General features: G+C 36.1%; 3 protein-coding genes and 1 long non-coding RNA gene across 4 annotated transcripts; 3 read left to right on the top strand and 1 right to left on the bottom strand.

Annotated features, from left to right (window-relative positions):
• The first annotated feature begins 6,747 nt into the window (after positions 1 to 6,747).
• On the top strand, positions 6,748 to 13,025 carry LOC145054320 (increased DNA methylation 1-like). The gene is made up of 9 exons (XM_079002480.1): positions 6,748 to 6,954; positions 8,722 to 10,964; positions 11,092 to 11,212; positions 11,304 to 11,389; positions 11,464 to 11,708; positions 11,808 to 11,894; positions 11,989 to 12,088; positions 12,365 to 12,557; positions 12,637 to 13,025. The coding sequence occupies exons 2-9, from the start codon at positions 8,859 to 8,861 to the stop codon at positions 12,678 to 12,680; spliced, it is 2,982 nt and encodes a 993-aa protein (XP_078858606.1). The 5' UTR covers positions 6,748 to 6,954; positions 8,722 to 8,858; the 3' UTR covers positions 12,681 to 13,025.
• A 21,890-nt stretch (positions 13,026 to 34,915) lies between these two features.
• LOC145054318 (putative beta-1,3-galactosyltransferase 14) lies at positions 34,916 to 37,140 on the top strand. Its single transcript, XM_079002479.1, has 7 exons — positions 34,916 to 35,443; positions 35,606 to 35,758; positions 35,830 to 35,912; positions 36,222 to 36,321; positions 36,391 to 36,504; positions 36,612 to 36,754; positions 36,850 to 37,140. Exons 1-7 carry the CDS (start codon positions 35,085 to 35,087, stop codon positions 36,939 to 36,941), a joined length of 1,044 nt encoding a protein of 347 aa, XP_078858605.1. The 5' UTR covers positions 34,916 to 35,084; the 3' UTR covers positions 36,942 to 37,140.
• Positions 37,141 to 37,376: 236 nt separating this feature from the next.
• On the bottom strand, positions 37,377 to 39,809 carry LOC145054317 (uncharacterized protein At2g24330-like). Its single transcript, XM_079002478.1, has 5 exons — positions 39,610 to 39,809; positions 39,256 to 39,503; positions 38,609 to 38,753; positions 37,995 to 38,525; positions 37,377 to 37,905 (listed from the first exon to the last, which is right to left on the bottom strand). Exons 2-5 carry the CDS (start codon positions 39,496 to 39,498, stop codon positions 37,496 to 37,498), a joined length of 1,329 nt encoding a protein of 442 aa, XP_078858604.1. The 5' UTR covers positions 39,499 to 39,503; positions 39,610 to 39,809; the 3' UTR covers positions 37,377 to 37,495.
• Positions 39,721 to 40,644, top strand: LOC145054319 (uncharacterized). Its single transcript, XR_013684773.1, has 3 exons — positions 39,721 to 39,854; positions 40,159 to 40,298; positions 40,382 to 40,644. It is a non-coding gene; the product is annotated as an uncharacterized LOC145054319 (long non-coding RNA).
• Positions 40,645 to 72,089: the final 31,445 nt, after the last annotated feature.

The following is a 72,089-nucleotide window of genomic DNA, read 5'->3' as shown; positions in this document are numbered from 1 at the left end:
AAACTTCCATGCAATATCTATTGGGAAATACAAGTAAAGGCAAAGGCTTTTTACCTTCTGGATTTTCCCCAATGGATGAAGATCACAGATCCAAAGCTTGAATCCAAACCAAGGCTCTTCAAAGAGTCTCCTCTTCTTCTTCTTCTCAACCAAAGAACTCTCACACACTCAAACTCACACACACACATGGCTAGGGTTTGGAAAACGTCTCAAAAGTATGGAGGCTGAAAGTGTTTGGAGAAATGAGCTATAAGGATACTTATACCACCAAAAACTTAAATATTAGGGTTTTCACCTGACGTGAGTACGCCCAACGTACTAGGGCATGCCTAGTACGCTTAATGTACCCTTATGTACGCTCAACGTACTCCTTCTGATCCAAAATTAGAATATTATCCAATAGGGCATCTCATAGCTACACCCTTCGATCCCCAAGGACTATAAATGACAAAATAATAATAAAAGGGAGGATTCAAAAATACCTGCAAATCCCGTGATGTTACAAAAATGGCAATTTATGTTCGAAGCTTTACCTTGTGATGATGTATATGAAACTGTGATTTGTGTTGATAGCTTATGTACTAGTTTTTTTTTTCATATTGATTCATCTAATGGTTTAGACAAGGCATGCTTGTGGCATTGTCATCTTGGTCACATTAACAAGAAACGCATCGCCCAACTCCAAAAGGATAGAGTGTTGGAATCATTTGAATCAAGGCTAGATGATGAATGTGAGTCTTGTCTTTTGTGGAAGATAACAAAATCACCTTTCATTGGAATTTGTGAAAGATGTGAATGTTTTTTGGATCTCATACATACATATGTGTGTGGATCCTTTAAATCCACTACAAGGGATGCTAATCAATTTTATGTGACATTCCTAGATGATTATAACATATATGGATATATCTACTTAATCAAGTATAAATCAGAAACCTTTGAAAAGTTCAAAGAGTTTAAACATGAAGTTGAGAATCAATTAGGCAGGAAGATGATGCTCCAATCTGACGTAGGAGGAGAGTATCTTAGTATTGAGTTCCACGACTATCTCAAGGAATATGGAATTGTTTCACAATTAATTCCTCTTAAAACACCACAACTTAATGGTGTGGCTGAGAGGCGTAATTGGACCTTATTAGACACAGTTCCACTTGTGAATCAGAGTACATAGAAACGAATGAAGCATCAAAAGAAGCAGCTTGGTTGAAGAACTTTATCGTTGATCTCATAGTAGTTTTGAGTATTCAAGAGGCAGTGGAACTTTTCTATGATAATGAAGGAGCATTTACTTTGACCAAAGAATCGAGAGATCATGGTAAATCAAGATATATCTACAGAAAGTACTATTATATCATACATAGAGTTGAAGAAGGCCATCTCATAGTTAAAAGAGTGTCTTCAAAAGACAATCCTACAGATCCTCTCACAAAGGCTCTAAGTAGGGTTAAACATAGTCAACATGCTAGGAGCATTGGTTTGCGAAATGATATTAGTTTTAGTATTTAGATGATTAGTTTGAAACTTGTAACAAAATAAATGTAATTGATTTGCGGTGATTGAATAATAGAGATTATTTATGAGTATTGTTTATAGCCTTTGTCAATTATTTATTCTTGTGTTTCGTTTTGAATGTTTTACTTCTTTAATATTTTGATTATTTGAAGCTCCACCTTCGCTCATACTTTAGGAAGTAAGTAGTGAATGAAGACTGTCATGAATTTGATTGTAGATTGTCTAAGGAGTTTAGACATAGAAATTGTGTTGATACAACATTCATGAGTACTTAGAAAATGGAGATTTAAGTATTGGATAAACCCACACTCAGAGAATTACTTCATGGATTATATCATGAGTAATTTTGAGACGATAATATCTTATATTCTTAAAATGGATATATATATGAGTTGTAATTTACAAATCGGTTGTACATTGGTGCTGCGTAAACACATCAATAACTTGATATTATAAAACGTAGTATCATGTATGATTTATTGAGTAAGGGATACAAGCATATGAGTCAAAATTTATCCGTTCCTTTTGCCCTAACGAGAAAAATTATATCTTTGGGATCCTCGGTGATTTGGTGTTGACTTATAGTGTTGGGCCGAACCATGACTAAATTGACGTGTTCAATTAGAAGTCTTATGACGTCTTCACAAATTAGGAAATCGGGAAACATAATTTTAGACAATGAGATTGATTCTAATCCATGTCTCGTGTCCATACGATAACTTGTAGAATGAAGGAATATTTGATCACTTATCTTAGGACTAATCTATGATCATCAGATTAGAAACTGGAGTTGCTTCTGGAAGCTCCCGTTGCTGATAATTTGGAGGTTATACTGGTAATTGCAGTTATAGACTTATCAAAGTGGGAGACTGTTGGATTAAGTGTCTAATCCAATAGCTAAATTGGTATATACTTGAATTATTAACAAAGTCCTTTTGGGTTGCCCTCAAACCTAGTAATTGAATAAGATAACTTTTAGAGAGAGATACTGATTTATTGATTTATTATATGATTAATAAGTAGTAATAAGTGATTAATTAATATATTATGAGAATAATATATTAATTAGAAATAACATTATTTAATTGAGAGTTAATACGAAATTAATGAGAATTAATTTTGGGATTAATTGGATTAAATAATAGTGCAAGGACCTAAGTTGTAATGGTTCAACAAAAAGGGGTTCCAGAACCCTCCACATGAGGGTGGACGGTTTTGGGGTGTTTCTAGGGTTCTAGAATATCATTTGGAAATAATTAGGAAACCAGAAATTACCTGATTTAAGATATTATTATTTTAATCAAGTAAGGGTTATATAGGGTTTCTTGGTCAGCTATAAATAGGGTCCTACACCCTCTAAATTTCGCCCAACCCATAAGCTAAAAAGCCAACCAGAATTTTGTCTCTCCTATCTCCCCTCTTCAAGTTTCCTATTTGCTAGGGTTTGGGTGTGAACCATCAGAGGCACGAGATTTTTGGTGCTAGCTTCTAAGAGCTTTTTTCAAGAAGGATTGTTTGATTGTTTACTACAACAATCAAAAGGTATGTGATCTTCTATAAATTTCGAAATTAGCTAGGGTTATAAGGTTCTTGTTTTTCAATAGAATGTTGCTTAAATAATGTTATGACTAGATCTAATATGTTGCATGTACCCTTTAAGTGTATAAGGATTTATCCACGTTATTACATGTAAAACCCATCAGGTGTTATGTGGCTTCCACGTCATAATATTGCCATGTAATTTATTTGGTAATGTGCTAGATTGATGGTACCAGGTCATTTGGTTGATATTGCAATAAAATTTTAAATATAATGACATAATTGAGAAAAAAACAACGTGTTAAAATCACAATTTGGGTAAACATAGTGACTTTATTGCAATTTGGGAAAAGTGGTTACCGGGAGAACATGGAGAACCGATCATTTGGTTTATATTGCAACAAAATTGTAAATATACTGACATAATTACAAAAAAATCTTGGTGTCAAATTCGAAATTTTATGGTAATATATGGACTTTTTTGCACTTTGCCCAAATAAATTTCTTATTGTTTTCAAAAATGATATATCCAAGTAATTTACCCAAAAACAGAGAAGTAATTTGTGGATTCGAATGTATATGCCAATCTGGTTGATGTTGCTGATTCCATGTTTGATGTTTGGGAGAATTTATTCTTTTTGGACCATATTACACTTCTCATGTTTTCTTGTTTGGCGCTTCTACATTGCGTCTGTTGGAAGGAGGAAGTTTTCATCTTCTTTTCTTGTTTCATGTGTTGCAGGTTGTATTTATTATATTTGACCATTTTACCATTGAATGAAATTTATTCTTCCATCATTAGGAGATCACATTCTTGTCCACAAAAATTAGTTGGGGGTCAATTTGATAAATAATAGATAACAATGAATAACCTAATTGGAAGATGGGATGGGTTTAATGGCATTGGTAACCCCAAAAGTAATTTAGGAGAACCACAAAATCAAGTTTGAAAAACCTCCAAAAGCTTTTGAATTTATAGATTTTGTTTTGAAATTGTTAAAAAGGGACAAAACATTTTGTCTACATAATGTTGGGCAATTTTACTTGTGCAGATAACATGATAAAGACTCTAATCCTTCATTAAAATATAAACATTTCTATGTATGGTTATGATAAAATAAAAAGACACGAAATTTGAAAAAAAATGAGAATATAAAACGACTCTTATATACATGAACATTCAAATTCATGCATGTGAAAGATTAACCAAAAAGAAATTAAAAGTAAATGGTTTACCTTTCAATATCAATTAATTTTATAGGTATTTGGTAATCCAACTGCAAAAGTTCAAGAAAGTTTAGAATCTTCATTTGCCTCGTCCTCATCTTTGAATTCCTACTTGTTGAATTCAGGGGCATAGTAATTATTGATCTCTTTTACATGGAAGAAGTTACAACAAGGAAAATATTAATATACATGCCTCCATCGATGGCGACCAATATTATCAAAAGCAATAACTTTACACTTTGATTGAAATTTTGTAGCTGTCTGGATTTACAGAGCATTGTAACATAAAATCAAACCAAAGTACCCCATATGCTAATGATGTCATTGTAAGTGTTCCTTTAAATCTAATTCTCAATTTTCATTCAATTAGTATGAAACTATCATAAATTATAGGCGAAAAATAGATTACTATCTTTAGCTCCTAACATGCATTTGGTATAAAAAAGCCATTCCATAACACATATAGTAAAAAAACTTAGCCATAAACCTCAGATGTTTGTTGGCAAGATTAACCACAAAATAACTCATCTTTTCCTTGTGTTAAAACTATTGCAAAGAATATATATGCTTCTGGTAACTAAATGGCTTGACTTGTTCTCATATATTTTCAAAATAAAGATGAATAATTCTAGATGCAACATTAACAATGTCAATGCACATTAAATGGAATTTATTATCCATAAACTTTGTAATTTTCTTCCTTGCTTAATAAGAAATTTCAGTTTAAAATAAGATTTTGGAAGGTTTAGTAGATACAAATGAATATCCACATACTTTTTAGGTAATGTTTAACGGTTTAATAACGTATCATTATTTAAAATAAAGAAGAAAAAAAATTATAATAGCAAAACTGATAGCATTTAGAAACCATTTATATTCCAATTGTAGAAGCATTTTTGAAAATATACTTATCTATTGAATATGATAAACACCTATGTGTTACAGGAGTAGCAAATGAGGCAAATCATTTGAGTTAGTATAAGCGATTGCAGTCAATGTACTGATCTAACCATATAAACTTGGCAATGAGTTTCAACCATATGTTGGCAGTAGGGGTATGACAGTAATTTCAATAAATTTTACCTGTAGATAGCTATTTCTATAGAACAACATTTGCAAAAGTGTAGTCAAGCATTGTATCAACAAAACCAATTGCCATGACAACAATCCTTCCAAAAATGTTATCTATAATTATAACAATTCTTGCTTATGGTGCCATAATCTGAAATCAAATCAAAATTCCATCATATGTCGAAAGAAAAGATAGAATACAAACATTTAGTGGCGTTGTATGTAGGGAAAAAATTGACCAAATAAGAAAGGACCCAAGAAATTGAAGTTAACTCCTCTCTTTGCTGGGTAAAATATGAATAAAGTTGGACTCACAACCATTACAGTTGTTGGAACTTCATCACTACTTTCGGAATCACCTTCCATGCATTAATAATTTCACATCATTCATTAAGGATCACCAAACAAATATGATTTTCCAAAAATGGAAAGAAATGGAAACCAAAAATGACAAAATATGCAATAAACCTATCAATAGATAAATAAAGAGAAATTATATTCAGGTGTGTACCTTACCGTTAAGCCACATGTGATATTCAACAAAGGTTAGGGCTCACAGAAAAGTCACTTATTTCATAAAAGAAAGGAGAATATACCTCAAAATCCAAAATTAGAGGCCTCAAGTCTAGCCTTAAATCGATAGCTAAATAGGTGATTCAGGTGTGTACCTTACCGTTAAGCCACATACGATCTTCAATGAAGGTTAGAGCTCATAGAAAAGTCATTTATTTCATAAAAAGAAAAAAGAAAACATACCTCAAAATCCAAAATTAGGGGGTCTCAAGTCCAGCCCTAAATCGATAGCTAAATAGGCAATTTAGGGTTCGATGAGTGGTGTCGTTGACAATCGTAACTGATGGAGCAAAGCAGAGGATGAAGTGATCATTTGTAGTGATGAAGGAAGTGGAGAAGGGGTAACGTTGAACGAAGAAATAAGTAAGAGATGAGAAATCGAACGAGAGAAGTAAAACACGGTAGATGAGCTATGAGAAAAAAGAATATAAAAAGCAGTAGAAGCGGTGAGTCGGTGAAACGGTACAAGAGTAAATATAGACAACAAAACCAGGGGCGGAATGACGGGTATGGAGTCAGCTTAAAACATAATTAATTTTATCCTAAACAATCTTTACATAATTAATTGTATCCTAAATGATCTTTACTAATCAAGAAATTATTATAAAATATTAGTTGTAATAATATGATTAAAGACAAAGAAATTATCTTTACATATTCAAAGTATTAATTGATGAAAATTTGAAACAAATTATCTTTGCACATTCAAAGTATTAATGAAATCCTGTTGAAAATTTGAAAAAAAAAATGTAAATATTTGCGTAAGCAAAGACAAAGGTGACGCATGATTGCCATCTGTTATGCCACGAAGCACCACTGCTGTTCGGGCTACCCAAAGCCCAATCCTTCCGCCATTTCTTCTTTGCTTCCTCCATTCAACACTCGTGAGAAGTGTGATAGGGTTCTCAGATCAACGTAACGGTTAAAGTTGGTGAATTTTCCTCATTTTTGTTGCCTGTGCTCTATCTCTCGAAGATTCTCGGAAATCTGCAAACCCTAGATTCTGATTTGATGCTGAATTGCGCTCCAGAGGTTCGATTTTTCTTCAATTTTAGCTCAGTTTTACTGTACGTTTCCGATTCGTGGCTGTTTTGATCCCCGCTGTTTATTTTAGAGGTTTTGTGATCGATTTGTGTGTCTCTGAGGAATGCTGGAAATATTTGTGATTTTCTGTTGTTTATCTCCCGAATTCTGGAAATTTTGTTTATTTGATAGAATCGAGGTGTAGATGTTCTCAGCGGCTTTGTTTGATTTTCCTTTTACAATGAATTCGTCAATCGACTTCTATTTCTAGAAGTCTAGCTCCTCTCTTGGCACAAATTGATTGGCTACCGATCTATTTATGAATTCATTTGTTTTTCCCCCTAAATTGACTTATAAATTCTAAATTTGTGACAGAAGAAAAAATTCATCTAGGTTTTAGAGTTGTATATGGTATATCTTTATTGTAGGTTTACTACTTACCTTTCCTGGTAAATCTCTCAGCTGTGTGTCTGGTGTTTTGCTCGTTTCTTGTATATTTAATGCATGAATGTGTTATATATGATCGCAACTCAATCCTCTATCAGTTTGATATCGCACAAACTTATAGTCATTAGTTCTGTAACAATTGAGTTTGTCTTGCCTTGTAACTTCCCGGTTGTATAACAATGTAGCTGGATGACAGACTCTTTATACCCATCAAAAGTTTGCAAAGTGGAATTATCAATTAGGATATGGCACACATTGGCTAGGCAAATAAGAGAAGCACATATAAAATTGATTGGTATTAAATCTGTAATGGTATATCTTGCTTTTGTATGAACCATGATATCTTTGTGTTTGTGTGATTGGTATAAAATCTTTATGATGTATCTTTGGAGATATTATATGTTCTTTGGAGATGCCATATAATCTTTGGTATTAGGAAACACGGTTTTCCTTTTTCATATTGGAAACCAGTTTAAATTGTTGACTGTTTACTTTGACAACTGTATTTAGTTTTCACATGGTAGCATGTTAAAGATTTTTGATACATTCTGAAGTTATTGTTATCTATCAAACAAATATTTTAGCTTCATATCAAGTGTCACAAGTCACAACTTTTTACAATAGCTTTTGGTCTTTTACTCTTGTATACCTATGGTCATTGTTGCAAAATGAATGTTACAGTAGGTATCACCATATGTCCATATGCATTTTTCCATTAGCCAAGTAATGCTCTTGTTACAATCATTATCCTTAAAGTGGCCACCTCATCTTCCTGCATCAAGCAAGTACAGGTACTAGAGATATGCTCATGTGTCACACTAAATTACTTAAATGTGTATGATGCATGAATCACTTCAATCATGCACAGATAGATAAAAAAAATAAGTAATTTAGTGTGACCCACATAAGCAGATGTCGTACCACCTGTGTATGAAATGAGTAGTTCCTACAAAGGTTTTAGTATATTCATTATATCTAGAAAAGTGAATTTGTATATATAGATATATTTTCTTCTTACAAAATTGAGGGGATCTTACATTGAGTTAATACCTTAAGGGCGTGCATGGGTTTAATGATTGTTTTTCCTTTAATCAAGTTGATAAGCACTTGTGAGTTCTGAAATTCTTTTGCCAATATTAAATTCATACCCAACTAAAAATGTCAACTTTTTTCTACTTTAGATTGCTTGGAGCATACGTAACACTTCACTTCAAAGAGTCTTGCTTTAATTAGTCTATGCATGAAGTATTAAATGATAGCTAGTAAATCTTATTATCTGATATTGTTCTAAGATATATCATTTATTTTTTTGGTCTTGTATTATTGCAGAATGCAGAGGGTGTGATATTTCTGGTTAAATGGTCATTCCAAATTCAGCTATGACCATGTTTCCTTTTTGATGCGCACACATAAAGCTTTTCATTTCTATTAAAAACTAGATTGAGGATTCAAGTGGGGCACTTAAAATGAAGGGAAACTGCAACAAATCCCTAAAAACATTATTCAGCCGAGGTATCGAAGATTTACATGATGATGAATTCGAGGGCTCAAAAGACGAAGATTCCATTTTCAGAGAAGTATTTTTCGGGGACAAAAGTGGTAAAAGTAGCAAAAAGTGTGTTGTAACAGGAGCAATCACTTTTGAAAATGAAAACAAGAAGCCTAAAGACGTATCATTCGGTTCCAACAGTGACAATTCAGTCATGACAACTCAAATAGATTTTCAAAACACAAAAGAGGAGGAGTTCACTATATTATCAAACAACGACCCTAATGTTGAAGCTAAAAGAAGAAAAGTATTACTCGAAGAGCAACCTTATTTAGAAAAAGTAGTCAACAAAGAAGTTGACTCTTGTTTATTTCAATCATCTACAATTGTAACATGTCGTTTAGTTGAATCATCTGGTCAAGGTTTTAAGTCAAGTTGCTATCTACTAAAGGGAGCTCTTGGAGACATTGGGGACACAACAAATGACCAAAAAGGACATGCTGTAGATGTAGATGTAGATGAAGATGTAAATGTAAATGTAAATGTAAATGTAAATGTAACTGTAACTGCTGCCATTGCATCACCTGTTTCTCAAGAGAGCCATGTCAGCAAACTTCTAGTAACCAAACCTGAACCGATTCGACATACTAAACGAAAATGGAAAGATTCTTCATTTGTGGAAATCGATGAAGATGAACTTTTAATACCCCCAAAAGATTCCACCTCAGATCCTAGGCCACTTTTGCGTTACCACATTCATCGTCTGCTTAGGTCAGCAAAATGGATTATAGGGAGGCGTCATAGGGTGACTCATTGTAAAGGGCATGGAGAATATGTTTTTAAATCTCCTGAAGGAAGGCCGATTCGGGAATTTCACAGGGCGTGGAATTATTGTGGTAAGAAACTAATTGAAGATGCAAATTATGCTGTTGGTGAGAGTGATGGCATACAGTGGACTAGTTTGACCGACTTCCACACTGATTTGACCAATACTTTAGTGGAAATAGAAGAACAACTCAGAAATTTGGAACCTTCAACTGCTTTAGCTCATTGGTGGTATTTACTTGATCCTTTTGCAAAAGCTGTGTTTATTGACAAAACCCTTCGCAGGTTAAAAGAAGGTCAACAAGTCAAAACAACACGAAGTGTGGTGGATTTTTATTCGATCGATGATACTGTTTTTCCTTCCAAGATTACAGAAAAACATGAGAAAGATAATGTCAGCTTGCTGTTTCCATTTTCTTCAGATATCGTTTCGTGTCAAACAAACAACCTTAATGATGATGACATCGACATCGACATCGACACCGAATTTATCTGTGGTTCTTCTTTTTCACTGAGAGAAAACAAGAAATCAAAAAAGATATCCGAGATGACTGAAACCAATACAGAAAGTTATGAAAGCTGTAAAAAATCAAGGTTTAAGAAATCCATTAACCATTCTGGACATGAAAAAGAGAAAAAAGTGAATTGGAATTGTCATCTTAACGATGACGACCTTTTACTTTCAGCTATTTTAAAAAACGGAGGTATAATAAAGAAAAAGTCATGTCCCCCAAAAGGTGAGAGGAAATACAAGGGTACAAAAGGAAGATGCGTATTGCGTCCAAGAAGTGTAACAAAGTTTGGTCAAAATCACATGGAAGGAAGGTGGTCTGGTCTTGGTGTAAGGACGGTTTTGTCCTGGTTGATAGATTTTGGTGTTATTCGTGTAAATGAAGTGATTCAATACAGGAATCCAGTAGATGATTTAGTTGTGAAAGATGGTTTGGTTACCAAAAATGGGATTTTGTGTAAATGCTGTGAGAAGTTGCTTTCGGTTTCTGAGTTCAAGGTTCATTCAGGGTTTGACCTAAAAAGCCCGTGTTTGAATCTTTTTATGGAGTCTGGGAAGTCGTTCACTTTGTGCCAGCTGGAAGCTTGGTCAGCTGAGTATAAGGTTAGGAGAGGTGCCACGCGGACTGTTGAGGTGGAGGAAATTGATGAAAATGATGACAGTTGTGGGCTGTGTGGTGATGGTGGTGAGTTGATTTGCTGTGATAATTGCCCCTCAACTTTTCATCTAACATGCTTATGTGTACAGGTGTGTGTGTGTGTGTGTGTGTGTTGCTTTCCCTTCATTTATATTTTTACTTTCATAATCCTTTTGTCTTTATTTCTTAATTTATTTGGCTATTTGTATCCCATTTTATGTGTCTTGTTTTTTCCAGGAGCTACCTGAAGGCAATTGGTATTGTTCAAAGTGCTCTTGTTGGATTTGTGGGAATGTGGTCAATGATAACGAGCCTTCAAGTTTGGGTGGTCTGAAATGTTTGCAATGCGAACATAAATGTAAAATTTTAATATAAAATCATTTATTATTTCTTGTCAATATCTAAAATTAAAACAAATTGGTTAAAAAATCAACATTTTTTATTTACAGACCATGAGGAATGTCATGGAGAAACCGGAATAGAAAGAGACTTGATGTTATCAACCACGTGGTTCTGTGGGGAAAGCTGCAAGGAGGTAAGAATCGAATTGGTATCTGTGAATTTATTTGACATTATTAATAACTTTTGATCTTGATTTTTTTTTTATAGGTTTATTCCGGGCTTCATTCCCGGATTGGAATTATGAATTCCATTTCCGATGGTTTCTCGTGGACCCTTCTGAAATGCATACATGGGGACCAAAAGATTCATTCTGCTCAACGTTTAGTTGCTTTGAAAGCTGAATGCAATTTGAAACTGGCAGTTGCACTTACAATTATGGAGGAGTGTTTTCTTCCCATGGTGGATCCAAGAACAGGCATTGATATGATCCCACATGTTTTATACAATTGGGGGTGAACATTGAACACTATTTCCATTTCATGAATTTTTTTTCACTAATTAACACAACCTTTTGGAGATAATTATTTCGTTTCATTTTTTTTTTCTTTCAGATCAGAATTTGCGCGTCTCAACTATGAGGGGTTCTATACAGTGATCTTGGAGAAAAATGACATAATACTTTGTGTAGCATCATTAAGGTATACAAATTGGTGATATTTTCTAGCATTGAATAATAAATGGCCATTTTGCCCTTTGACCTTTTTTAACCCTATATTTGAAATTTGTGTTCAGGATTCATGGGGTAAATGTTGCGGAGATGCCTTTAATTGCAACATGCAGCAAATATCGGCGTCAGGGAATGTGTAGGCGTCTCATGGATGCTATTGAAGAGGTAATCTTTTCATATTAATTTATTCGACATAAAAGATTTTATTTTATATTAAATCTTGCTAAATTCTAGAGTTAATTACAAATTTCGTTTTGGTCCATGGGTCAAATTTGTAATTTACTCGTAATATCATATTATTAAATTATTTTCTAAGTTATAACGTATTTTATTCTATAATAGTATATATTTACAAATAAAGTATTTGTAACTTGGAGTAACCACACTCCCAGGGACCAAATTTGTAATTCGTTTTACATAAACGAAAATTATGATTTTCAGATGCTAAAGTCATTGAAGGTTGAGAAGCTGGTGGTATCTGCCATCCCAAGTTTAGTGGACACGTGGAGGGATGGATTTGGATTCACAGCCTTGGAATCCCATGAAAAAAAGAGCCTCACAAAAACCAACCTCATGGTATTCCCAGGAACCATATGGCTTAAAAAGCCCATGTACTATCAACACACTATCCAAAGTACGTTCCTTTCCTTTTCTTCATAAATCCCACTTTCCAAACCTCCCACCAACTTAATTTTATTTTCTCTTCTGAATAGGTACAGACCAACACACAGAAGTCGATAATATCCAAATCCAGTAAGCTCGTCAGTGACCAAGGGTAGAGAGACTTTCCTTCCATAAAGTTTTGCAGTTTAAGGATCGATTGATTGGCAATTATTATTATATATTATGTGATGCAAAAATGGAAGTTGTACTTGCATCGGTATTATGTAGGGATTTTTTTTCTTTTTTCTTTTGTTATATTAGGAAAAGAAAATGTGTAGTAAAAGTATGTTGTACAATGGGGTTGGGTGGGTTATGGGTGTTTAGATTTAGAGGTAGATGCAATGGAAAAAACGACACGAGATAGATGTACATGTTAACGTGTACATGTACATACCTTGCTTTATTTACTTGCCCTATATATCCAACAACTTTTTATTTATTTTTATTTTATTTTATTTTTAGAGTACTCGTGGCATCACCTGATTGTTGTTGGTTTTAATAATATTTTTAACCAACAAAATCAACATTTTAAGAGCATATATGCTTATTTTTTTCAAATGCATATATGATATTTTTTATATAATAATATTTGTGAAAATCATTAAAAAAACAATTTTTATTTACTAATCTAAAAGCACAGTAGTATAAGTATTTTATTTGATACAAAGTAAAATATAAAAAACATAATATGTTACAAAATTTAAAAGCGTTTTTATGTCTTGGTGTCGAGATTTTCATATTTTCTTCAATTTCTCACATTCATCCTTTCAATACTTTCTATATATTCTTCTAAATCTACATAATAATAATAATAATAATAATAATAATAATAACAACAACTGATCAATGCAAGAACACTCACAAAAATACATATGTATATATCATATAAGATTTACATATGATTATATAATGTAAGATTCACATTATATAATGTGATATTCACAAGAAAATTAAAAAAAAATGATTAACGAAAAACACTCGTACAAAATGATGTGTGTATATAGACATAATTTATATGTGATTCACTTGTGATTTACATGTGAATTATATATAATTCATATACGATTCATTTGTGATTTACATGTGAATCACTACATACATGATATTGTATAATATTGTAGTAAGTAAGAAAACCAAGTTGTAAAAAGGGAACATAAATATGGAAATAAAACATATATCGTTCATGAATCTCATCAACAATAACATGAGTACTATTTTTCAAGTTTCTATCAACAAATAATCTTCTCAACAAGATTCCGGTAATGCAAAACAGAAGGCGAGTACTATTTTTCAAGTTTCTATCGTAAGAGTACGAGAACAAACCATTATCGTTCAAATTCAATAATGATCCTACTACATTCAAAGTCGTTGCCAAACAAAATCACGATAAGGTACGGCGGATTTAGCCAAAATCATGATAAATAACTGGCAAGAAAGAAGATATGGTGACGTGTTTGTGTTATGGTTTGGTTATTGCTGAGCACTACCAGAATAATTGACAGCTCCAAAGTCGATATAAGCTCCGACATATGCTTTGTACCAGAGACGAGGTTCATCGAGAGCTCCACCGATTATGTCTCAAACTGTTGTGTCGATTTCTGATTTGTGATGGTCGTGATGATAGTCTCTTCCATTGATTTAGAATCTTAATTTGGAGGCGGAAAGGAGATGTCAACACGATCTCGAAGGAAGGAAACGACTATGAAGACGGAGGAGCGATCACCATCCGTAGGCAAGGTGACGAAGGGAGAAGGAAACGATAATGACTGTAGGAAAGGTGGAATGATGAAGACGTGTGTGTATGAGAGATAGATAGATAAATAGAGTTTTTTGTAAACTTTTGCAACCGATATTGTTGCATCAATGTAATGTTTGTTGCATGAAATGTGGAGTAAGTTTTCTCCAACATGTCTTCATCAGTAACTTCTTATCCATAATACTTGAGTTGTGAACATATTCTGAACAAAACTGAGTTATATTCATTTACTTTCGTGAAGTCTTGAAACATCAGTGTTCTCCATTCATCTCTAGCATTTGGAAATATAACTTTCTTTTGAAGATCAAATATTTCTTTTAAGAGATTCCAGAGAATACTTGGATTAGTAATATCAAGATATTCAAATCTCAACATTTCATAAATATGCTTATGAAAGAAAACTTGTGCTTTTGTCTTGTCTTGTGCCAAACAATTATTAAATTAATATATAGCATTTGAGATTCCCATGGACTCAAGATGTATTTTTACATCTATCATCCATGACACATAGTTTTTCCCACTAACTTCAAGTGCTGCAAACTCGAGCTTTGCAATGTTGGACATGTTGTAACTATAAATCTAAACAAAATAACAAGATGAGAATTAAAATCCATTTATTTCAATATGTATTCCACAAAATAGTAGCGGGAGAAGAATCATCCCATACAAGACTAAGAAAGGATAAAATAGATTAAGATAAAATACATTCGGCGTGAAATTGAAAAATATAAGGCTAAGTGCCATGGTCATTATAGTTGCGAGAATCACAACCAGATGAATTATTTTGATCTTGATAACCTTGAAAAGTGAAATAATTTACTCCTTTTTGTGGTAGAAAGAAATATGATAGTGATGTTATTTATAATAGAAAAGATAACCGTTGTTTTTACTGTTTATAACCGTTGCATATATATATATATATATATATATATATATATATATATATATATATGTGTGTGTGTGTGTGTGTGTGTGTATTTTATAAATCATTTAATAAGACTTTTAATTAGTACATAATTTTTTACTTGATATAATTTTACTAATTAGAAACATAAATAAATATTAGTAAATGTTTAAATAAAATTATGAAGAATATCTAAAATATAAATATGGATATGTATAAACAAATGTTAGTATACATAAAAATTAATTGCATAATTTAATTGTTAGTATACATAAATAAAAATTAGTTTCATAATGTAAATACATAAATAATAGTTAGAATACATAAATAATGGTTTGACAAAAAATAAATATATATTATTAGTCGTTAATAACGAATAATTTTTTTATTTGTTTTAAATGGTTGTTTTATAATAAATACTTTTTTTATTAAGTAATGGGTACTTTGAGTATGATAGACATGATTTTGACTTATTAGACTTTTCATGTTGATAACGTGTTATGATTTCGACGTAATTAAAACTAAAACTAACAAAATTAAATTAAAGCATTATAAAATAAAAGAAACTAAATTGAGAGGATTCTTCAACATTTAGAAGATTGTATTCAAGATGGTATATTTATTTCTTTCACATTTGATGTATATTTATACTACATATTATCATATTCTTCCATCATCAAAATAGTAACTAAATACTTAAAAGAAACTATTTGAATGGTGAAAATGTTTATCTACATGCTAGGTCTACCTCAATAACTTTATGTCATATATATATATATATATATATATATATATATATATATATATATATATATATATATATATATATAAACCAAAATCAAATAAATTTGAAGTAAATATATCATGCATAACCACCCTAAAAACTTTTCTTGGCTCTCATACCACTTTTTCTCACGAAATTATCAATTAGAGATTAGAGATTAGAGATAATAATCAATTAGAGATTAGAGATAATAATAAATATTAGAGATAATGAAATTATCAATTAGAGATTAGAGATAATAATCAATTAGAGATTAGAGATAATAATCAATTAGAAAACAAATAGTTTTGTTTTTAGATAACGTATCTGCTTGTAACGAATTTTTATACTTGCTCTTATGAACCGTCTAACATCATGAATATGATTATTGTTTAATTTTGTACCTTGATTAGTAGTTTATAAGAATCTTTAAGATTTTGCTCAGAGTTATTTATAGATTCTTGGATTTGCTGTATTTTTAAAAGAATATTTCTATTAGGAATACAATTCATCAAGATTTTGTTAGACATAATTAAATGATTTAAGCATGAATTTGATTATTAAAAACGAGTACTATTTTAACAAAAATTTCAAATCTTGTAGAATTAATAGTTAGAATAACTCGAAATGAAATTATCATAGAGAAATAAAAACAACACAACGATAAAATATTTTAGATAATACCTTCTTGAATTAGGCTTGAATTACAATCAGTACATACTTCTGGAGAAAGAATTATTTGAAAATCTAAAGACTTTGAACATCTACTAGTAGAAAGAGAGACTCTTGGAGATTTTTTAGACATGAGATGAACATTTTTTAGAGAATGAAATTTTTCTTGTGTCTTCAACTAAAGGATAGTCTCTATTTATAATCATCTTGGAGTCTTCAAAGTCTTCAAATCATCTAGTGATATTTTTCACCGTAAGAACCCATGGCCAATCAATATAAATAATTACTTGTAAGTGGTTGTCCTTGAAAGTGGTTGTCATTCATCTTTTGAAACAATTGTCGTTTGTAATCAATGACCATCTTCTTTTGATAAAGCAAGCCATTATAGAGCATCTTCTAAAGTTTTTTGTCTTCATATCATCATTGATCATAGATTTGATAATAATTATGATAAAAATTGTTTATACATAAATACATGAATACCTACATAGTATGTAACGCCCGTGTTTCTGGGATTGCCATTTTTAGCAATGTAATAGTCTAGGTTAACCTTTGTAACCCCAATTTGAAATAATAAAAAATGTATTATTTGTGAATTATGTGAATTATGTGATTTATGTGTTTATTTTCTTAATTATTATAATTTAATGAATTAGGAATAAAATAAGCGTCAAAATTAAAGTGTGAGATAAGTCCGATATCTTTGCATAAAGTTGTAGTGGTTGAAACAAGGATTCCGGAGATATAAGGAATGCCAAAATCCGAGTTATAACGAAGAAGTTATGACCTGTCGAAGTTTCGCGACAGAACCGGCACGACGTCGAGTGACGTAAAATATGAATTTAAGATAGAGCGATATTTAGCCTTAGCGATCTAAACGAAAGTCGTAGATTTCGTTAAACCGAGAGCGTGCATAAAAGGAACGCCCGAATATGACTTCGTATGAGGAAGTTATGATTTTTCTAAGTTTTGACTTAGCAGTATGCAACCCAAATACTCGATTTGAGATCGAGCGGTTTTTAGCCGAAACAATCTAAATGAGAATCGAAGATCTCGTTGTTAGTAGCGAAACGATGAAAAGTTAGGCGAGAATGGACGTCAGACAAAGAAGTTATGAATTTATAACGAAGTTTTTCTGTCCCGGCCTTCTAAAAATAAATAATAAAAATAAAAGTCAAAATTAGCCGACGGAGTCTAAATGAAAGTTGTAGAGTATGGTCTGACCTTCGCGTGGATATAAAGAACGTCGAAAACGGAGCTCGTATGCGAAAGTTACGCAATTTAGAAGTTTGACGAGTCAATTACGCCCCGCGTAATTGAGTACGCCCCGCGTACTCAGTCGGATGCAACTTGTCTGACCAATACTCGAGTGCCACCAGTCGACGCACGCAGTGACGTCAAAGTACGCCCCGCGTAACCGAGTACGCCTCGCGTACTGAGTACGCCCTGCGTAATTTGAGATTACGCCCCGCGTAATCCCAGACTCAGCAGCCTATAAATAGAACTCGAGATCAGCCATTTCCTTGCGATTTTTCTTACTTTATCTCTAAGTTTTGCCTCAAATTGCGTGCCAATCATATCCCGAAGCCCCGGTATCATTCCCGAGCCCCGAAGCAAGATCCGAAGCCCCGAGGATCCCGAAGAGCGTTATTCCCGAGCCGAAGCTCTGCCCGCGAGGAGTTCGATTTTGGTGAAGATCTTCCAGATCTATCGAAGTATACTACTTCTATAAGCCGTAGTGCTGTCGGATCATCTTCTGATCAAGTGAGTGTATAGTCCCTTTTCAATACGCGATATTATACAAGTAATTTTTAAACGTATTTAAGAATACGGGATGTGAGTGTGTAGTTATTTTCTCTCTAACGCAATATTATGAAGTATTTAATATAAAATACGTGCTACGTGTATATATTTTGTGGTTATATGTGTGAATGTATATTCTCTATGAAATACGTGTTATGTGTGTATGCCTCATCTGTTATGTGGAATATGTATTGATTAAAGCATGCTATACAGGTTTTTAAACAGTGTATAAAAATGTATATTTTTATCTACTAATATGTTGGGTAGAACATGGGTAGATAATTGGTGTGAAATAAATAGATGAGAGGCCTCGATGTTATTGGTGTTATCCTAGTCATTCAGCAGAGTATGGATGACGACCACGGACTATTCTAGACTGTCCTGTGGAACACTAGCAGGCTCATTACCTGTAGGTGTTGTGAACGACGTGTTCACCGGTGTACTCTATCCCCCACATGGTTGCCTTTAGGACACTTATTGTTGAGGAAGCCCCTCTGCAGTAATGTCCGTCCCGATGAAAATCCTAAAATAAGTTCCTTATAATAGACGTTATTTTTAGGAACGTAAGGTGAGGATAACGGGAATGGGTAATCGGGTTTATTGTTGATTGTTGTAATTAAATATAATTATTGTGGGTTTGAAAACCCTATATGCTCACCAGGCTCCCAAGCCTGACCCACTCAGTTGATTTGTATTACAGGAAGTGGCGCAAGAGCTTAAGATGGGCGAATCATCAAGTTGTTTTGTTTACAAGTCTGTATATGTATATATTTGTTGAACGACTTGTGATGTTATCGTTTATGCTTTATGATCTATATCGGAACATGACATCCCGACTTTTGATTATGAAATGAAATCATATTTCTATATGAAATGTTTTGATAAATATCTATTTTATCATGTTTTGTTTTTGGGAACAAATTCCGCATCTCTTTTAAAATCAAACAGATTTACTCTGAAAATGTTTAAAAAGCATAAATGAAATCGGTCTTTTCTGGCCGAGATTTTGGGGATGTCACAGTTGGTATCAGAGCATTAGTTTAAGCGAACTAGGAATTTGTAGGATTTCTAGACTTAAACTTAGTATGCTAAGTGGAGATTGTGAGATGTGTGTCTAATAAATTTTAGACACGAGCACTAGTTTATTTTAGGAAAGTTGCCTAAAATGCTTTTATGTGCTAAATGTTATATGATGCCATATACGATATTGTTTGTTCGGATCTACGGTTTGTTGCCAACCGGATCTAAAGGTTTATGTGTTTAGGATTCTAAGCGTATGTATACGATATTAGAACTAGCATGTAATCGTTTGGAGTAATAAGGTGAAATTATTCGGTGTGTAGATCAAAAATGGTGAGAACAAGAAGCGGAGTTGGAAATGCTGATGAAAACAGGAATCAACCGCCTGTAATTCAACAAGTACCTGTCGTAGCTGATGCACTTGAGCCGATAACAATGGCTGGTGTACAAATGATGATTCAAATGATGTTGGATCGTCAGATGGAAGAAACAAGACGCCTGCTTAGGCAGAATCGTGAAGAACCGTCAATTCAAGCGGAAGAGCCTGAGGAGAATGGAGGGCAGTCTGAAGGAGAAAACTTTAGTGGAATCATTGGTCAAGACGAACAACCAGTGGTTAGACGCAATAACCAGTATGGAGGAAATGATGGTCGTGGGTGCAAGTATAAGGATTTCATGGCATCCAAACCACCATGTCTATCCGGAAGCCCGACGCCGGTGCAAGTTATGGACTGGGTCTCCGAAATGGAGACTATGTTTGAAAGTTGCGAATGCAGCAACAGGCAGAAGACCGCTCTTGCGATCCCTCTGCTAAAATCTGGCGTGTTGAGTTGGTGGAAGCTGTTAGCTGACTCTATGCCCAAGGGAGAAGCAAGCAAAATGTCTTGGGAAGACTTTGTGGAACAACTAAAAATGCAATACTGCTCCGAGCAGGACCTTCTGGAAATCAGTAATGAGTTTCAGAATTTGAAGAAAGGGAAATTGAGCGTTACTGAATACGCTGCAAGTTTCACAGAAAAGATGAAGTTTATCCCATATTTGGTGCCTACAGAACTCTCTAAGGTCAACAAGTTTGCCCTTGGACTACCAGCGGACTATGGTCCAATGGTTAAGCAAGCAACCACATTGAAAGCCGCCATCTGGGTTGCTAGAAATGTTGAGACCCAGATCAGGGAAAAGGGTCTGGAAAGGTCAGAGGTTGGCGAGAAAAGGAAAATCGATGGATTTTCAGGGTCCAGCAAGAAAAGTAAATTCTCGAAGTCTAGTTCAAGAGGAAGTGGAGGAAAGGTAGAGGCGAAATGGTGCGAAAAGTGCAAGAAGAAGCATCATGGGAAGTGTGGCGGGGAAACCACATGCTTCAAATGTGGAAAGCTAGGGCATTATGCCAATGACTGCACCTTCACCAAGAATGTTTGTTATGGTTGTGGTGAGGAGGGGCACATCTCAAGGGATTGTCCGAAAAAGAAGGAAGCAACAAGACCCAACATTCCGCCAAAGCCAAAGGCGAGAGCATTCCAGATGACACTGGAAGCTGCTAAAGATGAAGCTGATGTCGCTTCAGGTACCTTTCTCGTTAACAAATTGCCTGCCCAAATTTTATTTGATTCTGGAGCCAACTACTCCTTTATATCGCATGAATTTGGTAGAAAACTAGCTTTGCCTGTTGATAGACTAGATAATGCTTTATTAGTCGAAGTTGCTAGTGGCAAGTTTGTACCTGTTAGCCATCGTATGAAAAACATCTTAATTGATCTGAATGGAAATAAGTTCCACGATGAATTATTGCCTATCGAACTTAACGGTTTCGACATCGTTTTGGGAATGGATTGGCTTAGCGCCAATGATGCTGAAATTTTATGCAAGAAGAAAATAGTGAAAGTGAATCCACCTGGGAAGGAATCGTTTATGGTGTACGGAGATAAACGTAGAGTAAACTCTGGAATCATTTCTCTAATGAAAGCCAGAAAATGTTTGACCAAGGGGTGTACATCATACTTAGCATTCGTGATCGACGCTAAGAAGGAAAAGAAGGTGATGCAAAATGTTCCTGTTGTGTGTGATTATCCGGAAGTATTTCCCGAAGATCTTCCTGGATTACCGCCCGATCGACAAGTAGAATTTCGTATCGACTTGTTGTCCGGAACAACGCCAATTGCAAAAGCACCTTATCGATTAGCACCGACGGAGATGAAGGAGCTAATGATGAAACTTCAGGAGTTATTGGACAAAGGTTTCATTAGACCTAGTTCATCACCCTGGGGAGCTCCGGTGTTATTCGTAAAGAAGAAAGATGGAAGCATGAGGATGTGCATTGATTACCGAGAGCTGAATAAGGCAACAGTAAAGAATAGATATCCGTTGCCGAGGATTGATGACCTATTCGATCAACTACAAGGTTCAAGTTATTTTTCAAAGATCGACCTAAGGTCAGGATATCATCAATTAAAGGTAAGAGAGCAGGATATAGAGAAGACTGCATTCAGAACGCGATATGGACACTATGAGTTCTTGGTTATGTCGTTTGGACTAACCAATGCTCCAGCAGCATTCATGGATTTAATGAACAGAGTTTGTAATCTGTTCCTTGATAAATCTGTGATAGTGTTCATAGATGACATTCTGATTTATTCAAAAAGCCAAGAGGAGCATGGCAGACACTTACGAGAAGTGTTAGAAGTCTTGAAGAAGGAGAAGTTGTATGCGAAATTCTCCAAATGTGATTTCTGGATTCGTGAAGTCCAATTTTTGGGTCACGTGGTCAACCAAGAAGGGATAATGGTTGATCCAGCGAAGATCGAAGTTGTGATGAAGTGGGAACAACCGAAAAGTCCCACGGAGATCCGAAGCTTTTTGGGATTAGCTGGATATTACCGAAGGTTTATCCAAGGCTTTTCTTCGATCGCTAGTCCATTAACAGCTTTGACCCACAAAGGAGCTACTTATGCTTGGAGTGATAAGCATAAAGAAGCATTCGAGAGACTAAAGAAGAAACTATGCGAGGCACTGATACTTTCTCTACCTGACGGAGTTGAAGACTTCGCTGTTTATAGCGATGCGTCTGGGGTTGGATTGGGTTGCGTTTTGACCCAAAGGGATAAGGTGATCGCATATGCGTCTCGACAGCTGAAAGAGCACGAAAAGAACTACCCGACTCATGATTTGGAGTTGGCAGCGGTAGTTTTCGCACTGAAAATATGGAGGCATTACCTCTATGGCACAAAGTGCAAACTTTTCACTGATCATAAGAGCCTCCAATATCTCTTTATTCAGAAAGAATTGAATATGAGGCAACGACGCAGGCTGTAATTACTTAAGGACTACGACTGTGAGATACTTTACCACCCCGGTAAGGCCAATATTGTTGCTGATGCTCTCAGTCAGAAGGTCAATCTTGAAAAGAAAAGGCCAAGAGCGTTGAGAATTGAAGTTGTCTCGACTATTTTGGAAAGTATAAAGAAAGCTCAAAGCGAAGCTTCTGAGAAAAATGACCGAAAGGAGGAACGTTTGGGCAAAACGTTGGTGTTCGGTGTAAACAGTCACGGACTAAAGGTGTTCCAAGATCGGATTTGGATACCTAAGACAGGAGGAGTCAGAGATCTTCTGATGGAAGAAGCTCACAAAACCATGTACTCGATTCATCCCGGTAGCACAAAAATGTATAGGGACCTGAAACCCTATTATTGGTGGCCGACGATGAAGCTCGACATTGCGAAGTATGTGGCCGAGTGTGTGACCTGTGCAAGAGTCAAGGCACAACATCAGAAACCATACGGGAGTTTAGAACCATTACCTGTGCCTATGGATAAGTGGGAAGACATTTCTATGGATTTTGTCACTAAACTACCCAGAACAAAAAGTGGTCACGACATGATTTGGGTGGTCGTCGATCGATTCACTAAGAGTGCGCATTTCATAGCAGCAAAGGAGAAATGGACTATGGAAAAGCTTGCGAATTCTTACGTGAAGGAAATTGTGAGGCTTCACGGTGTTCCGTTAACGATTGTGTCAGATCGTGACAGTCGTTTCACCTCACGATTTTGGAAAAGTCTACAAGAGGAATTGGGTACCAAGTTGTGTTTAAGTACAGCTTACCATCCGCAGACTGATGGTCAGAGTGAAAGAACGATACAAACACTTGAAGATATGCTGAGAGCGTGTACCTTGGAATTCCTAGGTAATTGGGATGAACATTTACCTTTGGTAGAATGTTCCTATAATAATAGTTTTCACTCGAGCATAAAGATGGCACCTTATCAAGCATTGTATGGACAGAAGTGTCGTACGCCGTCTTGTTGGCTTGAGGCTGGGGAAAAGCAGTTTATGGGACCGGAGATAGTCCATCAAACAGCTGAAAAGTTGAGAATAATTAGGGAAAGAATGTTAGCAGCTCAGGACCGTCAAAAGAGTTATGCTGACAAAAAGCGAAGACCGATGACTTTTGAAGTTGGAGATTCGGTTTTACTTAAAGTCTCGCCGTGGAAGGGACTGATAAGATTTGGTGAAAGGGGAAAGTTAAGTCCAAGGTTTATTGGACCATTTAAAGTTCTTCAGAGGATTGGGAACCAAGCTTACAAGCTCGAACTACCAGAAGAACTGAATGGAATTCATAACACTTTCCATGTGTGTTATTTGAGGAAGTTCATGGGAGAAGTTCCCGACATAATTCCACTTTCGGAGTTGAGGATCGATGAGAACAAAAGGTTGATTGAGGAACTGGAGGCAATCGTTGACCGAAAGACTAAGAAATTGCGACGTAAGATGGTTGAGTTAGTGCTTGTCCAATGGAAACACACGAATGGGCCGAATCTCACTTGGGAGATGGAGAGTGACATGATGAGTCGCTATCCGCATTTGTTTGCTGGAGTGTGATTCCGGGGACAGAATCATTCTAAGGTGGAGAGAATTGTAACGCCCGTGTTTCTGGGATTGCCATTTTTAGCAATGTAATAGTCTAGGTTAACCTTTGTAACCCCAATTTGAAATAATAAAAAATGTATTATTTGTGAATTATGTGAATTATGTGATTTATGTGTTTATTTTCTTAATTATTATAATTTAATGAATTAGGAATAAAATAAGCGTCAAAATTAAAGTGTGAGATAAGTCCGATATCTTTGCATAAAGTTGTAGTGGTTGAAACAAGGATTCCGGAGATATAAGGAATGCCAAAATCCGAGTTATAACGAAGAAGTTATGACCTGTCGAAGTTTCGCGACAGAACCGGCACGACGTCGAGTGACGTAAAATATGAATTTAAGATAGAGCGATATTTAGCCTTAGCGATCTAAACGAAAGTCGTAGATTTCGTTAAACCGAGAGCGTGCATAAAAGGAACGCCCGAATATGACTTCGTATGAGGAAGTTATGATTTTTCTAAGTTTTGACTTAGCAGTATGCAACCCAAATACTCGATTTGAGATCGAGCGGTTTTTAGCCGAAACAATCTAAATGAGAATCGAAGATCTCGTTGTTAGTAGCGAAACGATGAAAAGTTAGGCGAGAATGGACGTCAGACAAAGAAGTTATGAATTTATAACGAAGTTTTTCTGTCCCGGCCTTCTAAAAATAAATAATAAAAATAAAAGTCAAAATTAGCCGACGGAGTCTAAATGAAAGTTGTAGAGTATGGTCTGACCTTCGCGTGGATATAAAGAACGTCGAAAACGGAGCTCGTATGCGAAAGTTACGCAATTTAGAAGTTTGACGAGTCAATTACGCCCCGCGTAATTGAGTACGCCCCGCGTACTCAGTCGGATGCAACTTGTCTGACCAATACTCGAGTGCCACCAGTCGACGCACGCAGTGACGTCAAAGTACGCCCCGCGTACTGAGTACGCCCTGTGTAATTTGAGATTACGCCCCGCGTAATCCCAGACTCAGCAGCCTATAAATAGAACTCGAGATCAGCCATTTCCTTGCGATTTTTCTTACTTTCTCTCTAAGTTTTGCCTCAAATTGCGTGCCAATCATATCCCGAAGCCCCGGTATCATTCCCGAGCCCCGAAGCAAGATCCGAAGCCCCGAGGATCCCGAAGAGCGTTATGCCCGAGCCGAAGCTCTGCCCGCGAGGAGTTCGATTTTGGTGAAGATCTTCCAGATCTATCGAAGTATACTACTTCTATAAGCCGTAGTGCTGTCGGATCATCTTCTGATCAAGTGAGTGTATAGTCCCTTTTCAATACGCGATATTATACAAGTAATTTTTAAACGTATTTAAGAATACGGGATGTGAGTGTGTAGTTATTTTCTCTCTAACGCAATATTATGAAGTATTTAATATAAAATACGTGCTACGTGTATATATTTTGTGGTTATATGTGTGAATGTATATTCTCTATGAAATACGTGTTATGTGTGTATGCCTCATCTGTTATGTGGAATATGTATTGATTAAAGCATGCTATACAGGTTTTTAAACAGTGTATAAAATGTATATTTTTATCTACTAATATGTTGGGTAGAACATGGGTAGATAATTGGTGTGAAATAAACAGATGAGAGGCCTCGGTGTTATTGGTGTTATCCTAGTCATTCAGCAGAGTATGGATGACGACCACGGACTATTCTAGACTGTCCTATGGAACACTAGCAGGCTCATTACCTGTAGGTGTTGTGAACGACGTGTTCATCGGTGTACTCTATCCCCCACATGGTTGCCTTTAGGACACTTATTGTTGAGGAAGCCCCTCTGCAGTAATGTCTGTCCCGATGAAAATCCTGAAATAAGTTCCTTATAATAGACGTTATTTTTAGGAACGTAAGGTGAGGATAACGGGAATGGGTAATCGGGTTTATTGTTGATTGTTGTAATTAAATATAATTATTGTGGGTTTGAAAACCCTATATGCTCACCAGGCTCCCAAGCCTGACCCACTCAGTTGATTTGTATTACAGGAAGTGGCGCAAGAGCTTAAGATGGGCGAATCATCAAGTTGTTTTGTTTACAAGTCTGTATATGTATATATTTGTTGAACGACTTGTGATGTTATCGTTTATGCTTTATGATCTATATCGGAACATGACATCCCGACTTTTGATTATGAAATGAAATCATATTTCTATATGAAATGTTTTGATAAATATCTATTTTATCATGTTTTGTTTTTGGGAACAAATTCCGCATCTCTTTTAAAATCAAACAGATTTACTCTGAAAATGTTTAAAAAGCATAAATGAAATCGGTCTTTTTTGGCCGAGATTTTGGGGATGTCACATAGTATACATGCATACGTATTTGAAAAACGAAATTTTGATAATAGAAGAAACGAAATATCCTACATTTAAAGTATTACATCAAATTTATGGATAATGATTTCTTATTCTTCATAAGGATCATCAAAAGGGTCTTGAGCGTCTTCAAATAAATCATTCTTTATAGATTTTGGAGAATCGTAAGAAACTGATGGAGTTTGGCGAATTTCTTGAAGTAATTTTTGAAGTTCTTCAGGGGAAGAGGTAGCAGCATCTTTAATTCTTGCAATTAAATCCACATCACTTTTGGGAAGACTGTTGATAAAAGTGGCTTCAATTTCTGGTTTTTGAATATATATTTCTTGATAATGTTTAATTACTGCTTGTTCACTGGCTTGAGAAATCTTCATTTTATCCCACCATTTTGAGCGAAATTGGCGATTAAGCCAAGGAGGAGAGGAATCCTTTGCTTCTTGATAATGAAAAGTCCAAGACATTATCCATGGAACTTTAAATATCATGGTGAATTGTAACATGTATTCAAATTCTGGAATTTGTTGAATAAACAATTCTTTAAATTTGAGATATCCAGCGTAAATTTCTTTTGGCAAACAATTTGGAAGAATACCCATATATTTGTACCAATTGATAAACCATCTTGGATATTCACAATTGAAGTTCAAATCAAAGAAGATAAACCATGAATGTGAATAATTCCGAATAAAGAATGCCTTAGTCCAGGCGTCTTGATAATCATAGTAAGAAAATCTGGGATAAGCAGGATAACTTATAAGAGGTTTTTCAGAGTGAAGGTTTGGAACCCAACTTTCTGGAGAAATGATTTTGATAATATGAGCTTTGCTAAAATCAATGTTTCCCTCTTTAGAATTAGAACGATGAACAAAATTGACCGAACCAGATTCTTGCAGAATAGCTTGATAATATTCTCGGGTTTTATACGAATCAACATAAAAGGTTTTCCCTTGTCCAAAGAGATTATTTGTGAGAACATGAAAACCTTGGTGTAACTTATGGATTTGAAAATCTTCAAGAATTTGAACTCTTAGGAAATTTGGATTAAGAACATAAGGAGTTTTTGTAGAAGGGCTAGGAGTAATAGATTTTTGAGTTTGAGGAGTTATAGGTTTTGCAAAAGGGCTTATTGTGTCGGTTGAAGTAACTTTTGGAGTAACAAGCTTTGACCGAAGGATATTAGAATAAAGTTGTGAATTCTTAGAAGTAGGAGTTAAAGGAGAAAAACGATTTTGATTTTGAAATGGAACTAGCTTTTGAGAGACTGGAACAAGATTTTGAGAGACTGGCTTCTTGTCATCATGTTTGGAAGAGGACGACGAACTCATTTTCCCTGCAAAAATTCTCGAGAAAGAAAGTCAGGAAGCGAATTATTTTCTCCCTTTATAAATTCTATTTCGAAATCAAAGTTACCTAAGAGGGCTTGCCAACGAGCAAAAATTTGCTTGGAAATAATATTTTTTACATCTTTTTCCAAAATAGTTTTTGCAGATTGACAATCTATTCTTAATAAAAAACTTTTCATAAATAAATCATCTTCAAATTTCTTAATACATAAAACAATGCTTAAAATTTCCTTTTTGACAGTTGAATAGTTTTTCTGTGTATCATTCCATGCACCAGAGTAATATCGAACCAATTGCTCTTTAGTTGAGTTAACAAATTTTTGTTTTAAAATTCCTCCGAATCCAATATCACTAGCATCGGTTTCAACTATGATTTTGGCATCGGGATGAGGTAAATTTAAACATGGCAAAGTAAGGACCTTTTGTTTTATATATCTAATTATATCTGTATGTTTTTGAGTCCATGGTTCAGGATTGTCTTTTAATCGATTATAAAGTGGTTTACATATGATCCCTAAATCTTTGAAAAAATCATGGATATAATTTAAGCATCCTAAAAATCTTTGAAGTTGCTTTTTATCTTTAATTTCATCAGGAAATTTAGTATAAAATTGCAAGCTTCTTGTAATAGGTCTAATAGTGTTTTTGACAATATCATGTCCTAAAAAGCGAATTTCATTTTTAAATAAATGCATTTTTGCTGCAGAGACAGCTAAACCATTTTGATAAATTAAGTCATGAAATTGATTTAAATGTTTAAAATGTTGATCAATTGATTTTGAAAAAATTAGGACATCGTCAATATAAGCAATAGCAAAACTACTTATAGGAGTTATGATATCATTCATAATATTTTGGAATTCAGAAGGAGCATTTTTTAATCCAAAAGGCATTACATTCCATTCAAAATGCCCAAAGGGAACATTAAAACCAGTTTTATATTTATCTTCTTCATGAAGTTGTATTTGCCAAAATCCTGATTTCATATCAAACTTTGAAAATATTTTTGAATCATAAAGCTTTTTTAGCAAATTTCGTTTATTAGGAATAGGATAACGAATCCATTCTAAAACTTTGTTTAAAGGTTTATAATTGATAACTAATCTTGGTGATCCTCTTTCTAATTCTGCGGCATTCATGACATAAAATGCTGAACAAGACTATGGTGATTTAGAAGGTCTTATGAGTTTTTTATTTATTAAATCCTGAATTTCATTTTTACAATGACTTTCTAATTCATTATTCATGTGAATGACTCTAGATTTTGAAGGAATATCCTTTTCATTAAATTTTTTTATATATGGTAGTTTTACAATATGTTGCTTTCTATTCCAAAAGGCATTAGGAATATTAGAACAAACATTTTTTTTTTCAAATTTTAATTTTAAACCTGTTATTTTATTTTGAATATTATTATCATTTAATTGATTAGTTATTCGAACATTATTTATTTCGTTAATAAGATATTTGGCTTGTTGCGTTTTATAATTAAGGACATTAATCGTTGAATATAGAGGAGGTTCACAAAATTTAAATATAATTTCCTTTCCAAAGACATTGGTTCTTATACCATCATCATGAACCATAAAAGGATATAGTTTTGTAATGAAAGGCGTTCCTAGAATTAAAGGAGAAGAGAGATCTTTTATTAAAATTAGGTGAGTTTTATAACAGTAATCTTGGTCATTACAAATATGAACATCAGAAACTTTATAATTCACAATTAATTTTGTACCTCCGGCACCAGTAAGTCTAGATGTAGTTTTTTCATAAAATTGTGTAGGAAAAATTCCTTCTTGAATACAATTCATATCAGCACCACTATCAATTAAAGCAGTTAAGTTGATTTTAAAATTATCCTTGACTAAAGTAATTTGAGTGTTCCATTTTTGAGAAACTTGATTATTTATAAGTTTACCAATAGTTACATTTTCAATTTTATTTTCTTCTTCGTTATTAATTTCTATATTTTTGTTTTTAAAAGTAGAAGGTTTTTCCTTTTCTAAAATAAAAATTTTATTTTTTATTTCTTTTATTTCTTGTTTTACTATTTTTAATTCTTCTTGAAGTTCTTGCATATAAATTGGTTTTGCTTCAGTAAATCTTTCGTATATATTTTTTAAATTAAAATTTTCATTATTAGCAGGAGTTATGTTATTAGTTTTATTAAGCATCTGTTTTATTAGCAATTCTTGGATATTTTTATCTTTTATAGAATCAAGAGAGTTTAAAAGATCTTTATCATCTTGTGAAAGAACATTAATGGAGCTACTAGTAATTACATTGATTAAATTGTTACAGTGACATTTACCAATACACTCGCAAATATCAGAATCTTCAGAACTTGAAGTAGTATTTTCGAGAATATTTAAATCATTTGTTTGAAAGTCAGAAATACTTTCATCGGAATCTGAATCAGTATTTAAAATATTTTTTCTTATTTGTTCTTTCAAGTCTTCAGAGACATTTAGCTCATTTATTTTTGTCTTAGCATAACAATTATTAGCTGTATGACCATTACGCCCACATTTATGACAAATAATAATATCTTTTGATTTTCTTTTAGATTTTTTATAATTTAGTCTATAAGGTTTTTTAGATTTTGAAGCGTAATCTTTGCTCCTTTTATAATTTTCTGGAAGATTATATTTCTTTTTCCTGAAATATTTTGAAGATCTTTTCTTAAATAATTTAGATTTTGAAGTAGACGGACCATTCAAGGGCTGATAACCATATTGTTGGCAAAAATTTCCCAATTCATTTTTACTGTTAATTCTATCTTTTTTGAGTTTTTCTTTAAACCTAAGATTAGCACAAACTGCTAATCCCTCTTTATTAATATAGTTTATTAAATCTCCATAAGTTAAATTTTGATAAGGGATGGTATTATTAAAATTTTCTCTTAATTTTTGTCTAACTCTTTCCGCAAAGAGTTTTGGAAGGCCAACAATAAAACGTTCTTTCCGATATGACTCTTTACAATCAGGTCTTGAAAAAACTTTAACAAGATAATTATCTTTATACCATCTAAAATCAGTAAGTTTTCTACAATGTAAATTCATTAAAATTTCTGAAGTTTTTTCTTGAAAAGTAGTAGGATCTCCTACAAAGTTTTTGATAATAGCAAAAATTAAAGTGTTAACCATATCATCTTCAAACGTTTGTATTTGTTGATTATTTTCTTGTTTTATAATAGTTTTCTTAGCAGATAAAATATAATCTTTTTCTTCTTGTGAAATATAGAAATCCCACTAGCCTTTAAGACTGCCAGTAAAACCAGAAGTAATAATATTAACAATTTGGAGTTGAGTATTATTATGAGCTTTATAAGCATTAGCAGCCATAGTTATTTCTTGTACAATATTCATAATTTGATGTTCAGAATGGCCATCAATATTCCATTCATAAACAGAATTACCATCATATTGAGAACGATCAAATTAAAAAGTTCGTTCTTCAAGTTGAACATCTGGAAGAGATGGTCTATTCCAATAATTTCTTATGGTTGGTTTTGGATTTTTTCCGAAAGTGCTTTGCTTTGATTGATGAATTTTATTAAGTTTTGAAAAGTCATTAGTGAGTTGATTAATGTCATCATTTGTATCAAATTGTTGAGCAAGAGTTTCAATATTTGTTTCACTATTAATATCACTATTTTCAGATTCTTCATTCGTAAGAGTATTAATATTATTAGTGTTTGAGATATGAAGTTTTGAAAGTCTTTTTTCTAATTCGTTAATTAAATCTGTATTTCCTAGATTAAAATTACCATCGATTTGGCAAGGAACAAAACTTAAATTATTAGTGCTTGCCATATCATGCTTGTTAACGTTTTTATCTTTGAAATTTTTTTCTTCAATTTTAACTAAATGCTCGGTAATACTAGATAAGGTTTCATTTGCATAATTATTTTGGTAAATAATTTTTTGAAGACCCTTTTCAGTAGTTAATTGGTTTGGGGCTTGAACTAAAGGAGTTGCAATAAACATATCGTTAATAATAATTTCTCCTTTTGGTGGAAAATTAGCAATAATTTCTTTATTAGAAATAATATCTTTATATTTTTTCTCAAAAATGGGAGTGATAGAATCATTTTTAAATGGGTAATTTATTTTATGTTTAGGGGCATAAATTAATTCAAACCATCGAAAAAAAGGAGAATGAATTTTATTTGATAAAACATAATCTTCCCAAAGGCCTAAATGGAGAAATCTTAAGTAGTATGAAAAATTTTCTTCGTGCCAAACTTTTTTTTTATGGTTATAATCTTTATAATACTCAATATCTTTTAAGTAATCAAAATCAACTTGATATTCTAAATTCGAGAAATTCATTTTAACAGGTTGTTTTTGTTAGGATTGAAGAAATATGCTTTATCGATTCTAAATTATGACTTCTTGATTTTTCGTATTTTTTTATGCCTATCTTTAGCCTAGAAATTTTTTCTATTTGTTTATTATATTTATTAGTATATGGAGGTATTTTGTATAAATTATAATTTTCATGAGTTATAGTTTGTTCTAAATGTTGAATGGTTTTGCATATATTAGAATTTATCTTCCAATGCCTTTTTAACATATTAGCCCAAAGCTTATTATTTTGCGAACAATTAATTTGTATTTTAGAACTCATAATTGTTGTTTAAAATTTTGAAGTTCATCAATAAAATCTGATTTAGTAGGACTAGGAAGACTATTTTCACTATTTTGATCATCTTGATATAATGGTTTGGGAATAGAATTAGTATAGTCAACAATTTTTAGTTTTAAAGATCTCGACTTTAATAACGAAGATTTTGAAGAGTCTGTTTCTGGGATAAAAGAAGTTGATAATCTGGATGATGAAATATTTAAGGAAGAAAAATTTATATCTACAGAACCATCATTATATTCAATAATATTTGAGATTTGTTTTGAAGAGTCTAATGGTTTTGGATCAATAACATTTTGTAAGTTCCAATTACATGATTGAGTTATATCAGACCATTTTAATCTTTTCGGTGTATGAACTTTGGTATGGTTAGTATTTGCTTCAAAAATAATTGTTTCATTTCTAGGACTTGATAAACGTGTTTTTGGTTCAAGTGTAGTTGTCATAGTTTTGTAACAAACACGATAAATTATTGCTAAAGGCTTTGTATCATCTTTAAATTCTAAATTTTTTGTTTCTATAGTTAAAACCAAAGTATCTAAAATATTTTTATCAAATAATCCTACAGAGAAATTTGGATAACAATTGAAATAAATAGGTCCGTTAGCAATATTCGTTTCAGCCATAGCTAAAATAGAAATTTGAAAATCTTTATGTCTCTTGTCTCTTAGAATAAGGAGAACAGGGGCATCTATTCCAATTCTAAATAGAGGCTTGATAGCAATTTTGACTAAACCGACATGTAAAAATTTATATTTCGTTCTATGCTCTAAAATAGATCGTGATGATAACAAATATAAATTTTGTTGGTTTTGACCAATAGACAAAGTTTTTTCTGTCATTTTAATAGAATAACCTTGAAAATAATCAAAAGTTCCTATTCTATATATTGTATTAATATTAGTTTTAGGTATTGTCCAATTATTCAAACTTTGTTCTATGTTATTAACGGTTTCTTCAATAGAATTTATTTGATTATCATTATTATCTTGTTCATTGTTGATATTTTTACCAGGAATATATTTTTTAGATAGTATGCCTGAAAATTTACTCATATTTAATTAATTTTGTTTTAAAATTCTATAAGAAAACTTACTTGTTTTAATAATGGTGAGCAGAGGAGAATCGTCCCGACGATGATTGTGGTCCGGCACCGCGACTTACGTCCTTATCTGCGCGCTTTACGCTAATCCAACCAATCACTGGTCTTGTCTCTGAATCATGCTTATTAAAACTTATAAATTTCTTATAGGATACTAAACCAAAATTAAATAAATTTGAAGTAAATATATCATGCATAACCACCCTAAAAACTTTTCTTGGCTCTGATATATATATATATATGTTCAAATGTTTTCACTATCTATTGTGTGCATGTATGATTGATTCTAGACCAATCATTTTAGTTATTTTAAGAAAGTAATTAATGCATATTAAATGCTGAAGATGTAATTAATATCCATTATATCTTCAACATATAATATGCATTAATTACTTTCTTAAAATAACTAAAATGATTGGTTGAGAATCAATCATACATGCACATAATAGATAGCGAAAACAAAATAACCTAACCCTATATATATATATATATATATATATATATATATATATATATATATATATATATATATATATATATATATATATATATAAACTAAAAGGACAAAACTTAACTATCTATAATCAAATCACTCATTTAACCGTGTACAAATAATTATAATTGTGCATAGAGAATTACACTTTTAATTTTGACAGTTTTAATAATTATTTATAAATTATATAATTTTATTATAAAATATATTTATTTTTATTTTTTTTATTAAATCAATTAATTAACTATAAAAGAAATCTAATATCTAAATATCATTAACATTTAACATATAATATTACTTAATGTAGAGACATGAAAAAAAAGATATTGGATAATAAGTGTTTGTAGTGAGTAGTGACTTATAAAAAAAATATTTTTTTCTAATCATAAAAATAAATTTTTTTTTTATCAAATAATAAAAAGTTTTTGAAAAATTTACAAGGTTTTAATATGGTTTTGGGTTAATCCAATAGTCCAATACCATGCCTTTGTAGAAAAAAAATACATTTATTTATTTTTAGAAAAAAAATTGAAAATTGTCCACTTTATATAATAAGGTAAAAAAACACTTCATATAATTCTAAAATGTGCCTTGGATCGTATTTAACGAAACACATTTTCCAGGTAAGAAGTATTTTGTTTTGTCCAAGACTTTGGCAACTAGAAATCAACTGAAAGTGATTACTTAACTTCATCACTATAACAAATCTCGATTGCTGCATCATAAACCCTAGATCAACCATTGCCATTACCATTCCCGACGCCAATGCCGATGCCTTCATCTAGAAAGTTCTTCCAAGCTCGTCCTCAATCTAACCTGCTTCGGAGATCGATCGTACTAACACTCTGTTTCGTCATCGGAATCGCCGGTTTATTATCGTTCGCTGTCGTCGTTTCAAGAGGACGAATCGGAGGAGGCGATAAATGTAACTACAGCAAACCTTTATCGGTGTCTGTCGTGTGGGATAAAAGCGGTGGTTCCACCGGAGGGTTGGTGTCTGACGGAGATCGGAAGCGGCATAAGGTGATGGGATTCGTCGGAATTCAGACCGGTTTTGGATCGGTTGGTCGACGGCAGTCGTTGCGGAAGACTTGGATGCCTTCCGATCACCAAGGTCTTCAACGGTACTTACTTCTAAGTTCTAACACAATTCGATACGTTTATTCTTTGTTTTTTTTATTTTTTATTATTGAATCCTCGATAAATCTGTAAACACACAATCAGATCGGATCAGAAGTTAATTGTAGATTAATTTCTGATCTTGAGTTTACTGTGTCTGTATGCAGCTTGGAAGAGGCCACCGGCTTAGCCTTCAGGTTTATCATCGGCAAAACCGACGATGCGTCAAAAATGGCGGAGCTGAGGAAAGAGGCGGCGGAATACGACGACTTCTTGATGTTGGATATTGCAGAGGAGTACAGTAAGCTCCCATACAAAACGTTAGTGCTATTAGCCACAGTAAATAAATAAATTGTACTGAAGTTCATGCTAATATGTGCATTTGTTTCAGGTTAGCCTTCTTCAAAGCTGCCTTTGCACTCTATGATTCTGAATTTTATGTTAAAGCTGATGACGACATATATTTAAGACCAGGTGAGTTTTTCCATGAAGCTGCCTCTGATTTTCATTTTTTCCTTTCTTGTTATCATAATCCAAACATAATGGCATAATGAAAAACAATACCGAAAATCGAACATAAACATGGAAAATCTCAAAACCGGAGAAAAAACAAGCTTCATTGTTGAGAAAATTCACTATATGATAAATTATTACAATAAACATAGATCAATCTCTCCAAAGATTTGACTTCACCTTTCTATTTGCAAAATCTAAAGAAAATACAAAGGCAAAGGAAACATAGTATTTGACATTTTTGTCCGAAATGATTTGTGTTTTTACAAGATCGGCTCTCGTTGCTCTTGGCTAAAGAGCGTCCTCACTCACAAACATATCTTGGATGCATGAAGAAAGGTCCCGTGTTCACTGACCCAAAACTCAAATGGTTAGTCTTTGAAAGCGTCCCACTTTTCAACTATTAGTGACTAAGATACTGAGTTATTGATATTTGTAGGTATGAACCTCTAGGGTATATGCTTGGGTCAGAATACTTTCTTCATGCTTATGGTCCAATTTATGCTCTCTCTGCAGATGTTGTTGCAAGCTTGGTTGCTCTTAGAAACAACAGGCAATTTATTTACATTTTCACTTACCATATTGATATTTGTAGTATAAGATATCTCTGTGTTACTGATATTTAGATTTACTTTATTATTAAAATATTCTATCTCTCAGTTTCCGGATGTTCAGCAATGAGGATGTTACTATTGGTGCATGGATGCTTGCAATGAATGTCAACCATGAGGACAATCGTCAACTTTGTCAAACCGAATGTACATCAACATCTATAGCTGTGTGGGATCTCCCCAAGTGTTCAGGTTAGTATTTTTTTTTTTCTCCTAAAGGATCTTCTTTAACTTGTTGACAAATCCAACTTAAATTTGACTTGTGTGATGAATATTTGATGCTGTAGGGCTTTGTAATCCTGAAAAGAAAATGTTGGAACTTCATCAAAAGGAAAGCTGTGCAAACAGCCCGACTTTGCCAGCTGAAGAAGAAGACTAGCATCAGGTTTTTTACACTCTTTTGAGGAATATAGCACAGCATTAGATAATTTTTTCTGTTTGTATCTCATTCTTTTGTTATATACAAAACCTAATCAAATGTTAGTTTTGAAGCGGAAAAGTTTGTGATGTAACGTTTACAAGACATTGGGGAGAGTATGTCTAACTCATATATCATTTATGTAATTAGTGATTGTTTATGCGCTCGTTTTCCTTCAACATTTGATTATAAACAAACATGTTTTAAAAGCGGAAATTGAAAAGTCATAGAAAAAAAATATATAGCAATCTTATTATATACTCTGATTATAGAAACCTAAGTGTGACATAATTATATATTTTTGCACATGGAATGCAGTTTTGATCCTTACCAAATGACGACTAAACTAATCAAAATCAGTCTGCTTCAAAGATCTTGCTTCTTTTGCTCTTTCAGGAAGAAAAAAAAATCTGTACTAAAACAAATCAAACTATAGCGTTTTCGTCATGACTTAGTTACACAAATAGTTGTAAATCTTTCATGTTAATAAAACAATATAAACCGTATTGAGCTTGTTAGCTATCAGCAAGATCCTCAACAACTTTTTTTTCACTCTCCACTCTGGGTAATCCCACCTTACCCTTAGCAGATACATTCTCACTCATCGATTTAGCATTAGCCATTGGTTTTGTTGAAGATTTGACATCAGGGGCTTTGGCATCTGAACACTTTTCATCAGACTGAGAGTTCCTTGTTTTAGAAGAAGATCTCGTTTCAGATTCAGAGGAGTTGGTTTCTGAAGAATTATTTTCAGTTAATCTTGTTGGTTTATTCAATGCATGGTAATGGTGATGTGCCATTGGAGATCTCATATTAGGGCTGTTAAGACATGAAGAATTTTCATCCAAATTCTTCGGTTTGTTCAAAGCATGGCAGTGTGGGCAATAGTAAGTAATCACAAGAAAATCTTCCTTCCTTGCAAGACCTGCAATTAAGCCATTATTATGTTGTTAATGCATTATTTACATGAAAGCCAAACAGATATCAAAATGACAAAAAAATAAATTTACTCACCATTGTGCATATGGCAATTACCACATATAAGTGCATAAGATTGTGTGGGGTCCTCACCCACAAGCAATGCAGCAAGTCTAGCAATCCAACCCCCATCTTGTGGACTTATAGCCACAGGACTATGCTCAACAACAAGCTCACTAGGTAAAGAAATCTCGGAAACCTCACTTCCTGCATATTGAAAACCTTCTTTTTCTGAATTACTTCCACTCCCAGGAGATCTTCCTTCCAATGTGTTTCTTCTCCTTAAACCACTAGACTGCAGAGCCTCAAAATCATTGCTCTTCCCTGTGCCAAGGTGCACATTCAGATGTGACAGATGTGATTCATCTAGATTCACCTGTAGCCCTGATTCAGCTCCCAGTTTGGATGCAAGCACTGATGCAGCAGCTGCCTTTGCTGCTGGATCTGAATCGTATCTCTGAATCAGTTGTTGGGTGTTGTAATAATTAGTTCTGTCTTTCAGTTCATTGATTTTCTTCTGCCTTTCAGCCCTAAGCTTCTCTAAAGATCTTTCATCTCTTTGATCGCCTATAAACAGATCAAATTTTGATTAAGTCATTGAATATGGGAATTAAGGTAATGAATATTATATACGTGTGAATGGAACATACGAAAAGTTTTGAAGCTTTGAAGTCCACAATACAAAGCCCATGATAAAAAAGGCAAAACAAACATAGGTAAAACTCGCAGAGCTCTTGTATTCCACTCTAAGTTTACTGATCTTGTTGTTGTTATGGCATATCCGATTGCAGCAATCTGAAATCAAAACAAACAACAGGTAGTGTTTTCATCTACATGCTCATTTACATGGATTATACCAAATCTGGATATTTGAATCATGATTATACCACTTGCTAGTTGAAGGTCATTGTTTGAATTTCACAAATTATATGTTGTCTGTGGACACCAAGTTATAATCGACTTGTCTAATTGAGAAAAATAGAACATGATAATAAGCAAATACAGAAACAATCACTTGTGAAGAAACAATAGTTTCGAGTTTTATAGTCTGCTGCATATGTATATAAGCAGCATTGATACGTTGTATCAAATAGAAAATAGCAGTATAGATGCAACATCTAAAAATGTTTAAATTTAAATCATTTAGGTCACCCCTGCGAGTGATTCATTGTATAAAATAGCAAATAGAGTAACTGAATCGGTAAGGGAGATAACTGTCTGTTAGTCTAATCAAGCAAAATATCAGACATTATTGAAGATTAGAGAGATAATGATGAGGATTGAGTTTACGGTTTACCTCAAAAAGAACAGAAAATGCAATTATATCCCGAGCAGTTCTCCGCCATCTCTTAGATCTTTTCTTCATTCTAGCAAGAACAGTAGCCTCTTCTTTAGATATATGTTGCAATCTCTTTTCAAAATTATCACCATGTAACCTAGCCAATCCATTCCAAATTCGAGAGAAGATACTACTCTTCTCCTTTCTTGGCGAATCATCATTCTTCTGTTCAACAACTTCCTTTACATCGTTCTCCGCCATTTATCCTACACGGTTTTTATTTTCACTTATTTAATCGTCTATTCCACGTACAAACATACGAATCAAAGAGATAATACGTTCTATTCAAAAACCCTAGGTGAAATCGCGTACCTGATATCACGCAACAGTGAATGCGAAATCTGCGTCTGCAATGGAAGGCGAATTTTGATTGTTTTAGAAATAATCACGAAACAGTGTTGGATCGATTACTTGATTGTAAAGCAAAAATCAAGCAAAGAAATGTAAGAAGCATGAAAGAGTCCATGGGGGAATGAATTGAACCGACTCCATTAAGGAATTCGTTACAGCGCCTGAAGAAGGAAACATGGATCACACACTGTGTTTACGTGGAAAAGGTACTTTGTCCATTCAAAAAGTTAATAGTAATTAATTCTAAAAGTAGAGCTAATATATTAAAATAAAGGGACTGAGAAGACGACATACTGCATTTGGTAAACGTTTTTTTGTGTTCTAATAGCCATTTAACTTGTTGATTTGTGTAAATTTTTTCCTTCCGACTGTTTTTTGCCGGTTGCAAAGGATTTATCGATTCTACGTGTTAGTTTGATCCTATGTGGCATGTAGGGCTAATGTTATTAAAAAAGGGGCGTATGTGGTTCCTTTATTGTGCCCTAATTCCTTAATGGCTTCCTCCTACAGCTTCTCATCGTCCCTCAATCGATCAAGCAAGAAATCAACAGTGTACTATCCAAAAACTTGTGATTGTGGTTTCCCTACACGTATTGTAACGTCAACAACACCAAAAGAATCCAGGGAGACATTTCATGGTGTGCAATGAGGTAAGCTATTTCACTTGAATCTTTCTCATTTTCTGTTTCATTTTCTTGATTTGAAATCTTCTTATGAGTTATTTGTGTTGAAGGGTAAATGCAAATATTGGAAATGGTTGGATGTAGAACCTGTACAAATGCCTCTAATGGAAGTGGTGGAGGGAATGAAAGCTGAATTAGTAGTATTGAAGACCGAAGTAGAGATGTGAAGGATGACATGGAACAAATGAAGAAGGACAAGTGCTATGATGCCATTGCAATGAAGCAAAAAATATACAAGTTTACCATAGGATTTTTATTTGACCATCGTGTATATGATGAAATGATGTATTGGAAGATGTTGTTTGAATGGAATGAAGGCATTATCTTAACTTCTTGTTGGAATGGAATGAAGTAATTTTGACTGGAATGGAATCACAAAGAAGTAATTTTGACTGGAATGGAATCACAAAGAAGTAATTTTGATTGGAATCAGAAATAAGTAATTTTGACAGGAATCACAAAGAAGTAATTTTGACTGGAATGGAATCACAAAGCAACATATACATAACAATGAATACATATATGATTCCATTCTTTGACTGTAATGAATACAAAGAAGTAATTTTGATTGGAATGGAATCACTGAGACAACAATACATACAAATAACGAGAAAGTATTGAATGGAATGAATACAATGCATACATATAACAAGAAAGTAATTGAATATGGTGGTTGGATTCATTGAAATACTCCATTAATATTCGAAATTAAATAAAGGGCAAGTAGTTGTCTGCATACACAAAAGTTGTAGCTAGGTAACACAAAAGATGGGACAAAAGATTCCTGCTAGGGACCACAAAAGAAGGGATACCATGTGCCCACACACCCAAAAGAAAAGCATAAAGAAAGCATAGTACTTTGTCTTTACATCACAACTTGATAACAAAAGATGTGCCCACCCACTACCTACACACTAACTTAATCAAGGACTGTAGGGTTCTCTACACTGCTCCAAACCCCAGATATCTTCCTCCTCAATGCCATTTTAAAAATCCTTTCAGAATATTGCCTTCGTCCACTTCTACCAATTGGGGCATTTCTTCTGGGGACAGGCCATGTACCTGGTGGTTGGGCTGGTGGTGGTGGTGGTGGTTGGGCTGTTGGTGGTGGTGGACTTGGCCCACCCACTACCTACACACTAACTTATTAAAATGATGTATTATGTTCATATGAAAAAATTTTACCTGATTATTTGTTTGTTACTTAGATGAACATTTTTTCTTGTTATGGCCTGGTTCCTTGCAAATCCTACACCTTATCAGGGTCCCCCTTCTTGTCAAAGAATGTCTAACTGGTGTAACACCCTAAGATTTGTCATTTATAGTCCCTGGGGATGGAAGGGTAAAGCCATGAAAAGCCTAATGGATAAGTTACAACTTTGGGACCAGGAGGAGTACGCTGCACGTACATAAGGGTACGCTGAGCGTACTAGGCGCGCCCTAGTATGCTGGGCGTACTCATGACAGAAGGAAACCCTAATATATAGGGTTTGGGTGCTATATAAACAACCTTATGAGCTCATAACCCTCCCTTACCTCAGCCTCTACTGTTTAGATCTGTTTTCCCTAAACCCTAGCCATTTCCTTGAGTGTGTGAGCTTATAGAGTGTGTTTTGAGTGTTTTGAGAAGAAGGAGTTGCATCAAAGAGTTGGAGAATGAGATCAAGATTGTAGATTTGAAGTTGTTTGGTGCCCTAGAAGCTCCAGAAGGTAAAAAGCTTCAAACTTTTTGCTTGCATGTTATAGATCTAGCTATTTTAGCCTTATGGAACCATTATTATCCCAAAAGTCCCCTAATTGGTGCATGATGTGATTCGGACAAGATAAGTTGTCCTTTCAGACCCCTGAAGAGGTCCTAAGTGATAAAAATGAGGTCCCAATAGCTTAAGTTGTCCCATGCATGAAGTAGAAAGGTCTTAATGGATTATGAGCTTTCTGGACGTCCAAAGTAATAAAGTTCAAGACTTTATGGCTCTAAGACACTTTTGGTCGATGGACTGAAATATGGGCTTAAGTGCTTAAGCCATTAAGAACTTATTAGGGTTTTGGAAAAACCCCATGTACGCTCAGTGTAAGTTTTGTACGCCCAACATACTCAGTTGACCACCCCGATGGTGGTCAATGTCAAGAAGAGTACGCCCAACGTACCAGAGGAGTATGCCCCACATACATCTTCTGTTGGGCCTTTGACAAATTTGATGGGTTTTAGCCATAAGAACTTTCCTATGTGCACATACAAACCCTAAAGCTTGGATCTAGGTTTCTCTAATTAAACATGCAATATATCCAAGACTTTCATGGCTAGATCTAATGTAAACTAACAATCAAAACATGTGAAAACAGATCTAGAATAATACCTTGAGTTACTTGCTTGAGATCCTTCTTCTTCTTGGAGCTTAGAGTCACAAATGTCACTCCTCTAATGGCTTACAAACACCAACTAGCAAGAAGATGATTTAAGAGAGGGAGAGAGGTGAGAAGTCGGCTCTAAGGTTTCCTCAAACATGGAGTGGCCGATTTCTCCAACCCTAAGGGTCTATTTATTTTGTGAGCTCCTAGGGCTTCACCTTAAACCCTAATTGGATAACTTAGCCTCAAAGCAATCCAAAAATCATTCTAGATAAGCCTTTGGACGATTTCTAGGAGATCCATATCCCTAAAATCGTCCACCCCCATATCCATAAAGATCCTTAGCTCAAAACACAACTATCACACATTTGACAGTTTATGCCCCTTTATTCAATTAATCTCTTTAAGTCACCAAATTAATTCCTAATCAATTTATGACTTATATTAATTAAATAATATTGTAATATCCCAAAAATACAGGCCAAAAATTTCATTTTTAAATACGTCATTATAAAACCAACAGTGTGATAAAACATCTGTAATACCATGTCATGTCAAAACCGACCAGGAATAATCAAACGTTTTATCATAAAACAATATCAGAGTGTAATCCCAAAGATCTCATGTGCGGAAAACCATAGTGTGATGCGCTGCGATCAAGCCGGCTCCTTTCCTTTAAACACGAAGTACCTGAAACCAAAACTGAAAACCGTAAGCACAAAGCTTAGTGAGTTTCCCCATCATACCAAATACCATACAATCATATAATGCACAGCTAGGAGATACGGGCCTCGCCCACGCTCATAGAGGTACAGGCCTCACCCACACTCCACTAGCTGGGAGATACGGACCTTGCCCACACTCCACTATCTCCGAGATACGGGCCTCGCCCACACTCAGCCACTAAGCCATAGCATACAAGTATATACAATCATATACTAAACAGCTAGGAGATACGAGCCTCGCCTACACTCATGGAGGTACGGGCCTCGCCCAAACTCCACTATCTCTGAGATAGGGGCCTTGCCCACACTCAACTACTATCACAAATATCATAACACAAACATACTATCAGACATATCTGGGGTGTCCGAACTACCCTTCAGTCCTAACAACCGAACTTAGGGACTATTCCCCTCCTACTACCACTATCACATATAACATATCATGCCAACATATAAACATATCATCACATGCTGTCAGACATATCTAGGGTGTCTGACCTACCCTTCGGTCCTAACAACCAAACTCTACTACTATCACATATAACATATCATGCCAGCATATAACATATCGGGTAGTAGCAAACCTAGATGATATCACAAAGACAATCATCTAACATACAACTCCTACTGGTGGGTCGACATTGTGGCCGTAGACCCACCGCTACTGGAAGGTAACTCACCTCACACTGCTGAAGTCCCGAAGACACAATCCCACACTTGCTGAAGTCCCGCAGACTCAACCCCAGCTGCTGGATGACAGATTCCCGATCTGTCAATATCAAAACATCACCCAATTAATAATTGGGTCCCACTACATAACCATAAACACTTCCTTTGGATAATTACATTAACCCAAGCTTGGCTTATTCAAGCCCAAGGCCCAACCCGTTGGCCCAAAGTCAACTAAGAAATCAAAGCCCAACACATGGCCCAATTTTCCAAATTGGGCCTAGGCCTAAACATGGTCTCATTCTAAGGCCCAACACCATATAATCATTAAGGCCCAAACTATGGCCCATCTAAGGCCCAATTTTCCAAATTGGGCCCAACCCCTTACATGGGCCTTGCTCCAGGCCCATTAAATTATTCTAGTTCATTGGTTTGACTTTGGATGACCCACTAATTACCCAATCCTCAAGGCCCAACAACAAACCCAAGTGAAATTAGGGTTTCACATAAAATGATGATTAGGGTTAAGTTTCCTACTTAACCCATTAAGGACTTAATCCATTAAGTCCAATATCACTTAGATTAATCTTTACCGATGATTATTATTTAATATCTCAAGTTATTAAATAATTCTCGTGTGTCCCGATTAATACCCCAAATTAAGATTTACTGGCATTAGGGTTTTCCAAATCAAATACTAGCCCATTAATAATTTGTTGGACTTTTAGGTCATTATGGGCCTTATTGGGCCCATTAGGGTCTCTTTGGGTTAACTAGGGTCCATTAGACCCATTAGGGTTTCCTTAAGCCCATTAATCAAATGTTTGGGCTTTTATGTCCATTAAGCTTCTTTGGGCCCATTAGGGTTTATGTCCCTTGTCCAAACACCACAAACAAGTCACCATACAACGAGGCACACCGCCACCCGACACGGCGACAGATGGCGGCAACCACCACCTCATGGTGGTGGTTAGGGTTTCTTTCTCATTATTCCATTTTTTGTTACAATTTACAATGGAAAACCCAAAAGAAACACACACACACACACACTAACTAACTAACACACACTCTCACACATATATACACACTATACTCGGAACAGTAGCACAGCCACCCACCTGGCGGCGTTTGGCGGCGGCAGAAGCGGTGGTAACCACCACCTTGAGGTGGTGGCGGTGGGTTTTCCGACCAAGATCGCTCCAATAATCCTCACAATACAACAACTACATGAGCACTCGACTACATACCCATGAAATAACGCATACTACTCAGACTTGAAACAACAGCACACTCGAACGCATGAGAAACACGATCATGGCAGTCCTTTGGGGCGATAAATGGTGACCGGAGCACATGAGAGTTAAACAGGCGGCAGCGGCGAGTCGTGACTGTGTGAAGCACCGAAGATCCGAGAAGAGAGAATGAAACGAGCAACAGTAACATCAGCGATTGAGGGGGGCATTCGTTCGATCTTCGTATTCTTCACGGAGGCGAGCAGCTACAATAGTGGGCTGGAACTCATCGGATCGGAACAACGAACAAAGGATGTCGGCTGGAGGTTAACGAACGGCGGTAGGAAGGATCCGGAATGATGGTGGCATAGGTGAGGGGGCATAAGGGTGGAGAGAAGTGGCGGCTGCTTCATACGTGAATAGGGTTAGGGACGAGTTAGGGTTTTTGCAATGAAACAGTGAGATAAAGAGGTTACCGGGTATATCCCGTGTTCCTCTAAACTTTAATCCAAATGTCCAACTTCAGCACCTCCTCACATAAATCCTTTCATTAAGAGTCTATAAATTTCCATTTAAACCCTGCCCTTTCAATTCCTTTACAATTTAAGTCCAAATTTTACTAAACAACCCCTCTCTCAACAAATCCTTTTCAAAATCAATCCATAATTTATCTATTTAACCCCTAATTTTCAGTTATGAAATAATCAGCCCTCCCACCTCATTTCCTTTTAAATTAAATTCAAATAATTACCACAGAGCCCCTATCTTCATAAATAAATATACACTGAGTCCGAAAATTACACTTTTAACCCTCGACTTCTAAAATGGTGGCAATTAGCTCTTCGAGACCATCCTTTTATACATAATTATCAGCTACAGTTTCCTGCTTGGAACTTTTCCAAGTCACTGCTCCTCCATTAAGGGTAAAGACCCATCCCGAATGTGAACGGTAGTAGTCTCTGTCGGTCTTGAAATTGGCGTCACTATACCCTGACACCTTTAAGTCATCACTCCCTCCGAGGACTAGAAACCATTCCTTGGTCCTCCGAAGGTACTTAAGGATGTTCTTGACCGCAATCCAATGCGGTTTTCCAGGGTTCTCTTGATATCTACTGACCATGCTCAAAGAAAAGGCCATATCAGGGCGAGTACACGTCATAGCATACATGATCGAGCCAACTGGGGAAGCGTAAGGTACTCGGCTTATCTCAGCTATCTCAGCTTCGGTACTCGGACTTTGAGTCTTACTCAACTTGGTATTACTTTGTATCGGTAGTTCTCTCTTCTTCGAGTTTTCCATACTAAAACGTTTTAGTACTTTATCTAAGTAAGTATTACGACTAAGTCCTATTAGTCTCTTACTTCGTTCTCTCACTATCCTTATTCCCAAAATATAGGAAGCCTCTCTGAGGTCCTTCATAGCGAAGCACTTCCCGAGCCAGGACTTAACCTCCTGCATAGTCGGGATGTCGTTTCCTATAAGCAGTATGTCATCGACATACAAAATGAGGATGCTAACTATACTCCCACTGGCCTTGACATATACACATGATTCATCTTCGCTTCGTACAAATCCAAACTCTTTGACTTTCTCATCAAAGCAAAGATTCCATCTGCGAGATGCTTGCTTAAGTCCATAAATGGACTTCTCAAGCTTGCACACTCTATTCGGATGCTTCATATCGACAAAACCCTCTGGCTGAGCCATGTAAACATCCTCAGCCAACTTCCCATTAAGGAAAGCGGTCTTGACATCCATCTTCCATATTTCATAATCATGAAATGCAGCAATGGCTAGCATCACCCTAATAGATTTTATCTTAGCAACTGGTGAGAAGGTCTCATCATAGTCAACTCTGAGAGTTTGAGTAAAGCCCTTCGCCACCAGTCGTGCCTTATATGTGTGCACATTCCCATCCACGCCGGTCTTCTTCTTGAAGATCCATTTGCACCCAACCGTCTTACGTCCGGGCAAATTGTCAACCAAATTCCAAACTTGGTTGTCATACATGGACTGAATCTCGCTGTCCATCGCCTCTTTCCATTTAGCAGACTCCGGGCCTGCCATGGCTTCCTTATAGCTATTAGGTTCATCTAGATTTACTAATGTACTGTCACTAATATACGTGTCCCCTTCGGTAGTAATATGAAAGCCATATAACTGGGGTTGAACTCTAACTCTTTCGGAACGCCTAAGAGGTAAGGACTCGTCAATTGGTTCAACCAGAGTTTCCTCCTCGGGTTGAGCACCAGCGGTAGAGGTTCCTTCATCACTTGATTCTTGAATCTATTCAAGATCGATTTGCCTCCCATTGTCTCCTTGGCTTATGAGTTCTCGCTCTCGAAAAACCCCTCTCCTCGCAACGAAGACAACATTGTCACTCGGTCTATAGAAGAGATATCCAAAGGATTTCTGTGAGTAGCCGATGAAAATACATCGCTCATTACGAGGTTCGAGCTTGTTGTGAGTCTCTCGTCTTACGAAAACTTCACAACCCCAAACCTTGATATGTGCCAACGAGGGAGCTTTCCCTGTCCACATCTCGTGAGGTGTTTTGGCAACCTTCTTTGTAGGGACTCGGTTAAGGATGTGGGAGGATGTCTCTAAGGCATACCCCCAGAATGAGATAGGTAGTGAAGCACGACTCATCATAGAATGGACCATGTCTAACAAGGTTCGATTATGCCTTTCTGCCACACCATTCAACTACGGTGTCCTAGGTGGCGTCAATTGCGAAACTATTCCACATTTCTTGAGATAGTCGTGGAATTCAAGACTTAGGTACTCTCCTCCTCGATCGGATTGAAGTATCTTGATTTTCCTGCCCAATTGATTCCCCACTTCATCTTGAACTCTTTGAACTTTTCAAAAGTTTCAGATTTATGCTTGATTAAGTAAATATACCCATATCTACTATAATCATCGGTAAAAGTCACGTAGAAGCGGTTTCCATCCTTTGTGGTGGATCTAAAGGGCCCACATACATCGGTATGTATGAGATCCAATAAACCCTCACCCCTTTCACAAGTGCCAGTGAAGGGTGACTTGATCATCTTTCCTAGTAAACAAGATTCACACGTGTCATCTTCCCTAAGGTCGAATGACTCCAACACTCCATCCTTTTGGAGTTGGGCTATGCGTTTCTTGCTGACATGTCCAAGACAACAATGCCACAAACATGCTTTATCCATACTATTGGTAGAATCCATACACAACACGTCATTTCCTAGCTTATCTACAATCATAACAGTTTCATAAATTCCATTACAAGGCATTGCTTTAAAGTATAAAACACCATTTAGATAAGCCTAAATAGAACCATTCATATTATTAAACGAATATCTAAATCCTTGTCTAAACAAACCATGAAATGAAATGATGTTTCTTGCCATATCTGGCGAGTAGCAACAATTATTTAAATCTAAACCTAATCCATTACTAAGCACTAAAGAATGCACTCCAATCTTGGTGACAAACGACGATCTTCTGTTTCCCATGATTAGATTTATTTTTCCTTGCTCCACATCCCTATTTCTTCTTAGTCCCTGCAAATCAGAACAAATGTGGTAACCACATCCTGTATCAAGAACCCAAGAAATAGCATGAGATGAATCATTAGATTTAATTGTGTATATACCTGCAAAAGATGGCTTGATCTTTCCATCCTTGATGGCTTGCAGATATTCCGGGCAGCATCTCTTCCAATGCCCTATTTTGTAGCAATGATGGCACTCTGCCTCCTTCGGGTTAGGGTTGGGCTTAGCGGGATCAACCTTGGTCCCACTAGAAGAGGAACCATCTTGGGACTTTCCTTTGCAGTGGCTCTTTGACGGAGCCTTCCTCTTCTTGCCCCTTCCCTGCCCTATAGCCAAAACAGGAGCAGTGGACAGATTGGGAGTTGGTGCAATAGACTTGTCCTTTAGGTTGCTCTCAGCAGTCCTTGGGAGTCCTTGGAGTTTGCTTAGGGTGACCTCTTCCTTGTTCATGTGGTAGGTCATCCTAAATTGGTTGTAGCATGAAGGCAAGGAGTGAAGAACAAGGTCGATGGACAAATCCTCCCCAAAGTTAACATTTAACTTGTGAAGACGATCAACATATCTTTGCATCTTTTGCAAGTGCACAGTTAATGATTCTCCACTTCCAATCTTGGCGGTTATCATGTTGGTGATGATCTCGTAACACTCTTGCCTCGCGCTTTGGTGGTACCTCTCCATCAAGTCTTGATGCATTTCATAGGGATACATATCCTCATAGGACTTTTGGAATTCTTGGTTCATGGTGGCTATCATGATGCAATGGACTTTTGTTGCATCACGTTCGTGGGTCTCAAAGACAACCATCTCTTCGGGAGTAGCGGTTTCTGGGTTGACCTTCTCGAGCTTTTTGTTGAGGACATACTCTTTGTCCTCGTAGCGTGCAATGGTGCGAATGTATCTTATCCATTCGCTAAAGTTTGTTCCATCAAAAGTCACCTTTTGGCAAAGACTCATTAACGTGAATGAGTTAGCAGCAGTGTTGTTTGCGTTTGACATCTATAAATAGAAAGGACAAAGTTTGATGAGAATTGAATCCCTAATTAAACACCCAAAATGAAAAATTAGGGCTAGGACCCAACAACATTATTTACATATTAGAAAAGGGATGCCGTAATCCAACATGCAAATAATTTGGAGGTAAGTGAATGACGATTCACTAATTCTTCACCACGAAAAACATGATCTTTAAGTTTTAAATGTATTGAGAATTCCTAGATTTTTGAAATTCATTGAACTTTTCAATGGCATGTTTAAATCTCAATATGCTCCTCTAGTTTGTGACTGGGATACCGATGATCACAAAGCGGGTGTGAATAACCATGCAAATTTACATGGTGCCTTCATTGTTACAATCACCTATTCGATGTGTCGGTAAACCACGCACGCTCCATCAAACCATGACAAACAATGAATCACCCTTTGCCACCTTTTCTTAGAACCAATTAGTGTGCCGGTTAACCACACACGCTCCACTAACTTCTTAGCAAGGGTGCAAAGTGTAATTTCATGGGATTGCATCAATTCACTTTTCCTAAAGTAACTAAGATTGGGAATTTTATAAAATAGTTTAGTTACTTTAAATATATTCATTATACTTATTAATGAGAGGAGGTTTGCCCTATCCTACCCGTTCGGCTAACGACCCTCCACCAGTCAAGCAAGCGGTGGGTGTGAGTGTACACCCATTAAGCACCATTTTATAGGCAACAACCTTATACCCACCTTATAGACCGGCTTCGTGAATGAGGCCTACTAACGGTAAGACTAGCATTTTAATTTTACTTATATATTTATTAGGCTTTTAATAATATAATAGTATAGGGTTGAATTTTAAACTTGTAAAACTCTAGGGGTTGAAATTTAAATTCTTCTAAATTAAACTATTAATCACAAAATTCAAATTTCAAAACTTAGGGATAAATTTTTGAATTTTTCAAAACAAAAGGGATCAAATAACAAATAATTCAAATTAAACGATTAATTTCATAATTATCTATATTTGTCCTAATCCAATTTTAGTCATTAGATAATTACCAAATAATCTTAAATAGTCCATATTTATCATATAAATAATAAATATTCAAAAGATTTGAAATTATCTAATTTTATGTCAAGGATAATCATTAAATTAAGTTAAAATTCGTATTTTTACATAATAAAACGATTTAGGTATTAATTCCAAGACAAAACAGCAACCAAATCCCGAAATTATCCTCTGTCTGACGCTCAGACTCGCCGAGTCAGCCCTGGACTCGCCGAGTAGGGCCAACTCGCCGAGTCCAGACACTGACTCACCGAGTTGGGTCGAACAGAGGTCAAGAAAAACGATTTTCAGCAAGTAAATCAGTTAAGCATCACATTCAATTGAAACCAATCAAGTCTCTGATTCCACTGATGGGTTTTAGCCATAAGAACTTTCCTATGTGCACATACAAACCCTAAAGCTTGGATCTAGGTTTCTCTAATTGAACATGCAATATATCCAAGACTTTCATGGCTAGATCTAATGTAAACTAAGAATCAAAACATGTGAAAACAGATCTAGAATAATACCTTGAGTTACTTGCTTGAGATCCTTCTTCTTCTTGGAGCTTAGAGTCATAAATGTCACTCCTCTAATGGATTACAAACACCAACTAGCAAGAAGATGATTTAAGAGAGGGAGAGAGGTGAGAAGTCGGCTCTAAGGTTTCCTCAAACATGGAGTGGCCGATTTCTCCAACCCTAAGGGTCTATTTATATTGTGAGCTCCTAGGGCTTCACCTTAAACCCTAATTGGATAACTTAGCCTCAAAGCAATCCAAAAATTATTATAGATAAGCCTTTGGATGATTTCTAGGAGATCCATATCCCTAAAATCGTCCACCCCCATATCCATAAATATCCTTAGCTCAAAACACAATTGTCACACATTTGACAGTTTATGCCCCTTTATTCAATTAATCTCTTTAAGTCACCAAATTAATTCCTAATCAATTTATGACTTATATTAATTAAATAATATTATTATTCCCTTAACATATTATTCTTATAATATATTAATAATAATAATATCTCTTCTCTCTATAAAAATCACCTTGTCAAGTTGCTATGGTGAAGGCAACCCAAAAGGACCATGCACAATCGGAGCAAGTACTTACCAAATATAGTTACAGCCTTAGACACTAATCCAACAATAATTTCTTCGCCCTTAGTGTCTTCAATACCTATCGTAGATGTTGGCTTTGCTCTTCCTTACTCCTTGAATAGACCAGGATGTCGTCTATGAAGACAATCACGAACTTGTCTAGGTAAGGCCGGCACACCCGGTTCATTAGATCCATGAACACCGCGGGTGCGTTTGTTAACCCAAGGGGCATTACTACAAACTCATAGTGACCGTACCGAGTTTTGCACGCCGTTTTAGGAACATCCTCCTCCTGAACCCGTAGTTGATGGTATCCCGATCTCAGATCAATCTTTGAGAAGTAAGATGCTCCTTGGAGTTGGTCAAATAGGTCGTCGATTCGGGGTAAAGGGTATCGGTTTTTTATGGTAAGCTTATTTAGCTCACGGTAGTCGATGCACATGTGAAACGATCCATCTTTCTTTTTCACGAATAGAACTGGTGCTCCCTAAGGCGAGAAGATGGGTCTAATGAACACTTTGCTCAACAGTTCGTTTAGTTGGATGGATAGTTCTTGCATCCCAGCTGGCGCTAGGCGGTAAGGCGCTTTGGCTACGGGGGTAGCTCCGGGAATTAAATCGATTCGGAATTCGACTTGTCGTACGGGTGGAACTCCGGGAAGGTCTTCTGGGAATACGTTCGAGAAATTACAGACCTCCGGAATTTCCTTGATGTTCTTCACCTCATGTTTCTTATCTACTACATGGGCTAAGAAGGCGTGGTATTCCTTGCGGAGATACTTTTTGACTTTGGCGCAAGAGATGATTTGTAGGTTTGCACTAGGTTTGTCGCTATAGACGACAAGAGTTTCGCCACTCGGCAGATTAAGGCGTACTGCCCTTTCGTAACACAGAATCTCAGTCCGATTTGAACTTAACCAATCCATGCCAATGATGATGTCAAAGCTTTTGATCGACACCGGCAATAGATCGATATTGAATGAGTAATTGTCTAGAGTGAGGGTACACCCTGAGTATATGTCGTTAGTGCTTTCTGTTTTTCCATTATCCATTTCTACGACGTATGTATCTTTTAGTGATTGGGGATTTTGTTTTAATGATTGTTTAAATTTGTGGCTAACGATACTCCTCTCCGCTCAACTATCCAATAATATGCATGCATATGAGTTATTGAGGAGAAACGTACCAGTAACCATCGTGGGATCTTCCCTTGCTTCCCCCTGTCCTAAGGTTAAAATCCTTCCGACACCGCCAGTGTTTGTGTTTTTAGATTTTGGGCAGTCCCTCTTGTAGTGCCCAGTTTCCCCGCAGCCGTAACAGGCTCGGCTTGCTCCGTCGTTGGCGGCCGGGTTGGCTTGTTGGGCAGATGCCCTACAAAAACGGGTGGTATGCTTCTTTTTGTTACAGTTGTTGCAGTGCATTTCCCGACAAGGACCGTTGTGGTGAAAGTTGCACTTGTTGCACTTGGGAACGGTTCTAACATATTGTCTTAGTGGTGCTGGAGTGGAAGGAGTAGTGGCAGCATGGATGGTAACAGTTTGTTGCTTCTTGGCGGGGTCCTATGTCGGTTGCTTCTTTTTATTGTTCCAGAACTTCCTCTTGTTGCTTCCTCATTTGGCTTGATCATAGGTGGTTGTCACATTGACATGGATGACCCGATGATCGATGAGTTGTTGTACCAACTCCTTAGCACTGTCAAAGGTGGTTGGCCTTGAGGCCAACACACTATTTTAAATCTGGGAAGATAGTCCCAGAGGTATTGTTCCACCTTCTTGCTTTCCGGAGTGACCATCTCCAGACAAAGGAGTGATAGATCATTGAATCGGGTAGTGTAAGCAGCAAGGTCAGAGCCCGACATCTTTAGAGCCTACAGTTCTTGCTCTAATTTCTGTGTTGCACCCCTTGGGCAATACTCATTCAGCATCATAGTTTTTAAGTCTTCCCAACTTATCGAATTATCCATGGCGAGTGTCAGTGATTTTACGTGGCCGTTCCACCAAGTAAGGGCCCTTTCGGTGAAAGTGCAAGCTGCGAATTTGACTTTGCTAGCTTCGGGGCACGCACAGATCTTGAAGACGGATTCGGTCTTCTCGAACCACTGCATCAAAGCGATGACGCCCCTGCTTCCAATGAAAGAATCGGGTTTCCATTCATGAAGTCCTTATAGGAACATTCTCTCGAACGCCCTTGGCTATCTCTTTGAGTAGAGTTATTAGTACCGCTCCTTGTCCTCCTGGCACCATCAGTGCTGATTTAGGACATAACAACTGCCACTGCAGCCGTAACCGTAGCCTGGAACATAACAGGGTCATACTGGGGAGGCGGCGGTGATGGATTTGTTTGTGTTCCGCCAGTGCGTCTAGTAGATCTACGAGGTGGCATCTTTCTGTCATAGAATTTTAAAGACGAAACGAGTATAAGTCTTTTAGTAATGGTTATAAGTCGGGTGTCGTAGAATTTGGTTATTCTTTTTCGAGTACAGTATGTTTCTGACTTTCAAATGTTTGTAAACGATTCATAGTAGAAGTCTATATAAATAAAATCATGAATTTAGTAGTAATGACTTCAATTGAAATCTTGTAATCTTTGATCCATGCCTGATCCACTCCTAAGACCACTCAATGTATACTAGTTGTGTGCAACTAAGGTCCGATAAATCGTCGAACTTAATGAGTGTGCTATGAGTCCACAACCAAACAAGGAACATGATCCAAGGTGAACTCACCATTTCTAAGTCGATCGTCCCTTAATTACATATAACCTCGAGGTATATATTAAATAATCTCAGAGTTACCATAAGTAAATCATTTGTAATGCTATGTTATGCAATCTGAGGGGAACTCCCCAATAAAATAAAATGCATGCAAAACCACTGCAAGAAAATTTTGACAACACATGGACCCTTTGACTAGTGTAATCACTCTGACGCAGGGTCAAAACCACTTGCAAGAAAGAGTATCCCCAACACATACCCATAAACCTAGTTTATAACAAAATGTGAGTAGTGCAAACACTACTCGAGGCGGGTGGTATCAGCTGGCCCATTGTGACCTTGAGACAAGGTCGAGGCTCCCTAAAGCTCCACAATCCGGTGTTCGGCCGCGATCACTCTCTCCTCGAGAGCTGCGTGCCTCACCTGGTACTCTCTTACCTCCGCCCTAGAGGTGGTAAGGTCCTCGATGAGTTGGTCCACAGGATAGAAGTCTCTTTCCAAATCCCTAGTGCGTGCATTGGTGGCTTCTGCAACAACATTGAGATCCCAAACTTGATCTGCCATTTCCCTATTCTGGTTCCCCAGGTTCGTGATTTGTTGGACCATGACGGGGAGGGTTGTGTCAGCTGGTCCCCCATGGTTGAGGTCGTAGTAACCCCACTGATCGCCGGATGCTGATCGTTGTCGTTGTTGACGGCTCCACCTCTCGATTATTGTTACCCAACGGGGCTCATGCCCGTTGTAGCCGAAATGGTTCGCAGCCCCCCTGGCGATGTAAGGAGGGTTGATGACTTCCTCCTCCAGCTCCTCCTCTTCTTCTTTGTCCTCCAATTCTTCTTCGGGTTCTTCTTCATCCATTTCTTCTTCCTCCTTAGGTTCTTCCTCTTCCCCGGCCTCTTCAGGGTCTTCCCCGGGCTCCTCCTCGAATATCTCCTCGGGACCCTCTTCCGGTTCTGCTTTTATCCAACCGCCGTTTCCTTAGTTTGAAAAGTAGCGATCCCCTGGTAGATGAAATCCTGACATGTCGTCTATACGAGAATAGGGGTGTAAGAGGCACATAATGAATCTAGATGTATTGTGTTTTACTGCAGAAAATACTCCTATAGTATGTTAAATGTTTTGTTTGATTCTTAGGGCTATACTTGTTGGGGAGTTGGTAGGTTGATAGACTTGTTGTCCATTATGACTATCCCCCCGGCATATACTAGTCACTTTTGGGACGAATATAGTTGATCAGGCTATATTCCTCCCAGGCTTGATTGCATATCCTAAGGCATAATCACAGTGTACAACTCCTCTATTTTTTTTCTTTCGCGTTTTCCTTAGACGTGACATCATACCGGTATGCATGTATGTACTTATACCTTTTCATAAGAATAACGTTTTATTTTTAAAAGTATAACTGTAGAGAAAAATAGTTAATCAGAGAATCTTAGTCCCTTTGTGTTTATACTTTGTAAATGTTATGTGATTTGATATACTATGTTCACTATAAACAATGCTCTGATACCAATCTGTCACACCCCCGGACCAAGGATGGCGGAAACATCCAGGGGTGGAGGACTTCAAGTATAGTATCACAACAAGAGTATAATAGTTCTCAAAGTAAACAAAACCATCATAAATATCATTGAAAAAGTTACACCATAGTATGAGTTTACATGTTTCAAATTCAATTACATAATGATGACCAAAAACGAAATGTTTGACGATTTAAAGTTCCATCCTCAAAAGCTGTAGATTTCCTGTTTCACTGATTTATTGAGAATACAAGTAATTTCGAAAAAGTGTCAACAATTAAGTTGGTGAGTTCATAAGCTTTTGGATGAAGAGTTTGAAATCCTTTGTTTGTAAATGTACTGTATACCAAAGAAAATCCCTTATTTTCCTTAATAAATGTTATGTAGTCTTATATCCCAAGATTGAGTGTATGTGTGTTTTGAAATTTTAACGAAGTAAGCAGTTCTAAATAAATAAAAACCTTTTTAAAAATAGAATTTCTTGTAAACTTGAAGTGTTGTTAACTCCCTATGTGAGTCGCTATAACCATATTGCGACTAGATGACCTGCTACAACGTTTTTCAGACGTTTAGAATTTGTTATGACATTTGTCACTCGTAGACCTGCAGGTCTCGCTGTAGCTAGCGGCAAGGTGCGGGGTGTCAATCCCAATATAGATCTATACATAATTATCATGCTCTCCCTATAAGAGACTCTGGTTATAACTTACATGAAGTTTAACCCGTACTCTAAGAGTACAATGAAGACGTGTCTCACAATTTACGATAACGAGTTTACGTGCAGTATGTTTAGTAATGCATAACTATGCTTCTAATGTTCCATCTTGTATGTTTGTAATGCTAAAGGAATCTTACCATATAGAGAGTACCTTCTGTTGTTTAATTGTAACATAACAGAAAACATATGCAAAATATGAAGACATAAAAAACAGACACTTCGCTCAACATGTTACAAAGTGTTATGAAAGTTGTAAGTTGTGAAGTAGTTTTTAACCACTGTTTTAGAAAAATCATACGATGTCGAAAACCAAATCCGTAAACTCTCAGAGTTTAGAAAATGTGTCTAGTTTGTTCACAAATTTTATTATGATTTTTAGATGTCTCTAACTTGTGTGAAAATGTTCATATTCACAGACTGGTCCAGATTTATTTCTGAAATGATAGGCAGTTTTGTAATAATCACCATAAATTGCGAAAAATTCGTATGGAGATGTGCAAGTAGTCATTTTAAAGGTATAAACCTGAAATACTCGCATATGAAACAATTTTGAAAGATATTAATTTTAAGATGGTCAAAACAGTCCGTGAATAGGACTCAAATTTTTCGTGAAAAGCTAGTGTATAAGTTTGAGTTATATTAAGGTGTGTTAACTTGTATTCCACCCGCCCCTAAAACTTGAAGAAAACATGAAAATGTAGGGGGTATGAACTCACCTTGAGTGATTTCCTTAGATGAATGTTGAAGAGAAAGGGTTCCTAAGTCAAGATCGCTTGGTAGAAGCTTGGAGAGTTGAAGATCTAAGAGCAATTATGGTGACCTTTGTTATGAGAGATTCATAATCTAAGTGAAGGAGTGAAAATGTTCAATGTAGGATGAGAATACTTACTGAATGAGGGTGAAAAGCTCAAAATCAGCTTTGGAGTCTCGAGTTCTTAGAGAGAGAAATGAGAGAGAAGTATTTGTTTCTTGGTGAGAGAGTGAGTAAAGTGGAAGGAGAGATGAGAGCTTTCCAGCTTATGACCAAGATCTCTTGCTGCAGGGAGTATGAGAGGACAAATAATTGACTAGGTAGGGGTGAATAGTGACTGGGGGTTGTCCTAAGTGGGTATGGGGGATAGCTTGTGTCACACTCTAGGGGAAATCAACACTCTAACACAATATCTCAGCCAATAGATATTGTCCTTGGTTTACGATCCTCTCCCAAAAGGTGGTTTAAAATATGATAATATAGGGTCTTATATATCAAAATATGAGTTTGGAGTGTTTAAAGTATGAAAAAGAAAAGTCTGAGGAAATTTTGGAGTAAAAATCACTTAAAATCACTAAAAGGTCCGAAATTGATGAAAATCTGGAGGGAAGGGGTGAAATCCGGAGCCACAACATAAATTTCGAAGCTCCTCTTAGCATTCCAGAGCTATATCCCAATTTTCGGAGGAGAGGATTAGGGTTGCGAGGGTCCGAAGTGGGTAGGCGAGAAGTTCCGGAGGCGCTGGCGAGGTCCGAAGCATTCTTCTCGGATTCGAGGTCAGGAGCGAAGCTGTCCGGTTCAGCGTGGAGGTCCGAACCGCCCCACATGTTCCGGAGTTAGAAAGAGGTTCCGAAGCAGGAGGATAGTCAGAACTAAGGGAGATCCGAAGTGAGAAGCTTCTTGGTTTCTTATTGGAGAAATTTGGAAGAGATTTCACATACTTTGACTAAGAGGGTTCCGGAGCAAGAAGAGTTCGGACAAAGAGGGTTCCGGACCAAGAGGGTTCTTTTGGGCTTTCTCCTTCGGTTTTGGGTTGTTTTCGACTGAGGAAGGTACATAGAGAGATTTCACATACTTGGAGAGATTTGGGTGAGATTTCACATGTTTGGAGAGATTTGGGAGAGATTTCACATACTTGGAGAGATTTAACATATGTGGAGATATTTGGGAGAGATTTCACATACTTGGAGAGATTTCACATACTTGGAGAGATTTGGGAGAGATTTCACATAATTGGAGAGATTTGGGAGAGATTTCACATACTTGGAGAGATTTGGGATATAATTCACATACTTAGAGAGATTTGGGAGAGATTTCACATACTTGGAAAGATTTGGTAAAGATTTAGATACAATGGGATAGATTGAGAAAGACTTTGTCGAGGGCATTTATTAATTTTTTTCTTCGTAGATCAATGACCGTAGGCTTAGTTACATCCCATTTTGAGTGTTATACGCCCCCGAAGGGTACGTAATAGTGTTTTATAGAGTTTTTATTTCCCTCAAACTGATTAGGGTTTAGAATTTTGAACATTTGAAACTTTCAAGTGTTACTTTGCATTAAGATTTCGAACCATACATTAATAAACATAAAGAAATTCCTAACGTATTAGCACTAGTTGAGTTGACCAGTTTGACTTGTTGACTTTCTTTGACTTTGACATGACCAGAAAGTGACGGTTGTCACAACATATTCTTGTTTCTGTGACCATTCCAAATGGCAAGAAAATAAGATTGAACAAGTTCAGTCCATATGAGTTTTGTTTTGTCGCTAACCATGTCTTGTGATTATGGTTATGTCAAATTCACATGGATATGAACACATACACCATAAAATCTAAGTGTCATAAGGTTTCTCTCCAATTCATGAAAATGATTGTGAGGAAACGCTTTCACTAAGTAGATTTTAAGGAGATAAAAATTGTGATATTTGCATTCTCAAATTCGATTATGATTATGGCATCTCTCTTCATAGTTCGAATTGTGAGAAATGGCAAAAGGTCTAAACGGTTGAGATTTATTGTTGTAAGTTTTAAAATTGTTTATACACACATGTGGACTATCTAAGGAAAGGTGTATGAGAAGACTAGATAAAGTCTTCTCAAAGCATTTTGTATCAGAAATCTAAAATTTGGTAAGAAAGTCAACAAGTATTGATTTCTAGAAGTCCAACTGATTTTTGGGTACATGTCAAAGCTAGTAGGAGCATAAGTATTATGCTATTAAAGAAATAATTGTTATGCTAGTGGGAGCATAATCATTATGATAAGTATTGCAACTTAGCAATGTTAATTATAGAAAACAAAAGTTTCAATTTGCAAAGTTGAAGAGTTTGAAAAGTTATTTTGCTATAATTAAGGGAGAGGAATTCATACTTCATTTGAAATCTAAAAGCTTAGATTGTGAGATTTTAATCAAATTTAGTCAAGGATATATATGAATGTGATGTTGGAATGGTTCGACATAAGGAAATTCTATATATGGAAATATTATAGCAAAAGACTCGTCAAGTATCATGTCTTTATGTAAGATATTATGAATCGTGTCCCATATTTGGTGCATTGACATTACAAAAGGATGATTGCATAAAGGTTAGAAGCTAACACATTCTAAAAGTGACAAGAATTTGGCATTCTTACACTGGGGATAAAGATTTGGAATCGTGAAATGAGCATCATTGAAATGTTGTCAATTGATCTATTTCACAAAGGAATGACCATAGGCAAACATAGTGTGCATGCTTGGAGCATGACATAGCTATTGTTTTAATTCAAGTATTAATTTGATTAATTGAAACATTATACAATGAATAATGTGTAATCAATATGGTGATTAAATAAAAGGTGTTTTATCTATATTCATAAGTTCCGAGACCATATTGGATTCAATTATTGTTGTGTTTCACCTTGCATGTTTTGACTTCTAGAATAATAAGATTATTCAAACCATCCACAGTCGATCATACTTTGGAAGTAGTTATTGAGGCAAGATTTTCATGAATCTGACTGTAGATCGAAATGGAAAGAACCCGCAGTGGAGCTGGGAATGTGAATGGAAACAGGAATCAACCACCAGTGATTGAGCAAATACCTGTTGTAGTAGCCGCTCCTGAGCTTATCACGATGGTCGGAGTGCAAGCGTTGATCCAGATGATGTTGGATCGTCAAATGGAGGAAACAAGGAGTTTACTTCAACAAACTCGAGAGGAACTTACTATGCTTATTGAACAACCCGAGCTGAAAGACGGGCAATCTGAGGAAGGGAATGACAGCAGGACCGTTGGTCAAGCTGATCCACCGGTGATTAGGAAGAACAATCAAGATGACGAAGTCGAGAGGAATGGATGCAAGTACAAATATTTTCTAACTTGCAAGCCATCGAATTTCACTGGGAAGGAAGATCCGATCGGAGTCATGGATTGGATCTCAGAGATGGAATTAGCCTTCACGACATGTGGTTGCAAAGGCAAGCTGCAAACCACGTTTGCATTACATCAATTTAGAAGAGGCTCTGTTCGCTGGTGGAACACCCTGGGGAAGACTCTAAGCCCCGATGAGCCCCTGCAATTGACTTGGGTAGAGTTTTTGGTGCAATTCAAGCATAAGTATTGCTCAGCCCAAAACCTGCTCGAGTTAGAGAACCAATTCCTAACTTTGAAGAAAGGAAGCATGTCCATTGATGATTACACCAACAACTTCACAAAGAAAATGGATTTTTCCTTGCGTCTTGTCCCAGACGAGCTGACAAAAACTGACAAGTACGCAAAGGGACTTCCTTAGGAGTATGCGGTGCCATTACGTCAAGCACCCACTCTAGAGGCAGCTGTCTGGGCGGCCAATGTGACAACCCGAAATTTCCATTCTGAACAAACCATATCAAGCCAATAGATGTAGATCGGTTACAATGTAAACTCGGATTTCGAGTATAAGTTTGGCAGTTTTCAGGATTTTACACCTAAGGAAATATTAGGAGAGTGGTTGCACTAAGGTTTTGTGCAACACTGTAATTCCAATACTCTAGGACATTAGAGTTCATTCCGAGAATAGAAATATTTTCTGCCAAAAATCTCAGGACTATAAATAGAATTCTGAACCAAATTGGTTCATTAGTTGAATTCCAATTAGAGAAAAGTCAATATTCTCTCTCACGGATCTTCGGGTTTTCATCCCAAATCGTGAGTATACTTCTCTAGTTGTTTATAATACTTGTTATAAGCTTATTAACATAGATTACATAGCTAAATCATCCGATTTAGGAGTTTACTCCCCAAGGTGTTCTTGGGCGGTAAACTCCCGAAACCAAGCCTAGATTGTCCCCCGTGATTAGTAACTACCTTGGACTTGTATAGGAGTGTGTTAGGGACAAGAAATCAACCAAGAAACACCCAAGTTTAGGAGTTCACGGCCCAAGAATAGCTTAGGCCGTAAACTCCCTTGTAACTTGCTCAAATGGTGTTTTTAAGGCACCTAAGGCTTGGACTCTATTTTAGACAAATACCCTAAAGTGTTTAGTACTTAGAAAACATAAGAAAGCATAAGTGTTGAAGAGTTTACGGCCAAGAGTGGTTCTTGGGCCGTAAACTCCTATAAAGGGGTCAAATGACACCCTAAATCCTTCCTTAAGCCAAGAGACAATTTGGGCATGTACCTAAATGAGTTATGGACTAGTTAAAACACTTAGAACCCCATGAGTGAGGGAGTTTACGGCCCAAAAGGTTCCAGGGCCGTAAACTCCATAAAATGGTGCCAAATGTGCCATAAACTCTTCTAAAGACAAGTACCAAAGCTTGGATTTGTTCCTAGTTAATTTAGAGGTTAGAAAACACCATAATCACCCTCCCAAGGGAGTTTACGGCCGTAAACTCCAAGGGAATATGGTCTATGGGCCGTAAACTCCCCAAAGGAGTTCATATGGAACCCAAACACTTGTATAGCCTTGAAACAATTCCCCACTAGAGTTGTAGTAATTCTAAGCTTCAATTAGGGACCCTAAGGAGAGTTTACGGCCAGGAGTTTACTCCCCTGGGCCGTAAACTCCAAAACATATGGTCATTTGACCATAAACTTCCATTATGGGCATTGCACTCTTTTGTTGCAACCCATTAGCCTCCTAGCACTTGACCAAAAGTGTTTTCCTCGCGTTTAAATGTTATTAATTGTATAATTAGTGTTATAATCACTAATTATTTATATACATATGTTTTCATATGTAATTAGAATCATTGTGTATGTCTAAGTCTTCACTTGACACCAAGCACTTGTCCGATCCTTCCGTATGATAACAGTCCGTTCAATTCCAGTCACTTACTGCAGGTGAGTTCATACCCCTTAACTAATGTTTTAAAATATTTTTAAATGTTTTATGGGGGGGGATACAAGTAAAATCATACTACTTATTATGTCAATCACATGTGATTAGTAAGTAGAATTACGCTACTTATACATCAATCACATGTGATTAATATACAACATTCAAATGATTTGGCTACTTATTAGCCGTTTTACCAAACAGTTTCCTTCAAATGATTTTTACAAACATTTTATATGTTTTAAACTCCTTATTACACTGTACACCTTACTCTGTACATTACCTTCCAAACTTATTTACAACTGTGTTTCAAACAAATGTTTCCTTATACTTAAACTGTTTTATCAAACTTATGCCTTCAAATTGTTTTATAGATTGACATCAAGTCAATCTTTTCTTAAAATAATATTTAAGTTTCCAATGTCTTACAAAACTTATTTATGCTTTTATATTATAAATTTCATGCCTCTATATGTATAGTTATATAAAAAATGTTTAAAAGACTTAGGAAGGCTATCCACCCTATTTCCTTTTTCTCGATATGGATGTGGTCTGGTGGGGTATCGGGTATTCGTCCGAAAGTCATTTAAATATTAGTTATATATCATGTGTACATATATAGTCATAAAAGGTCCTTCCAGTTCATCCTATGCCCTTGGGTAGCAAGGGTATACATCCATGTCCATACGTACCACTTAGATTACTAGTAAGCTACCATATGGGTAGTTTAGGAAGATACTAGAACAATTACTAGAACGCGATATCATACAATGAGTCAGTTCATTCATGAGTCAATACTTTCTAGAACATTACTGTACATTACATATACAACTATACTAGGAAGAGAACATATACAACGATACTAGAACGATTACATTACTATACTTGCTAGGTAGAGAGCACGTACATTACAGCTAGAACATTTCATTACATTACATATACTAAAATACGTTAATTACTGTGATTTAAATCAGAGCATGACTTAAATGACATGGCCCGAGTTGTAGCCAGAGTCTCTTGAAGGGAGAGCGTGAGTTTGCGTATAGATTCTATAATGGATTGACTATCCTACACCTTGCTGCTAGCTACAGCGGGACCTGCAGGTCTGCGGGTGGCAAACGTCATACATTATTTTTGACCATTCGTATGTCGTTGTAACCAGTCTATAGTATGAGTTTGTGTATAGATCTATACTGGATTGACTATCCTACACCTTGCTGCTGGCTACAGCGGGATCTGCAGATCTGCGGGTGCCAAATGTCATTCCTTATTACGACCATTCTTATGTCGTTGTTACCAGTCGATAGTATGGTACAATTTATCACATAATGCCTTAGCCTAAAATCCGGTTTAAGGTAGTTAGTACGGTAGTAGTCCTTTTAGAGCTACGTTTTAGTACTACAATGATTTACCCATTACATATTTTTAGTGATAACCTCACTTAAACATTAATGTAAAAACTATATTTTGTTAATAATAGTTACACTTGGGAAACTTACACACTCTTACAAGAAACGAACATTGAGAACAGCTAGATCTCGGTAGGAGACACCTTCATATACTAGTAGGAATCATAGGGATTCTAGGGTTTTTCAAACACTTACAATTCATATACACTTTCAATACTTACAATACATAGACTTACAAATTTTTACATACAAAGACTTACATACAAATTAAGACACTAAATACTTATGATCTCACCAGCTTCAAAGCTGATACTCGCTTTCAAAATTACTTGTATCCTCAGGTCATCATAGACAGGTACCGATGCAAGGAGAAAGGAAGATGGAGCTTGTTCAAGACTTATCTTTCATTTTGATTTATGCTTTAGTGTTTATCAAAATTTGACAGAACACAATTGTATAATAATTATTTTATTAATGCAATGGATTATGTTGTTGCTTGTTTACTACTTTACATTGTTGTTGATATAATACATGATGTCCTCCGCTCCATAACGTTTCCGCCGTTCTTGGTTTTGGGGTGTGACAGCCAGGTTTGTTGAGGATATGATCAAGGGAAGAGCCACCAGCAAGGTTGAAGTTGGAGAGAAGAGGAAGTTTGAAGGATCTTCAAGGTCCAAAAAAAAGAGAAAATATGTAAAGTCTGGAGGAGAAAGAGGAAATGAGGCAAGATGGTGTGAGAAGTGCAAGAAGAAGCACTTAGGAAGATGCGATGGAGAAGTGACGTGCTATAAGTGTGGTTGGACCGGTCACTATTCTAGAGATTGTACATTCGACAACAAGAAGTGCTACGAATGTGGAAATGATGGGCGTATTTCGAAGAACTATCCAAAGAAAAATGAAGTAGCAAGACCAAATACACCGCCAGAACCGAAGGCAAGAGCATTCCATATGATCCTAGACGAAGCAGCAGACGATGCAAGGAATTAGGAGCGAGGATGGATATATGAAGATTAAGTTATGAAGAAGCCATGTAGATAGTCTGTTATAGTGTAGCCTATTAGAGGCATAGTCTAGGGTGAACTTGAACACCTATGTAATCGTTTCAAGGAATAATATAAAAAAAACCTTTGTTTTGCTATCCAATGAGTTAACCTGTTGTGTGATTTTATTTTATGGTGACTTGGAAAACTACGAGACAATACTTGGGATGAGTATGAGTAGGTATGAATGGTAGTAGAGGCCTATACTACTGGAAGCACAGGACTCACACTTGGATCAGGGAAAGTCACAAGGTTACCAAGAAGCTAGTAAATGATACCGTTTTATTCAAGTATGTCGTTACCATCGTTTCGGAATGACCAAGAAGATGATTGTTATTCCGACCCTAGTGGTCATATCAAATCGAGTCCGACTAAGTTGAATGTGCTACGTAGTTCAGAGAACCAAGTTTGATGTAGCATCTGACTTAAGCTGGAAGATTGAAATAAAAGATAATCGAAGCAACCAATAGGAGTATTGCGAATCGTCGTTAAAGTAAGAAGCTTGTAACTAGAAATACTACATGCTAGAATGTGATTATATCACATTAGAACATGAAGGAAAGTGTATTCCATTTCGGAATTTGACTCTAAGAGACCTGAGTGTAAGCGTTTCGACACACGATGAGAAGTCATTGGAACATGATCCATCGGTCTATTGTGGAAATCAAAAAACTTATCTAAATTTGTTAAGAAGAAGAAGGATTCTCTAGTAAGGATCGAGATTGTGACTTGAAGGTCATAATTTGGAGTCTAACGTGAGATAGGGAGCAGGTGCAAGATCAAGCACTACCTGCAGTCAGGAAGTCTTAGAGTTAGATACTCGTTCGAAGAAACATAGAAGTTAAGATTATTACCTAGGATGAAGAGATGACGTATGGAGTCATTATACTGACCTGTTTCGTTGATGATTCCGGGACGTAATCATCCTAAGGGGGAGATAATTGTAACGCCCGCAGATCCGGGCTAGTCAATTTAGAGATAATAGAGGTCGAAAACGACTTGTCGACAAAAGATTATTTAGAATAAATAATCATAACCAAGTTTTAGAGTATGTCTCAAGGGTTCCGTACAGATAAAGAATGCCGAAATCCGAGTTATAACGAAGAAGTTATGGCCCGTCGAAGTTTTACGGCAAAACCGGCACGGCACCGGGAAGCGTAAATAGTGAATTTATGATAGAAGACTTTTTGGCATTAGTAATCTAAACCAAACTTGTAGTATACACTAAACCGAGAACATCCATAAAAAGAACGCCCAAATCTGACTTCGTATGAGTAAGTTATGATTTTTCGAAGTTTCATCTTAGTAGTGTACGGCCCGAAATTCGAATATTAGATCGAGCGGTTTTAGCCGACACAACCTAAACAAGAATCAAAGATCTCGTTGATAGTAGCGTAACAATAAAAAGATGGATGAAAACGGACGTCGGATGAAGAAGTTATGGAGATTTTAACAGACCAATCCAGTCCCGGCCTGTTAATAACCTAACTTTTAAAATAAAGTCAAAATTAGCCGACGGAGTCTAAACGAAAGTTGTAGAGTACGTTCCCACCATCGTGTGGATATAAAGAACGTCAAAAATGCAGTTTGTACGCAAAAGTTACGAATTTTTAAAGTTGAAGCATGAAATTGTGAGACCTGATGAAGAAACGATGACGTGGCCGTGATCTAGACCGTCCATCGCAGATCAAAGGTCGCCTTGGATTCGGACACGTCGCTCCTCGGCTACGCCCCATGTCCGAAGTCGGTACGCCCAGCGTACCTTCGCTCCTTGTCATCCGATGCACGTGTGAGACAGCTGGACCGAGGCTGGCAGTCTTATCTGGTGTTACGCCTAGCGTAACCGAAGGCTACGCCCAGCGTAGTCCGAAGCCACTAGCCTATAAATAGCTGCGAATTCTCTTGGATTTTCACACCAAATCTTCTTCTCTCTTTAGATTTCTTTCTCTCTAGGGTTCCAAACCCTCCCTAAAGTCTAGGTGAACCCCTAGCACCCGAAGGAAGCCCCGAGGCTCCCGAAGTCTTGAGAAAAAGGGTCTTTCGGTTTCGAAACGCTGCTCCGAGCAAAGCCTGGTTTTCTTTAAAATCCGCTGTAAGTGAGCTATGCTTATGCAAATTTCAAAATAGCTTTCAAATAATTATAGTAATGTTATTAGGTCCTTAAAATAATGATTTGTGCTATTATTATGAGTTATATAAGTATCGTTTAATGCTTATATAATAGTAATAATAGTCAGACTATTAATTTGTCGTGGTTATCGTTAGACTAAACCATAGTGGTATTGATACTAGGTTTTATCGAAGGGAAATTGTTTTGAGAATATCGAAGCGCTGTCCGAGTGCTGAGTCACCACCTTTCAGGTGAGTGCATAGTTACTTTCATCTTACACATAGATATGAAGTATTTTATATAAATTACGTGCTATGTGTGCATATTATTTGAATACTTGCCGTCTATGTTGGATGAACGATTTTATACATGTTTTAAAAGATTTAAATGGTATATTTATTTTATATCTACAAATATGTTGTGATAAAACATGGGTAGATGAAATAGTTGATGTATGATAAAATAAAATGATGAGAGATAGGTGATGATAGGAAGGTGATGATAATTAGGTGAGGATAGATAGGTGATGATGAATCGGTGATGCAGGATGAAATATACTATAACCTTGTCCGGCAATTTGGAGATGTAGTCATCTTCCAGGGTATAGATAGCGACCATAGACTATTATAGACAACCCTGTGGAAACACCAACAGGATCATACCAGCAAGTGATGAAGTACGAGTTCAGGCGATGTTATATCTACGTATTCATGCGATGATACTCTAACCCCTTACTATGAATTACGAGTTCAGGCGATGTTGTAATTACGTATTCATGCGATGATGCCCTAACCCTTTTGGGCACGTATTGAGGGAGTGATCCCTGAATCAATACTGTCTATGCGATGTAGGCGATGCTCCTTAGGGAGAGTCCTTAGGAACAAACATATAAGGAAATGCGATATAAGGAGATGAGAGGTAAATATGATGAAGGAGACGACCGTTAGGATAAATCCTTAGTACTTAGGAATAAAGAAGATAATGGGGATGGGTAATTGGGTTAATTGTTTGATGATTAAACATAATTATATTATTGTGGGTTGAAAACCCTATGTACTCACCAGGTTTCCCAACCTGACCCACTCAGTTTACTTGTGTCACAGGTGACGATGTGAAGTTACATTACACTGAGAGATTAAGGAGATATAGATCACTAGTGTAAATGAATGTAAGTTCTGTTTATGCTTATGTTTTTGTATTAACGATTGCATCCCAAGTGTTTTTAAAGGAATAAAAATACATTTCTTCGGAAATGCTTTGATAATGAAATTATCATGTTTTTCTGGGAACAAATTCCGCAACGTTTTTATTGAAAGAGATACTATGATTTTTATAAAGCATAAACAAAAATCGGTCTTTTCTGGCTGTGAAAATGGGGATGTCACAGAATACACCAAGATATCATCAATGAATACAATAATTGATCGATTGAGCATCGACCTACATACCCGATTCATCAAATCCATAAATATCGCAGACGCATTGGTGAGCCCAAATGTCATCACCATGAACTTGTAATGACCATAACGAGTTCGAAACGTGGTCTTCTCCAAGTCCTCCTCTATAAGCCTCATATGATGATACCCTGAACTCATATCGATCTTAGAGAACCAAGATGCACCCAACAATTGATCGAAGAGGTGATCAATCCGCGGAAGGAGATAACATTTCTTCATCGTCAACTTGTTCAACTCCCGGTAATTAATGCACATCCGGTGTGAACCATCCTTCTTCTTGACGAATAAAATCTGGTTTCCCCACAAACTGCTTGCCCAATAGCTCCTGAAGCTGAGACGACAACTCTTGCATCTCCGGTGGTGCCAATTGGTATGGTGCCTTATCAATTAGAGCCGAACCCGGAACCAAATCAATCATGAACACCATCGAACATCAGGGGTTGCATATACATCCTATTCTTACTCTATCGAGAGTGGTAAACATTCCTCATACATCCTATCCTCACTCTCTCAAGAGTGGCTAAACACTCCCCATCTGGTTGGCTGCTTACACACCTACTCATCCATGAAACTTCCACCAACCCTGCATCACTTGCATATGCTAATCATACATATCATTGGATCCTACAGACAGTCGAATACTTGATTCCACCCTAAGACCTCCATCAGACAAGAATAGGATATAAGGGTAAACCAAACATTCTTAGGCTATAAAATCTTATTTATGTACAACTATGATGCATACACTAGGATACTATAGTAATTATGTCAATTCCATACAACAAGTAACCCTAGGCTATCAGGCATCATACATTAAGCAATCCTATAATGCAATTCCTGAATATCCCTAGCCTGTCACTAGCATGTTGTTCTATCATAAATATCATATCAAATAATAATGTGGGTAACTTGGGGTATACTTTCTTGCCTGGCTAATCGTACACATCGCATCATTCCTTGGTTACTTTTAAAAACAATTTTGAAAACCATTTTAAAACTTTTGCAGTTCCCTAGTTTAAGTCCGGATTCACGCGAATGTTCCTCCAATTCTATCAAAGCAAGGCTCTGATACCAACTTGTAACATCCCAAAAATCATAGAAATTTAAAATTGTCAAAAACAGCCCATTTCATCCATAAAGTGTTTACAAAACCATTGTTTCAAAAGTATTATTCAAAATCAGAGTATCTCAAGATCCAGTGTCATAAAAACAGGAAGATGTGCACGAGCATGCCTTCGCTTTCCCATGATCCTATAAACTAAAACTATAAGCCAAAGATTTATGAATTCCCCCAAAGTACCATCACATAACACAACAAACAATAACATGCAAAAATGAGCCTTCAGCATGACTGGACCGCCTCGCAATCTGGACTGCTCTATGAGCCTTCGGCATGATTGGACTGCCTCGCAGGGCCTACAGCCTATTCAGACCGTCCTGAGTTTCTTGACCTTCAACATAAATCAAGACCGCCTCAACCCAACCACAATATGTTGACATATGTAACAGATAAACAAAAACATAGAACCAACAAATACAGATAATCATATAGATATACTAATCAGTCATATGCTAGCATAACACTATCCTATAACCAGGATATATAATCTAGTGGGCCGACATTGGTGCCTTCGACCCACAAGTACAATGAGGAAAACTTACATTTCGGTCTGACGAGTAGTGGAAAAGTACACAACACCGAGTACAACTCCAACACCAACTCTACCGACCACCTAAACGAAACCGGTGACCTAAGCTTAGACAATAATACCAAAAGGCCTAAAATACCCAAACTACTCTTAGGTCAACCTTTGTCAAAAGGTCAAGGTAAAAAAACCAGTCAAGTCAACCCAACCGAGTACGTTGGGTGTACTCAGCTGTACGCGGGGCGTACTCCTCTTGACCAAGAAGTCAGGGATTTGACTGCGTACGTGCAGCGTACCATTTGGTAGGCCTAGCGTACGCACCCGGTCACCTCAACTTCTTATTAAGAGCTTAATACATCAATTCCTTACGTCCAAATCTAGATTTAAGTCCAAAATATCATTATGAGTCATAAAGTTTCCAAGCATGACTAAAAGGGCTTAATACCAACAAACCCTAACTTATTAATCCATTAGGATATCCTAGAACATGCATGGGGAAGAACTAAGAGCCAAAATCATATTTTTATGCTTCTAGACCGCTCAAAATGTCTGAAAGGACAACATATATTGGCTGGAGCATGCCATGCTCATAAAGATCAACACTTGGGACCAAAATGCTTCATGAATAAAGAACTAACAAGAACTAAAGAAATGCAAGCCACGCTAAAAACTTTATACCTCTTGGAGGTTGCTAGGTAGATGAGGATTCTAGATCTAAAGCTTCTTCAAGCTTCCAAACTGGTTTTACTTCCTTCCTTCTCCTTCAAGGTCACCAAAATACACACCAAATGTCAAGAATGCTCAAACAATGGACTAGGGTTTGCTAAGGTCGAATGATGTGATGGATATTGATGAGATAAGAGAGTTGGAGGCCATAATGATGCTTAAATAAGGTCCAAACCCTAAAAGTTATGATTTGGGATCTCACCACCTATGCCCAGCGTACGCGCCCACGCCCCATAATTTATAAAAATGTCATTATGGGCCATTTTACAACATTTCTCAAACAAAATGGCTAAAATGCAATAATCTTCATACTTAGGGTTAAAGTTTAAAATTACCTCAACATTTTGATGTTAGGTTGTTAGCAAGATAAGAAACTATATATATATATATATATATATATATATATATATATATATATATATATATATATATATATATATATATATATATATATATATATATATATATAGGGTGAGGTTCAATAGAGAACCATAATTAACCAATGATCCAAGAAACCAATCTTTTTTTCAACTTTTACAACTTATTTTTTATAAAAAAAAAAAAAAACTAAAAATACAGAAATTATAACTTTTTATCCTTTTCCAATGATATCAAATTTGATTTTTTTTACGTCAAATTCACAATGTGAATCTTTGAAAATTCACAATGTGAATCTGGATTCACACGGTGAATCCGACAAATATTTTTCAGATTCACAATGTTA

This window comes from Lactuca serriola, chromosome 5 (assembly GCF_051521515.1).
Source record: "Lactuca serriola cultivar US96UC23 chromosome 5, Lser_US96UC23_V15, whole genome shotgun sequence".
Taxonomy (NCBI): domain Eukaryota; kingdom Viridiplantae; phylum Streptophyta; class Magnoliopsida; order Asterales; family Asteraceae; genus Lactuca; species Lactuca serriola.
This window is presented reverse-complemented; position numbering and strand designations above follow the sequence as displayed.

Bases quoted from the DNA above. Each gene is read 5' to 3' on its own strand.
- LOC145054320 (XM_079002480.1), top strand. From the start codon at position 8,859: ATGAAGGGAAACTGCAACAAATCCCTAAAAACATTATTCAGCCGAGGT. The intron at 11,390-11,463 runs GTAAGAATCGAA...TTTTTTTTATAG, and splicing joins GTGGGGAAAGCTGCAAGGAG to GTTTATTCCGGGCTTCATTC. The intron at 12,558-12,636 runs GTACGTTCCTTT...TCTTCTGAATAG, and splicing joins CTATCAACACACTATCCAAA to GTACAGACCAACACACAGAA.
- LOC145054318 (XM_079002479.1), top strand. From the start codon at position 35,085: ATGCCGATGCCTTCATCTAGAAAGTTCTTCCAAGCTCGTCCTCAATCT. The intron at 35,913-36,221 runs GTGAGTTTTTCC...TGTTTTTACAAG, and splicing joins CGACATATATTTAAGACCAG to ATCGGCTCTCGTTGCTCTTG. The intron at 36,322-36,390 runs GTTAGTCTTTGA...TGATATTTGTAG, and splicing joins ACTGACCCAAAACTCAAATG to GTATGAACCTCTAGGGTATA.
- LOC145054317 (XM_079002478.1), bottom strand. From the start codon at position 39,498: ATGGCGGAGAACGATGTAAAGGAAGTTGTTGAACAGAAGAATGATGAT. The intron at 38,526-38,608 runs GTATGTTCCATT...ATCTGTTTATAG, and splicing joins TCAAAGCTTCAAAACTTTTC to GCGATCAAAGAGATGAAAGA. The intron at 37,906-37,994 runs GTGAGTAAATTT...GCTTAATTGCAG, and splicing joins TAATTGCCATATGCACAATG to GTCTTGCAAGGAAGGAAGAT.